General features: G+C 35.5%; 4 protein-coding genes and 1 long non-coding RNA gene across 8 annotated transcripts; 4 read left to right on the top strand and 1 right to left on the bottom strand.

Moving 5' to 3' along the window:
* The first annotated feature begins 15,921 nt into the window (after positions 1 to 15,921).
* On the top strand, positions 15,922 to 17,989 carry LOC130459989 (ATP-dependent DNA helicase Q-like SIM). 3 transcript variants are annotated; one of them, XM_056827633.1, is made up of 4 exons: positions 15,922 to 16,714; positions 17,255 to 17,433; positions 17,542 to 17,761; positions 17,853 to 17,989. In XM_056827633.1, exons 2-4 carry the CDS (start codon positions 17,370 to 17,372, stop codon positions 17,944 to 17,946), a joined length of 378 nt encoding a protein of 125 aa, XP_056683611.1. In that variant the 5' UTR covers positions 15,922 to 16,714; positions 17,255 to 17,369; the 3' UTR covers positions 17,947 to 17,989. The 3 variants fall into 3 exon arrangements, with proteins under 3 accessions (XP_056683611.1, XP_056683612.1, XP_056683610.1); XM_056827634.1 differs by having other exon boundaries at positions 15,923 to 16,714; positions 17,266 to 17,433; XM_056827632.1 differs by having other exon boundaries at positions 15,925 to 16,714; positions 17,138 to 17,433.
* Positions 17,990 to 24,175: 6,186 nt separating this feature from the next.
* On the top strand, positions 24,176 to 26,042 carry LOC130460131 (uncharacterized). The gene is made up of 4 exons (XR_008920075.1): positions 24,176 to 24,510; positions 24,636 to 24,710; positions 24,832 to 24,980; positions 25,955 to 26,042. It is a non-coding gene; the product is annotated as an uncharacterized lncRNA (long non-coding RNA).
* Positions 26,043 to 27,171: 1,129 nt separating this feature from the next.
* LOC130460130 (DEAD-box ATP-dependent RNA helicase 18-like) lies at positions 27,172 to 29,339 on the top strand. Of its 2 annotated transcripts, XR_008920074.1 has the most exons (6): positions 27,372 to 27,640; positions 28,277 to 28,344; positions 28,470 to 28,559; positions 28,752 to 28,857; positions 28,968 to 29,035; positions 29,117 to 29,339. XR_008920074.1 is itself a non-coding variant. In XM_056827813.1 (3 exons), the coding sequence occupies exons 1-3, from the start codon at positions 27,568 to 27,570 to the stop codon at positions 28,578 to 28,580; spliced, it is 252 nt and encodes an 83-aa protein (XP_056683791.1). In that variant the 5' UTR covers positions 27,172 to 27,567; the 3' UTR covers positions 28,581 to 28,588. The 2 variants fall into 2 exon arrangements, 1 of the variants encoding a protein (XP_056683791.1); XM_056827813.1 differs by lacking the exons at positions 28,752 to 28,857; positions 28,968 to 29,035; positions 29,117 to 29,339 and having other exon boundaries at positions 27,172 to 27,640; positions 28,470 to 28,588.
* Positions 29,340 to 31,655: 2,316 nt separating this feature from the next.
* LOC110792447 (autophagy-related protein 18h) lies at positions 31,656 to 43,195 on the bottom strand. The gene is made up of 9 exons (XM_021997250.2): positions 42,675 to 43,195; positions 40,212 to 40,679; positions 39,238 to 39,681; positions 38,898 to 39,143; positions 36,750 to 37,535; positions 36,490 to 36,668; positions 33,781 to 33,887; positions 33,179 to 33,703; positions 31,656 to 31,957 (listed from the first exon to the last, which is right to left on the bottom strand). Exons 1-9 carry the CDS (start codon positions 42,840 to 42,842, stop codon positions 31,953 to 31,955), a joined length of 2,928 nt encoding a protein of 975 aa, XP_021852942.2. The 5' UTR covers positions 42,843 to 43,195; the 3' UTR covers positions 31,656 to 31,952.
* Positions 43,196 to 43,675: 480 nt separating this feature from the next.
* Positions 43,676 to 45,648, top strand: LOC110804387 (uncharacterized). The gene is made up of 2 exons (XM_056841523.1): positions 43,676 to 43,679; positions 44,954 to 45,648. Exons 1-2 carry the CDS (start codon positions 43,676 to 43,678, stop codon positions 45,631 to 45,633), a joined length of 684 nt encoding a protein of 227 aa, XP_056697501.1. The 3' UTR covers positions 45,634 to 45,648.
* Positions 45,649 to 70,109: the final 24,461 nt, after the last annotated feature.

Raw genomic sequence — 70,109 nt, 5'->3', positions numbered from 1 at the left:
AATAATAAATAATAAATAATAAATAATAAATAATAAATAATAAATAATAATAATAAATAATAAATAATAAATAATAATAAAATAATAAATAATAAATAATAAATAATAAATAATAAATAATAAATAATAAATAATAAATAATAAATAATAAATAATAAATAATAAATAATAAATAAATAAATAATAAATAATAATAATAAATAATATATAATAAATAATAAATAATAAATAATAATACTAAATAATAAATAATAAATAATAAATAATAAATAATAAATAATAATACTAAATAATAAATAATAATAATAATAATAAATAATAAATAATAAATAATAAATAATAAATAATAAATAATAAATAATAAATAATAAATAATAAATAATAAATAATAAATATAATAATATAATAAATATAAACAATAAATAATAAATAATAAATAGTAAATAGTAAATAGTAAATAATAAATAATAAATAATAAATAATATATATATATATAAAGGAGGCATATTTGCTGAATTATTAGAGCGCCACATAAGATTACTAATGGTTTCGGCCAATGAAAAATAAGATTTCTAATTTTTTTTGAATTAAAAAAATCGATTGCCACGTAGATAATTAATTAGGTGCCACGTAGATATTTTAATTAATAATTACTAATATATACAACTCCATATAAAATCAAACACTATAATAATTTAAAAATAAATCTAAAATAAAATTAACCCAAAATCAAACACTAATATAAAATAAAATAAATAAAATTCAATTTAAAATCAAACATTAATACAATAGGCATATTTGCTGAATTATTAGAGTGCCACGTAGGCTTACTAATGGTTTCGGCCAATGAAAAATAACATTTCTACTTTATTTTTTGAATTAAAAAAATCAATCGCCACGTAGATAATTAGTTAGGTGCCACGTAGATTTTTTAATTAATTAATTACTAATATATACATCTCCATCTAAAATCAAACACTTTAATAATAAAAAAAAATCTAAAATAAAATTCATCAAATATCAAACACTAATCTTAAATAAATTAAATTAAATTAAATTTAAAATCAAACATTAATCCAATATTATAGCGCCACGTAGGAAATCTAATGGTTTCTGCCAATGAAAAATATGATTTTAAAATTAATTTTGAATTAAAAAAGTCGAGTGCCACGTAGATGAATAATTAAGTTCCACGTATTAATTAATTATTATTATTATTACGCATATACAATTTCATTTAAAAACAAACACTCTCATAATAAAAAAAAATCTAAAATGAAATTCAAAAACTATTCTAATCTAATACGAAGTATATAAAATTGGTATATACATACTCCCTCCGTTCTTAAATATTAGTCCCATTTTTTACTTTTTCATCTGTTTCAACTCAATATTTAAACATAAATATCTCCAAATGCGTATGTTAAAAAAATATAAATTTTTTGATATGATATTGTTAAACTACACACTGAGACGAACAAAACAAGATCACACACGAACATATTTTGAAATACGTATTGGAAGGAAATTAGTAGATTCTCTTTGATTGTGAATAGTGTCAAGATTCCAAAAGGGACTAATATTCGAGAACAGAGGGAGTAGGAGTTTTATTTAAATATAACGAATTTAATAGAATCCGTGCATCGCATGGGCTAAAATCTAGTAAATATATAAATGAGACATATTTGTTGAATTATTAGAGCGCCACGTAGGAAATCTAATGGTTTTGGCCAATGAAAAATAAGATTTATAATTAGTTTTGAATTAAAAAACGTGTGCCACATAGATAATTAATTAGGTGTCACATACTCCCTCTGTTCTCGAATATTAGTCCTATTTGGAATCTTGACACTATTCACAGTTGAAGAGAATCTTCTAATTTCTTTCCAATACGTACTTCAAAACATATTCATGTGAGATCTTATTTTGTTCGTCTTAATGTATAGTTTAAAAATATCAAATTTTTATATTATTTTAACATACATATTTGGAGATATTTACTTTTAAATATTGAGCTGAAACGAGCTGAAAAGTCAAAACATGACTAATATTTAAGAACGGAGGGAGTAGATATTTTAATGATTTAATTATTGATATTATCATCTCCATCCAAAATCAAACACTCTAATAATTAAAAAATAAATGTAAAATAAAATTCAATTCAAAGTCAAACACTAATCTAAAATAAAATTCAATCTTAAATCAAACACTAATGCAATATTAGAGTGCCACGTAGGAAATCTAATGATTTTTGGCCAATCAAAAATAAAATTTTGAAACTATTTATGAATTAAAAAAGTCGAGTGCCACGTAGGTAAATAATTAGGTGCCACATAAATATTTTTGTTAATTAATTATTAATACTACGTTTATACAATTCCATCCAAAATCAAACACTTTAATAATTAAAAAATAAATTTAAAATGAAATTCAATCCAAAATCAAACACTAATCTAATATATAAAGTATAGCTAGGGATAACAATGGGTAGGATCTGGACGAATCCAAATCCATATCCGTTTTCCATAGATGGATCCAGATCCGGATCCGTGGGTCCAAATTTTTTGGATTCATATCCAGATCCACTAGATCCAACAGATCCGCGAGTAGGATCTGGATCCACATGTATTTTTTTCTTTCCAAAATTTTATGCTACTTTTTACAAAATAAATAAACTAAAACTATGCATTCACCCTATGATGCAAAATATATTCTAATGGAATAAAGAAAATAAATATCAAAATTTTGAAAAAAAGTTTCAAATTCATACTCCCTTCTGTTAGGTTATGATTCATATGACAGTTCATAAATCATGCGGAAAAACCATAAAGCCAGGAAACATATTATTTACACATAATCATTTAGCATAGTTTAGATGCATACTCTTTGTTGCGTGCCTTCCCTAGCTGCGCCCGAACCGAACAAGAACAAGTCTTTAGGACTCCAAGTGTCGTCCCTCCGTAGATAGTCCACAGCACGTCCGGATCCGCCTTAAGATTGACCAACTAGAATCGCCCTTAAGGTTCTAATATTTTCGGTTGGGTAGGCAAGAATATTGGCTGATTTTTCTGCTTAAAAATCTTAGTTTTGAATACTTAAAAACTTGTATATAAATAATGACCCCTAGGCCTTTATTTATAGAGTTATGGAAAAGGAATCGCAATCCTAGTAGGATACAAATTAATTGAAATTAGAATCCCACATGAATTCTATTTAATTAATTTATCTAATTAGGAATAGGAATTTAATCACACACTAACTCTTGCAGTTTTAGGAATCTCGCATGAGCACAAACTCACACACACACACACGGCAGCCACAAGGGCTGCCCATGCGCATGCGAGCAGCAGCCCATGCAGCGCGGCCCACGCATCCGTGGCCTTGGTGCGCGCTGGGCTTGTGGCGTGCGTGCTTGCTGGGCGATGGCCCGGCTTCGTGCTGGGCCTTCGTCCGGCAGGCCTCGTCCGATGCTAATTCGTACGATACGCTTCCGATTAAATTTCCATTTCCGGAATCTATTTCCGATACGAACAATATTTAATATTTCCGATTCCGGAATTAATTTCCGTTTCGAACAAATATTTAATATTTCCGTTTCCGGAATTATTTTCCGATTCCGGTAATATTTCCGATTCTGACAATATTTCCGTTTCCGGCAATATTTCCGATTCTGGTAATATTTCCATTTCCAATAATATTTTCCGATACGTACCATGTTTCCGTTTCCGGCAACATCTACGACTTGGATAATATTCATATTTCCGATACGATCCATATTTCCGTTTCCGGCAATATCATCGTTTCCGGAGTATTCATTTCTTGCCTGTGACGATCTTAGCTCCCACTGAAACCAAGATCCGTCGGTTCCGAATATTCATAGATGGAGTATTTAATGCCATTAAATACTTGATCCGTTTACGTACTATTTGTGTGACCCTACGGGTTCAGTCAAGAGTAAGCTGTGGATTAATATCATTAATTCCACTTGAACTGAAGCGGCCTCTAGCTAGGCATTCAGCTCACTTGATCTCACTGAATTATTAACTTGTTTAATTAATACTGAACCGCATTTATTAGACTTAACATAGAATGCATACTTGGACCAAGGGCATTATTTCCTTCAGTCTCCCACTTGTCCTTAGGGACAAGTGTGCATTTCCTAATTCCTTTGTCGCTCGATGCTTGCTCTTGAACATAAGGTAAGAGTTGTCATCCTTATTATGTCCAGAGGTGTTCCTCGGTTTCAGAGTTCAACTGATCAAATAAACAGATAATCATAGCCTATGATTCATCCGAGCACGGCCATGCATTTCACAGTTTCTAGCTCTCCGAGTGGCCTTGTACAACTTTTAAGCATCTCTTCCCGATTTATGGGAGGACAATCCCAATCTTGCGATCTTGAGATTAGACTTCGTTTGATAGGTGATTACCTGAGCGTTGCCTTTATAGCCTCCTTTTACGGTGCGACGGTTGGTCAACGTCAAGGCAACCAGTTCTCAAACAAGTAATCTCAAATCACTCAGGTATTGAGGATTTAGTGTCTAATAATTTAATGAAATTTACTTATGACAGACTTTCATCTCTTACAGTAAAGTTTCATAGGTCTTGTCCGATACTAGTCTTCCCAAAGTAAGTATCTATGCAAATGATTATGACATTGCCATGTCCACATAGTTCAAGAAACAGAACTACTAGTCATCTTGCATTCTAATCGTCTAACGTTTTCTATGCGTCCAATTTTATAGAAAACTCCGATTAGGGACCATTTTCAACCTTTGACATTCAAGTTCACTTGATAGACATTTCTTAGTCACAGGACTGGTCCTGACAGTCTATCTTGAATATATCGTCAAATTGAAGGGACTCATCATTTAATACTAAACCAAGATTAAATGGAATATGAAAATACATTTCATATATGATAAATGTTCAACCCCAATGTTTTATAACCATGGGCCTCAAACCCATCTTCTAAAACAATTCATGGAATTCAAAGCTATGCTTGATTTCCAGTGCTACAACGTGAGTGTTGCTTCTCACTTGTTGCATAGGTTTAGTTATCATGCTTTGCCAATCTTAATATCCTTTTCATCGAATGTTCTTCGAGATATGATAATAAGATCTTTTCGAGTTTGTTTATTATGTGATCTAGTCTTTCTTACTTCGACGGTGGTTGTACTCATTTTGCAATGAAGAACCATCAAGTTAGCAGACGTTTTTCTTGCTTCAAGAGTGGTTCTACGCATTTTTCAATGAAGAACCATCAAGCCAGCAGATAGGTGATCTACCCAAGTTCAGTGAAGAACTTTAAACAACCCTGTTTTATTACTTCTTAGGCAATAATTACTTTTACTTCAACTGTATAGGTTGCTAGTGATGCTTTGTTTGGATTTACCTATCCAAGCAGTTCATAGATATGTGGAAGACTCTCCAACTATATCTTAGAACATAGAAATTATTATTTTAATTTCCCACGCAACAACTCATGGTCTCCAACCCATGTTGCCATTTCGAAATACGATGCTCTTTAGCTCGTCCTTGTCAATGGTTAACTCCAAAGGGTCTTGCTTGATCCTTTGCCAGTGTTTATGCGTGTAGCATCAATATTTAGCGTATCTTTATTTCCTTGAATCAAGAACTATTCCTATGTACCTTTTCAAGTACCATAAGTATTCTTGGTCTCAATCTAGTTGATCTTCACTTAGATCAATAGAGATTGGTATATGTTCGTCATGCCTAAAGTCATACGATACGTTTTTGGCGATCCTCATATTATATCATACATGATAAATTCTTTTGCAGAATAATTCCCAATTGAATTCTATTCATGTAACTTTAGCTTATTCAATTTCAGCAGATACTGAATCCAGCTAAATTCTTTGACATATAATATAGGTTAAGAATCTCATTTGGACTCTTTGATGTTTAACTTAGTAAATGCTTATACATAGTTCAAACATCCTTTACTTAGATTTATTCACATGGGTCGAATATCTCCAATGGAGACTTTCGTGTTTGATTTAGTAAATGCCATTACTTAATCCAAAACAATATCATAAGATTTTTGTAAATAGATCTTAATACCCAGTATGTACTAAGTTTCGCCATGGTCCATCATTGATGAATTATTTCAAATCTAAGTCATTAGCATTTGAATGTTATTTCACAATAGAGAGATATGTGTGTAATACACATAGGACCAATTAAGTTTTAAGTACTCCCACTAAACTTCTTATATATCTATAAGAATCATGTACATTTTATGAAACTAAAATACTTATTAGCTTCACTAAAATACATTTCTAATTCCCAATTGCTTGCTTAAATCTGTACTTTAGATTTCATAAGCTAGCTTTCTTTTTCAAGCATTTATTTGGATCCACAAATCCTATGACATACCATGTACATAGTTTATTCCAACATTTGATTGAGGAATACGTTTTGTCATCCAATTGCTATATGTACCAATATGCAATCATTGCTTGAATTATAGACTTGAGCATTACGATTATGCATGAGGTTTCAACACAATCCATGCCATGAATTTGCTTGTAACCTTTAGCAACTAATCTAGCTTTGTGTGTGAACACAATTCTTGTTTGATGGTTTTTATCCTTAAAACAAACTTGCAACCAATAGGTGTGAAACTATTCTTGCAAATCAACAAAATTTCAATTTTGTCATCAAAACATTGAGTATGGTTTATGGCCTCTAACCATTTAAAACATTTGAGTCTATATATGGCCTCTAACCATTTAAGGGAATCTAGGTTTCGTCATAGCTTTCTCACAAGTCACAAACTCATTAATCTACATGATAATAGTTTGACTGCAAGTTGTAGGTTTCTTCACTATTTAATAGAAGAATCTCATAGTTTCATTGACCTGATCTCTATGTTTCTTTACTATCTAATAGAAGAATCTCATAGTTTCAGTGACTTGAATTCTATGCCTACTTGGGTATAGAACATCAAACATTAGAATATCAATAGCCACTTAAAGTCCTTTGAATATTCTGTTCTCCTTGAAGCACTTGTAAAGTCTTCTAAGAGATGTCTATTCTTTAAAAGCTACTTCTAAAGTCCTTTCAGAATAAGTTCGGATTTTCTAAAGCACTTCGAAAAGCCTCCGGAATGTCCGTTTATGTTTGTTGTTCGCCTCGAAAACTTTCGAGGTCTATTTTCTCCCACTTGTCATTTTGGAAACGAATCTCCAAAAGGACATTATTTCGAGCAAACAAACATTATGTTCTCAAAAATTCGTGGTAGAAACAATACCCTTGTGTCTCATTTGAATAAATCACAATGAAACATATATCTAGACTTGGGCCTTAGTTTGTTGAATAATAAACACTAAGCTCCCACTGAGTTTAGCAACTCTTTAGATATATATTATCGAAAAGATATTCTGAAATTACTTTTCAATAGCTTTGACGAATTTGGTTTAGTTAGGTGGTAGTTGAGCATTTTGTTTTAGAAATTATAGGAAAATTCTTTATGATTCATCATTGATCGAATCAAGTACTAATTGACTTCGATTATTCCAACTAAGATATGCCATATCTTATGGACCTAGATTGTGAAATTACAACACACAATCATTGATGATCATATTTGGTCTCAAGTAATCATCAACATGATCTAACCTAGATCTTTATGATTTCTTGCCAAGTGGATTTTATACTTCTGAATCTTTGAACTAGCCAAACAGATTCAACTTATATCACATTTGAGTAAATAAACCTATATTCACTCAAATCCATGTGAAATAATAAAGTCATAAAATCTTTCTTTAGCTTTGAACTCTATCGTCTAGGCGTTCTAACAATAGTTCATATCTTTTGTTACTTTCAACAAGTAAGACTAGCTTGTCTTAAGTTGATCTAGAAATCAACCAACTTTCAAAAGTCCATTTAAAATAGAGCTTGTGAATGTTAACTTGTTGATGTGGTCTAAGTAACAATGCCAAAGATTAGTGGAACTCAAATCAAGGAGTTGATTTGAACCTAGTAAAGTTCTTTAAAGAGTTGTTTGTTTTAATCAAGCATATTGACTCAACCTGTAAATGACCATTTCATTCAAATAAACAAACAAACAAGCATTGTTTTTGTTCTTCTGAATGTGAGTCTTTCTGTGTTTGAAGCAGAAATTTAGGTATGCTGATTATGGAACAAAATAGCCATTAAGTTCCAGCCTTTGAAAGGACTTAAAACAAACTAGATGACCCTACAACTAATGTAGCATTGCCATGCTTCATTTCCCACTTGTAGGTCATTAGTGTATCCTAGCTTCCATTATTTGAGTTATTACCGAAGTAAGAACCTCAAGCGGTATATGATACCAAGGAAGTTTGATTGCTAGGTCACTTCTCTTTAAACATAAATTTATAGGTAGAAACGGAATCGTAAATTCCTTTCATTTGTTCCTCGTTTTCCTATTTCTTGTACCCTTTCTTATAGTCTTAAGAATTGAATTCTTTAGTGTTGACTTTTATACTTTGTTAGATATGTCCAATGTCACCAACAAGGTTCTTTACCATTTTAATTTATGTTGAATATTCTGTTTCAACTAGATGATCTTACCAGAAGCTTCTAAAGTTCTCTAAGCATCGATCTATTCGAATGTCTAGGAACTAGACTCATTCGAGAATTAAATGGAAAAAGGATTTTAGGTTGTTAACCATTGGTAAAGCTGAGCGTTTAAACTCAATGCTTTATGATCTCAAAACCACATTGTATTTTGAATTCACAAGCACCAATCGGTTTGCCATTCGACTTTGATACTCGAAAACAACCATAAAAGTCGATATAAGAAACGTACATTTTAAATTGCTCACTTTCTCTCATTTCCGTGAATCGTTCTTGGATTCACTACCAATCGAGGAAATTTACTGTTACCTTTCTAAAAGGATTTATTGCAGTGCAAGATATTTAATTATAAACAATAATTAAAACATACATTGAAGCATGCAAAGTCTAAACATTTATCATGAATAATAACTTGAAATTAAAGCAACCATGCAATTCAAACAAGTTATTAGCATTTTATTCGATTTTATTGTTCCGGCAGGTGGAATAAAATGATTCCAAGATCCTAAAATCATTGAAGAACTAAGCACAGTTTGTCGACTTAATCCTAAAACATCTTAGGTAAGCAAAAGCCTTTTGCTAATAGTCTAGAAACTATTCTTGGTTGATAGGTACGTCTAAGAACTTATTAGGTAAACCTATCGAATTTGCCACGACATAAAAGGACTCCTTACTTATATCGTTGAGTTTCACCAAAACTAACATGTACTCACAATTATTTGTGTACCTTGCCCCTTTAGGACCAATAAGTAACACCTCGCTGAGCGAAAACTATTACTAGATTGATGTAAAGGATATCCAAGCAAGTGTATATTTTGGCATGGCACCTTTTAACTCAATTTTTAAGTTTGGAACTTAAGGCTCTTACTATGTTGGTTAGATTTTAAGTGAACTAAAATCCTTAATCATGCAACATAATCAAGCTTTTGATCTCATGCATTTTAAGACATATTTAAAGCAATAAATAACTTAAAACATGCATAAGATATTTGTGATCTAGTATGGCCCGACTTCATCTTGAAGCTTTGACTTCAAAGTCCGTCTTGAAAATCTCCGTGGGAGGCACCATTTTCTTCAAATAGGATAAGCTATAACTAATTACAACTATTTGATGGTTCGCAGACCATATTTGAATTGAAAAATAACTTTGGTACTTTAGACCAATTACATTCAAATTAATGGTACGCAGACCATATTTTCTATCCTATTTGGGCCATACTAGTCACTTCATAACCTGCAAAACAGTACATATACAATATATACCATTCACCCATTCATTATCATGAATGGCCCACATAGCTGGTTAGTAAAACACATTATGCATCACGTAAACATTTGCAGCAATTAATCAAGGGCACCAATAATCTACCAATTATTCAGTCCTTATTAATTCTAATCAAGTTGTTTTAACCTTAAGGATTTGTAGACCTAATCAAGAGTTGATGACTAAAAAGCGCTCCCACTTAAACCAATAAATTCATATGCTTTACTAATTTTAAACATAAAATTGTATTTCTAGTCTAACCGGAAACATACAAATTTAATTAAAATTTAAAGCTCATATAAATTTATAATTGAATCCAAAAATTTAATTTAATTTCAGTCGCATTTAAATTAATTCATGATTTTAATTTTAGTAAAATAATTAGAATAAATTCCATTTATTATAATTATAATATTCAAAATTAAAATCCAAGAAATTAATTCAAATTATTAATTTTAAAATTAATTAAAATTACGTGAACTGAAATTTTCAAATTAAATATTCAAAACGATCTAATCGTAACGCAAACACCCTACGCGTTGCACGCCCATGGGCCGTACGCACACAGCCATTGCTGGCCATGTGCGCGCAGCCCATGCGCTCGTCGCATAGCTGCTGCTGTCCTATCGCAAGCCTCCGCACAGCGCCCCATCGCACGCGAGCTATCGCTCGCAGTGCGCGCGCGCGAGATCGCTCGCTGGGCGCGCGACATCGCTCGCTGGGCGCGCTGGCTCGCTCGCTGTGCGCGCGAGCCATCGCTCGCTGGGGCGCGACATCGCTCGCTGGGCGGGCGACATCGCGCGCTGTGCGCGCGAGCCATCGCTCGCTGGGGCGCGACATCGCTCGCTGGGCGAGCGACATCGCGCGTTGTGCGCGCGAGTAGTGCTGGGCGCAGCGCTCGTGGCACGCGAGCTTGCGCTCGCTGCGCGCGAGGCTGCGCGCACTTGTGCGAGGCAGCGCGCGTTGTGGCGCAGCTCGCTTGCTGCCCACACGCGACTGCCTTGGCTCGCCCCTCGCCCATGCCCATTCGTTCATTGCTCGTGGCACACGACACAAGGCAGGGCTGCTGCCTTGTGCTCGTGCACTACGCCCTTGCTCATTGCATTCGTGCCGCACGGGCGACGAGCTCCCTTGCTCGTCGTCGCATGCCCGCATTATACAACACCCCTTAAGGGTTACACGAAGCGTCCATTGCTTCGTGCGTGCAAGTTATTTGAACGAATCGCATAAAAATTTAAAATTTATATTTAAAATTAATGACAAATTAATAAATAATATTAATTTCATAATCTTAGGGCGAAAAATCGAAAATTTATTATCCAATTGATTTCCGATTGATATGGATTCAAGTCTAGGTCATAAAAATTTAAAATTTATCGTAAATTTACAATTTTTATGGTGGTTTTTAATCATAGGTTTCTAATTAAATTACAATTAATTATGAAAATCAAATTAATTCTAAATTATTCTAATTTTCAACAAATTAATCATAATTACAAATTAGATTGCATAATTAACAAGACTAGGCATTCAAACTTGTTAAACATATGCAGTAGGTCAATCAAAAATTCAAGATTTATCCACAAGAATCGCAAATATTTAATTTAACATCTTAAATTTACGAAATTTTGCATTCGAAAAACTAAAACCTTCGAAAAGTCATAGTTAGGCTTCGAATTTGAGAATTCTGGGTTCGGCAGAAAAATACTATTTTTGTCAAAATTTTAGAATGCCTTTTACATGCGGAATTGACACAAAAATCACTCAATTCGGATGAGTAATGAAGAAACTGCCGAAAAACTGCGTACGTATAATTAAATAAACGCAATTTGCAATTAATTAACAATTACGAAAATTAATCACCCCTTTTAATTCTTGCAAATTTGTAATATTTAACCATGTTCATGCAATTTAGATTATGAAAATAATAAGGGGCTCGTGATACCACTGTTAGGTTATGATTCATATGACAGTTCATAAATCATGCGGAAAAACCATAAAGCCAGGAAACATATTATTTACACATAATCATTTAGCATAGTTTAGATGCATACTCTTTGTTGCGTGCCTTCCCTAGCTGCGCCCGAACCGAACAAGAACAAGTCTTTAGGACTCCAAGTGTCGTCCCTCCGTAGATAGTCCACAGCACGTCCGGATCCGCCTTAAGATTGACCAACTAGAATCGCCCTTAAGGTTCTAATATTTTCGGTTGGGTAGGCAAGAATATTGGCTGATTTTTCTGCTTAAAAATCTTAGTTTTGAATACTTAAAAACTTGTATATAAATAATGACCCCTAGGCCTTTATTTATAGAGTTATGGAAAAGGAATCGCAATCCTAGTAGGATACAAATTAATTGAAATTAGAATCCCACATGAATTCTATTTAATTAATTTATCTAATTAGGAATAGGAATTTAATCACACACTAACTCTTGCAGTTTTAGGAATCTCGCATGAGCACAAACTCACACACACACACACGGCAGCCACAAGGGCTGCCCATGCGCATGCGAGCAGCAGCCCATGCAGCGCGGCCCACGCATCCGTGGCCTTGGTGCGCGCTGGGCTTGTGGCGTGCGTGCTTGCTGGGCGATGGCCCGGCTTCGTGCTGGGCCTTCGTCCGGCAGGCCTCGTCCGATGCTAATTCGTACGATACGCTTCCGATTAAATTTCCATTTCCGGAATCTATTTCCGATACGAACAATATTTAATATTTCCGATTCCGGAATTAATTTCCGTTTCGAACAAATATTTAATATTTCCGTTTCCGGAATTATTTTCCGATTCCGGTAATATTTCCGATTCTGACAATATTTCCGTTTCCGGCAATATTTCCGATTCTGGTAATATTTCCATTTCCAATAATATTTTCCGATACGTACCATGTTTCCGTTTCCGGCAACATCTACGACTTGGATAATATTCATATTTCCGATACGATCCATATTTTCGTTTCCGGCAATATCATCGTTTCCGGAGTATTCATTTCTTGCCTGTGACGATCTTAGCTCCCACTGAAACCAAGATCCGTCGGTTCCGAATATTCATAGATGGAGTATTTAATGCCATTAAATACTTGATCCGTTTACGTACTATTTGTGTGACCCTACGGGTTCAGTCAAGAGTAAGCTGTGGATTAATATCATTAATTCCACTTGAACTGAAGCGGCCTCTAGCTAGGCATTCAGCTCACTTGATCTCACTGAATTATTAACTTGTTTAATTAATACTGAACCGCATTTATTAGACTTAACATAGAATGCATACTTGGACCAAGGGCATTATTTCCTTCACCTTCGTCCCTTAATACTCGCACCGTTTTGACTGGACACGCTTGCCGATGCACAACTTTGACCACAAATATCTTTAACTACATATTATAAAAACTTATAAAAATATTAATATTTTGAAAATATATATTAAGATGAAGCCAACAATGTATCATATCTAACATTTGTTTTCATATACTAGAAATAAAATAGGGTCAAAGTGAAATTATGTGAATAGTGCAAAAAGTCAAAACGGTGCGAGTATTAAGGGACAGAGGGAGTATTATTTTATACATATTTTTTATTAAAAATAAAATTTTATTTTAAAATGGATCCATGGGTAGGATCTGGACCGGATTTGGATCTCAAAAACAAGATCCAGATCCATATCCTATCCGCTAGAAACAGATCCGGATCCAGATCCGCAGGGTCCAAATTTTGAAGATCCAGATCCAGTAAAACGGATCTGGATCCACCGGATCCGGATAGGGTCTAGATCCATTGTCATCTCTATAGCAGTTGGTATATACAAGAGTTTTATTTTAACTAAACAATTTAATAGAATCTGTGCATTTGTACGGGCTAAAATCTAGTAATAAATAATTACGGAATTATAAAATAATAAACAATAAATAGGGTGGTCAAGAAAAAGGAAATGGAAAATCCTTAGGAAGGTAGAGTATCAATAAAAGGGATTTCGGAGTAAGGCTCCGTTTGGTAAGGCGTGAAACGTTTTCATTGTAAAACGATTTTCCATGGAAAACATTTTTCAAGGGAAAACACAATTCCAAACTAGTTTTCGAGCGATTTCCTTCAATATTGCTTAAAGATCCAATAATACCCTAAATACGTTACTTTTTAAGTTATTTCCCACCATACCGTCCACGTAAGCAAGGGAGAAAGAGAAGTAATTTTTTTTTCCGGTTCAGCATTGAACCGCCATATGAGATAACGGTTTCGTTTTAAAGCAAACCTCCATCTCAGATGGCGGTTCAATGTTATAAACCGCTATCCCAGATAGCGGTTTGCATTAAAACAAAACCGCTATCTCAGATGGCGGTTTACTTAATTGTAAATTATTTTTAATATGAATTACAGTTTAAACAGAAATATAATTTAGAAGTAACCTCTTGTGACATCAATTGTGTCTGTAGCTCAGTGGATAGAGTGAGTTGTTTCTACGTAAGAGGTCATGGGTTCGAATCCTACCTAATGTGTTTATTTCTTTTTAACCATTTATTAATATTAATTATAAACATTTCCAAATTTAACTTATCAACATTAGTATTTGTAGCTCAGTGGATAGTGCGTTTGTTTCCTAAACAGAAGGTTGTGGGTTCGACCCTTAGCTGATGCGGTTTTTTTTTTTTTTTTTACCATTTATAAATAGTACGTGATTATAAACCGCTATCTCAGATAGCGGTTTACTTAAGTCAACCGCTACCTTAGATAGCGGTTTAGTGTCGCTTGGTTGAAAAAAAAAGAGACCGGTTTTAATGCTGACGTGGACGGTAAGGTGGGAATTAAGTTAAAAAGTGGCGCATTTTGGGAATTTGACGTTCTTTACACAATATTGAAGGAAATCGCTCCTAGTTTTCCTTTGTATGGTAACTTAAAGGAAAATGGGATAAGATGGTGAAGATTGAGGGGGGGAAAGGAGAGGAAAGAAGGAAAAGTGGTTTCCCTCCCTTTCAAATGGAAAAGGGTTTTCCACCTTTGAGAGAGTAATGAAAAATCATTTTTCATCCCTTAGCCAACCAAACAACGTAGAATAATTGAAAAGGGAAAAATCGTTTTTCATGAAAACATTTTACGCCCTACTAAACGGAGCCTAAGTGAAAAATAAAAGAGCGTAAAAAGAATGACAAAAAGTACCGGATAATCCAATAACTATTTGCATGTTTATGTTATCTACCAACCCGTGAAAAGGTAAACTCGTATGAGGTCTGATCGGATAGCAAAATCCAATAACTATTTGCATGTTTATGTGCAATCAGCCAATGAAGTAATGTTACGTTGTAATAGAAAGGAAAACGTAACGTTAGTTGATTGGGTGATTGCACAAAAACATGCAAGGAATAGTACTTTTTCTACTCCCCCACCCTCGAAGTCTTCATCATGATACTAAACAAGGGTACTGATTAGTTTCCTTTATGTGAGTAGTTAACATCTAAAATTGACTCTTTTGTACCTTATTTTGTTATCTACATAGTATGTCCTGTTTCACTTTAATTACTTTCCCTTTTCATGAATATTATTAACCTATATCACTTATATAGTTTCCCATAACTTTCTATAATAATCACGATGGGTTACTTTCAAGTACTCTAGTCCAAATAATTTCTTCAAAACATGGGGACATTGCCAACAAAACAATAATTGATTCTTGATTCTTGTGAGAGGAAAGTAAAAAACATGAAAAGGGTAAATTCTCTATGTGTAACTTAAACTTTCATCGACCATAATCGATCAGTTAATCACCTTTAATGTGTTGTTGGCCTGTTGTACTTCGTATATGGTGCAATCAAAATATTGGTACATATGACAATTGGATGACAAGACGTAAAAGAATAGTGTTGGTTGTGGGACTTATAATATCCTACAATATTCTACTGATTGTACATTTGTACAGTGAAATTTACGGCAATAGTATTATTAGCGTGGAGAATTGTTCAAATGTTTTCCCGATTGAAGTGTAGATCGATTGAGCTAAATGTTACAAGAAAATATATCTTGATCACTCAATAGCTGCCAATTACAGAGTACACTAGTGGAAAAACAATCATTTGCATCACCATATTTGCCTCGCACATTTAAACATGTGACGCAATTGACAGTTTTAAGCATTAAAATTAGTCATTTGCGTCGCAGAATTACTAATCTGCGACGCAGATGACTCTAAGATGTTCTTAAAGTCATTTGCGTCGCAGATTAATAATAATGCGACGCAAAATATTACCTCCTTTGCGTCGCAGAATTACTAATCTGCGACGCAGATGACTCTTAGAGTCATCTGCGTCGCAGATTTACTAATCGGCGACGCAAAGGAGGTAAAAAATTTTCGGTTTCTAATTAAAATTTAATTATTACCTTTTCCTTTTCTTTTTTAATTTGGTGCGACGCCCTGCTCCCATTCCCTTTCTCCCTCATACATTTCCTGCCTCCCCAAACTCTTTCTCTCTCATAATTTCCAGATCTCCATTGTTGAAATTCCAAAGCTTCTCTGTCTCTCCTTCAGAATCAGTATCGAGCTTTCCCTTCAAAGTCTCCTCTCACCAAATCATCCCAATATCTCAAATTTGTTTTAAAATTCAAGCTTAGCGAATACGAAGGAGGCAAACCCAGATCTGAAAGCGATGACGTCTTCAGCCGGATTTCAAGCCGCATTCTCTGCAAACTCCAGCTCTGAGGTGGATGACTCGGCGGCGACTCATCTGGGTGCGGTGGAAGTGGGGCTGAGTTTTTGGGGAATCTGTTGAGTCGACTCAGACCGAGTTGGTCCCGAGTTACACCGCCATAACAACGCCGAAGTGTTGGTGCTGGAGTTTCGGTTTTTATCGCCACCGACCTTGAATACCTTGTTTCGATCTAAAGGTATTTTCTCTCTCCCTACCGTGATTTCCATGTTTAATTAATTTTGCAACTTTTTCATATTGTTTTGATGAATCTAGGGCTTAATTATGTTAGTTAGTTGGTGATTTTGAGTATTTATTTTACGATTGTTTGAACTCTTCATTTTAGGATTTTGATTTCAGATGTTGTAGTTTGTTATTGATTATGTCGAATCTGTTTAGGATTTTGATTTTGATTTTAGGATTTTGATTTCAGATGAATCTAAATTTTGATTGTTTGAACCCTAGATTTTGATTTTGATTTTAGGATTTTGATTATGTCGAACTCTTAAAAGAGATTCATTAACTAGCTAAGACAATATCATGAAACATATAGTCCATCCAGTTGAAAAAATTCAGTAAGATTTACCTTTGGATTTTTTTCTTTGTCTACCATGATTGCTAGGCAACCCTGCAGTAGAAGCAAGAACTTAATAGACACACATATGCCACATATATGACAGAAAAAACAACTAATTTAGTCTTTTGGAACCTTGAAGAAATCTTCGCTGACATCTTACAGTCTGAACTCAGCCCATAGAACAGTAGAGGATGTAGAACTTGGACCAGACTGGGACCAGAAAGCCAACAGCCTGCTGCGTAAACATTTTGGGTACTCCGGGTTGAAAAGTTTTCAAATGGAAGCTCTTGGTGCTTGGTTTTCTCAGCAAGACTGTCTTGTTCTTGCAGCAACATGGTCTGGTATTTATTTTCTGATTCTTATTCTCCCTTTTCTGTGCATTTCTTCTTGAATCCTTTGTACAATGTATATACTGTGTCAATGTTTTTGAGGCTTTAATGTTTCTACAGGGAAATCTCTGTGCTTTCAGCTACCTGCGCTTTTGACAAGGAAGGTCGTGGTCGTGATTTCTCCATTGATAAGCTTGATGCATGACCAGTGCTTAAAGCTATCAAAACATGGCATCTCTGCATGTTTCCTTGGATCAGGACAACCAGATAACACCGTTGAGAAGAAAGCAATGAACGGCATGTATTCCGTTGTATACGTTTGCCTCGAAACACTGCTTAGGTGAACACATTTGTACATCATCTGGTATTGCTTGTAGTTTGAATTGTTTCTAAATGCCCTGATGTTGTCACTTGGGACTGTATGATGTCAGCTTTCACTGTCTGATGAGGTGTATAATGCATACTAATAAGTCCACTTCAGAGGCTTGCGGAGAACCGTGGAATAGCTTTATTTGCCATCGATGAAGTACATTGTGTTTCAAAATGGGGACATGACTTTAGACCTGATTACAGGTTTCACCCTTGCTCACCTTGGATGTCTTATGTTTGAAATGTTCAGTTGCTTATCCAATGATACATGTTTTTCACATTGCCATTTTGTGCATACAATAAATAACAGCTCGTGTGTTTGATTATTGTGAGGTCTAAGTTCAAATTTTAATGTTCTGTGGTTGATTCCCCAATTCTTGCTAGCGTTTATTACTTTTTCTGAAATGTTCCCATATAATTGAGGTTTAATTATTGTTTCCTTATATGAATATAATTGTTCTGAATGCAATTCAAACTGCAAATGGTAGCAAGACTAGCAGACTATTATACCTCCTGTTGAGAGTAGGTTTGGGGTTATGCAACTCTAATGTTTTTCTTTTCTTAATAAGGGTGAATATGTATTGCCTTTGTTGCTAAGAATGTGATTGTTCTGCTATTTTTGTTTGTTTTCTTTGGGCTGATTACATTATGAGCAATGTCGATATTTAGCTAGTTTATTGTAATATTTACTTAAACTTTTATGTTTAAAGTGTAGTTAGGTTATCAACATGTTGGTTGATCTATGGTGAATTTGCCTTTTATTGGGTTGTAAACTGTTTTGACAGGTATATATTAATGTATTATAACATTCCCGGTATTGGGGAGGGTCAAATTACAAAGGAAATATTGTCAAAATTTTCACCTAGTTTACTTTTATTTTTATGCTCTGAATATACTAGTACTGAAAGCTGCTTATTTTATTTAATCTATGGATTAAATAAAATCAGCAGCTCATTTTTTTTAGAATATCCAAAAGTCATTTGCGTCGCACTTTAGCTAATCTGCGACGCAAATGACATTTTTTTTAACATATTGAAAAGTCATTTGCGTCGCACATTTAGCTAATGTGCGTTGCAAATGACATTTTTTTTAACATATTGAAAAGTCATTTGCGTCGCACATTTAGCTAATGTGCGTTGCAAATGACATTTTTTTTAACATATTGAAAAGTCATTTGCGTCGCACATTTAGCTAATGTGCGTTGCAAATGACTTTTCAGCACCATGCCTGAAAAGTTATTTGCGTCGCACATTAGCTAATTGTGCGACGCAAATAAGGTTCATTTGCGTCGCATAAATGTGCGACGCAAATGACTTTTAGTCATTTGCGTCGAGAGCTTTTGCCACGCACGATGTGCGACGCAAATGTGCTTAAAAGTGCGATGCAAATGACCCTTTTTCCACTAGTGGTAGTTTGCCAATTACGGAGTAGCTTATTTCTCGTATGATCGAAGTAAAATGTTAAAGACATAAGTTTTCTGCTCATGTTTATATTGATTGGGTTGGTTCAGATTCAGGTCGGAAAATCAAGTTTTGCACTGCGTTAGAAAACATACTCCCTCCTTTCCTATTTAAGTGTCCACTTTTCAAAAATAGCGTTCCCTTATAAGTGTCAACTTTCCATTTTTGGACTACACTTTTCCCACTTTTCTATACACTTTTTCCACTTTTCCATACATTTTTCTCACTACGTACCTTTCCCTATTAGGGAAAGAATTTGGCTCCCAAAGTCTTTTAAGCGCTTTGAGACGACCTAAGAGAATGAGTGGTTTATGCCGGAAAGGTACGAAGTTGGACTAATTTGGAAACGGCCCAGCGGGCGAACATGCAGGGCTCCGGCTCCGCGCACCTGCTGACACTGGCTGTAAGCCACTAATTGAGAAAACTGTTAGTCCAAATTTTATCAAAATTTCAATAAATTCCCCGTTGCTATTGTTAGGATCGGACGACCACGTACCTGCAAGAATTCTTGTTTAGGCAATTCATACTGGATGCCGAGAAGAAGCTCTTTCTCTTTCGCGTTTTCTTTCTGCGCCAGAATATACATAGAATAGCTATCATAAGTATCATGATAATACTAAATGGTACACTTTTCTCACTTTTCCATAAATCATGATTGTTTTTTTCTTACACATTCTACACTTTCCCCACTTTTTCATCCCCACATCAACTTTTATTTGTACTTTAGCAATAAACAATTATCTACTTTATCCTTTTCCCAAAAAAACAATCTCAATCATTGTTTTTCTTACACACTTTTCTTTTTCCTTAATTACCGTAAATTCCTCCAAAGTGGACACTTAAAAAGGAACGGAGGGAGTACTATTCTACCCCGAGGGTATATGTAGCAACTTCCCTATTCTACTCCCTTATTCCACGCTTCCACCCCTAGCCTCGTCTTTTACTTTATGAAGACTAACTACTTATTGCCACTCGGGCGATGCCCCGGTGATTGTACGTAATTTGAGAATTGATCTTGATAAAATTCGAGTTAAATAAAAATAATTACAATAGTTTGATATTTAAATACTTACATGTAATATGAGTTAAGTATTTGTGCATAATTTATCTTTATATTTTATTTATGTAAGGGTGATTCAATATAAAATTTGTTTAAATATCTTAGTAAACTAAATTTAAATTAAACATAGAGTAATCTTTTCCTATGTGTAAATTGTAATTACTCTTTTTTATAGGTCTAAGTAAATGTAAATGAATTGGCATGCTAACAAAACGTAATTGTAAATGAACCTAAATGAAAAAAAAATTAAGTATAGTTAGTTTCATAAAAAAAATTAGAATGTATAATTATGGTAGTAATTAAAATTTTAATATAAGTTATTAATAAACATAATTTATATGTTTTGAATTGCTTAAATATCATAAGTTGTGTAATTGGATTAGTGGTTAAAGTTCTAGCTCATGAACACGAGGTCATGGTTTCAAGCATTGACATTTGCATTTCTTTATGTTTTTGTAAGAAAGTACTATATGTCAATGTGACTATGACTTGGTGTCATGTCACTTGTCATCTAATGATGGATATATGTGGCGGAATGACATGAAATGCCGTTGAATTTTAATAATAGTATAGATTCTAAATGAATTATACTCCCTCCGTTCCTAAATAAGTGTCCACTTTGGACATTTACGCGGGATTTAATAAAACTGAATTGTGTGTAAGAGGTAATGATTGAGAATGTTTTTTTTTTTGGGAAAGGAAAAAATAGATAATTGTTTATTGATAAAGTATAAATAAAAGTGGATGTGGTGATTGAAAAGTGGAAAAAGTGTAAAATGTGTAAGAAAAAAGTAATAATGATTTTTAGAAAAGTGGGAAAAGTGTGTGGAAAAGTGGGAAAAGTGTGTGAAAAAGTGGGAAAAGTGTATAGAAAACTGGGAAAAGTGTATGTCCAAAAATGAAAACTGGACACTTATAAGGAAACGCTATTTATAGGACTGGACACTTATTTAGGAACGGAGGGAGTAGCATCCTTTATTTTGTTTTATTTTTTGTTGTGTGTACAAATGGGATAAATGATAAAGACATATTACCATAACATGAATAAAGGAGTAATGTCTATTATACTTTGTATTAACTATAATAATAAATTGGGTAAGTTCAAAAGACGAAGGAAAAGAAAATTGAGTGATTTTGGTACATCAAATTAATTTTGGCATGCTCATTTTAAAAGCATGGTTCTCTATTCTCCATCCACATAAAAATGTGCCTAAATCAATGTAAAAATGTGCCAAAATCAGTTTATTTTTTACCCAACAAGGGCAACAACCCCTTATTTTTCTTAAACACTAGATTATTTTTCTTTAAACACTAGATTTTGTCACTTAAATTGCACGTCAACTTGCCTTTTTAGGATCTTGTACCAGTTGTACCCCACGAGCTTTTTCGTTTTGGCATTTTGGTTGGTGGAAATTAGCGAGTGATGGAAAAAGCTCAACAAAGATAATTTTTTGGGGCTTATTAAACCCGTCCCACTATTACTCATCCGCTCTATTAAATGTCCTAACTATCCCTCCCAATATTTATCAAAAGGTCTTGTGCGCACAAGGTGTACAATAAATTTATTGTACACTAAGATAACTTTAACCCGTTTTTTTGTAACTTTAACCTAGTTTTGATTAACTTTAATATTAGTAAAAAAAAATTGATAGATAAATATTTTAAAGGGTTAAATGATTAATTTTATACATTATTAGTTATTTTGAAGAAAAAAGTTTTACTAAAATGAAAAAATTTATCACTGAAAAATCGATAACTTTTACCTATATATGCTTAACTTTTAAGCATTTTGAGTTAACTTTTACTCCGGTGTACAATATTTATTGTACACCCATTGTAAATAAGAATTTGTGAATATTTATCCCTTCATAATTTTACCTTTCACCTTATTTTTACTCACTATTTTACCTCCAATCTTACAACTCACCTTCAACCTTACAACCCACCTTCAACCTTCCAACATTCCGGCAGCCACCACTCCGGCCAAAATTCAGGCGACCCGAAATCCGGCGGCTACCACCACTCCGGCGATGCAAATCTCCGGCAAAAAAAATGCGTCGAAATTCTTACATGTACGAGTCATCCGGGGAACATCCACTTCATCGCAAGAGATAATTTTTTTTTGTCCGGCAAAACTTACTGAAGCTTCTTCATTTTAAGCTTCCACCATGGTAGAGACTTCTGCAGCTTAAGCTCGTACTCCCTCCGTATTTATTTAAGAGATACACTTGGCCGGGCACGGGTATTAAGAAAAAGAATTAAATGAAATAAATTAATAAAACAAATGGGGGTGAGTAGATATTTTAATAAGAAAAACAAGTGGGGACCATGTCATTTTAGGGAGTGGGGGTGAAGATGGGGTGTAGATAGATTATTTAATGAGATGGTGGGGTTGATAAGTTACTAAAAATGACAAGTGTATCTCTTAAATAAATACGGCCGGAAAAAACAAGTGTATCTCTTAAATAAATAAAGAGGGAGTACCAGAATTCATAAAGGGGTAAATATAGAGAGGGGTAGTTGTGATATTTAATAGGGCGGATGAGTATTAATGGGGCGGGTTTAACGCTCTACTTTAATTTGATAGGACTACTGTAGTAGGGTGCGTACTCTTCTATTTGTCTACCCTTTTGGCTTCATTCTACCCTAACTACTTTCAACCTTGTATACTCGATTACTCATACTTGTATCACATTAATAAAACCCTAATTTGAAGGGTTATCTTATTTGTATTTTTTTTTGTACAAACATTAAAAACCCATATTTTGGTTATTGTCTATAAAGACTCGGGAAATCGACCGAGTTCTTAATTCAACTCTTTCGTTCTAAGCTTTAAAACACTAGTTTGGTAAGTGATTTTATGTTTGCTAAATATTTAAATTACCTTTAGTAGCTCACTCCGAAATTGAGTTACTTGTGATGAGCAAGAAAAAGAAGAAAAACCACTTATAACACTATTTCTTACGATATGTACAAAGCAAAACTAGTTTGATATTCCGAACCTCCATAAACCGCATTTCAATTAGAGTAATGATCTTTTTGTAAAAGAGGAGCAATTTTTTGAGAATCCCAATACAAATAATTCTCCAATAATTGCTATAGGCATGGCTAAAGATTACAAGTAGTATTCCGTACTACTAGTCTACTGCCGAGCTGCCTTAAAACATCTAATCTCCATAGCCATGAACTCATGAACTCATGAACTCGTAATTACAAGTAACATTGCCTTATTTGTTATCACGACATTTTGTATCGTGGTTAACTGACAATTCAATTAACGATATGTATTAATATGTTACGGAGTATTGTTTGCTATTCCCTTTGTCCTTGAATAATAGGACGTACACGATTTGAAATCCTTTATAACAACCCTTCACCCATCAAATATTTTATAATTCCATTGTATCAATACATTATATCGAATTCTTGGCTAAGGGTAAATCTATTAAAATCAATTTTAATCTCATCAAATTTAGAAAGCGGCCTATTAAAACAAACTAAAATAGAAACGTGGCCTATTAATTAGGCTATTACTAGGATATAGGCCCTGTTCTTTTGGATTTTGCAGTTCAGTTCAGTTCAGTTCAGCTTCATTCAGTTTAAAAGAACGGATTCATCTTTCTTTGTAATTATTTTTATTTTTGATATTGCAATTAAAATTGACATTTATTACTTATATATATAATAATTATTATTACTAGAATAGAAGCCCGTGCGATGCACGGATTAATATTATTAAACTATCAATAATTGTAAATCTTTTTAGAGGGAAAGATAGAGTAGGTTATCAATAATTTTACTTAACAAACATGCACCGCATAGGATATAAATGTATCATAGTTTTTATCCTAACACTTTAAAACATACAAACTTCAAGTTACTATTGCAGCAATAGTGTGCTGCCAAATTTACCCCCACCTATATCTCTTTATTACTCATTTGCCATTCTTGCTAGATTGTGCCACGTACACCCTTCTCTACGGATCATCCCACGCTCCCTCCTCCAGTCCTCCCTGCTTCCCTTCTTCAATTCTTCTTTCTTTCACCCCTGATTCTTGGATGATTTTTCGGCAAACCCTACCTTCTCACTCCAATCTCCACCGCCACCGTTTTCTCTCTCCTCTCCGTTCTTCTTCCTCTCTCCTTCATTGCTCTGCCCTACTCCTCTCTGATGCGCGCTCTCTCGTCGCGGCAAGAATGGTGAGATCTCTTAAATATTGTAATCTCCATCAACCATTTATGCCAAGTTTTCTTAGTTTCATTATTGAAAGAATAGGTTTAATGGTCGGATTTAGGATTTATGTAGAGTTTTTGAAATTTAATAGAAGTACGAAAGGAATGGAACCTGAGAAGTAATTCCATGGCGAGCTCTTCACCCCCGTGAAAGGTATCAAAGATAGGTATCTCTCTTATTCGACCTTTTCTATATGGTAGTTAATTTTTTCGATATTAATTTATTAGATTGATGTATTTGTTGATTTATTCTGCTTTTTGTTGCTGATTTGGGGAAAATATATCCAGAAAGATAAATGAGGCATCTGTTGTAGCATTAAATGCCGAGAATTTGCAGAAATACTCAATTTATTATCACAGCTTCCTTCTTGAATACAAGTTATGGAGATTTTGTGCGAATTGAAGACAGTAATGATTCAATGAATGGTGACATTAAGGTATGTTTTTATTCTCATCGAGGATTGCATATTTATACTTTCTAGGGATCTTTACTCAAAAATCAAGTTAGGAATTTCTAAACTTCCTTAAATTTGTCAAAAATCAGCCAAAGATGATGAATGTTCTTGCCTTTCCCTCTCTTAGACAAGCCTAGCATATGTAATCAATTGATATAGTTTGATATAGATGATTCAGTTCCAGTTTTGGTAATGTATTTTCATGGTCTTAGGATTGTTTCCGAATCTGATTGGATGCAGTTTGAAAGTTAGTGTTTGATTGCTCTTGGTATTGTTTTTGTACCTGATTTGATGCAGTTATTAATTTCGGCTCAATTTATTTTCTTTCTTATGCCTTGTGGTTTTTTTTTTCTGTTTTCTGGACTTGTTGATTTGATAAGCTCAATTATCATATAGATATTGCATCCCATATTGTTCATGTATGCTTTAACCTTATGTTTGTTTTCTTAAATTAGTAAACCCCCAATTGTTTAACTTTTTTGATTCAGTTCAGGTATGCTAGCTATAGAGTATAGATAATGGTTGTTCTGTCTGCTTTATATATTTTCTTGGAATTGCATCAACTTGACAACTTGATCTATACAACACGATGATGACTTATATGTGTATCAAGTTCTATTTTTAAGCTAGAACTTAATTTGCACCCAAGCTTAATTAAGCGTGTAGCCAAATTAGGCAGAGTCATATGTGTCACTAAGGAGTAATGAACTCCCATAGTATATCTGAGCTGATCCAAGCCTCTAATTTCTTTCGAATTCTTTGATTTCTGTCCCTATCACGCTGGTCACAGGTGTTGATCTTCTTTCAGCACCTTCTTATGGCGATATGCTGTTGAACTACGCCCACCAACTCACTCTACTCTGTGGTCTACGTATGAACATTTAGTTGCATATTTCCAATTAAGCATATACAATTTATTTGCTAATTATTATAATTATTATTTGTTTATTGTACAGTTAATTCAAAATATCATGACCGAATCATTCAACCGCTCCTCTAAAATTCTACGGAGTACTGCATAAGGCGAGAGACATAGAGATGAGGGGGATTACACTTTTCTTTTTTTTAGGTTCTAACTTATTAGAAGAATTGTAAGTTTTCTTCTTTTGTTTATAATCTCATTTCATTTTTAATGTTGTTGACGATTTACTGTTTTAGTAATGTAATTTGAGCTGGGTAATTCATTTGTGTTTCAATGTTTGTGAAATTTGGTCGTACACCAAGCTATTGAGAGAAATATAGGACTACAATTTGCATTTTACCGTACATTGTAATATGAATGAGGTTCTGAATTTTTAGATAAGGTGTCTGGGGTTTATGCAAGTAATGTCTTTCTGTTGAGGAATCAACTGAATTTGATTGCTGGTGTAAGTGAAGTTTCATAGGAGAAGCTACTATCATTAGTTGCCGAGAGATTCTTAGTTATTGTGATTTTACGTTGTCTTTCTATTAAAGATGGGTTATCATATCTTGATTTTAAATTAAATTGTATTTTTACATTATACAGCAACATTAACAATCAAAGTTGGAAGCTGCAATTCCTGGTGATGTTGATAACATTTGGACTGTAAGTATTTATTGCAAGAGTAATGTTCACAAATCTTTTTATGTGGCTATTTGTTATTCCTGATTGGGAGGATCTCATTTTCTGTTTAATCACAACAACATGGTGCCAAGGTCTTGTATCTTGGTGCTGCTTCAAGAACAACTAATATGTCGAATTAATAAAATCTTTTTCTGTTTATTTGGCTGATTCCAGTGATTTTGATTTAGGGTTATTATTTTTATACCTTTTCTAATTCAATTTCATTAATATTTTTTATGGTGCTGTAATTTTATGGCTCTGTGAGTTTAAACTTGTAACATTTGTTTCCTTTGTTATTTTTGTTTGGGGTGCAGGTATTGACGAATCTTATCGGCAATGTCAGGTTAAATTTTGTTACTTTTCTTTTGAGTTTTATGGTTGAAATTTTGCTTCAAATTTTAACAACTTCGGAGTTTATACTATAATGTGCACCTGGATTTTGTATAGTTGAATTATGTAAATGAATATTTATTATACACTATGCATGCAGATTTTCTCCTCTTCAATCTTTGAATTTTGGATATTTGAATTATCTTCTGACTTTTGTTAATTTTATGTGATTATCCGGTTGTTAAATTGTTTAATAGAACTGGTAGTATGCAGGAGTTGTCATATCTTTTGAGTGTTTAAGTAATTTGATCCATTACCTTACTAACTATTATTAGTTCGACTTTATGAACGAAAGACTAAGATTTGATTCACTGAGATAAATTTTTGCATGTTATATACGGTTGAGTTCAAATAGTTTTGGAAACTTGATGTAGGTGTTTTCTCCTGTACAAGATGATCTTAGAACCCTTCAAGATTGTTTAAAAATTGATATATTAGAAAGTGTCTTTGGGAAGTAAATTAGTGTAAATAAAGTTTCATCCTTGTATTTGGAGGGATTTAAGATGAATGACTGAAAAACGTATTGCCTTTGCAGCTATCTAATAGTTGCCATGGGTTTGCAAGTAGTCTGGAGCTTAAACTTCACTTTGATGGATGCCTATGCACTGGCGAAGAAAAGAGTGCTCCACAATTGAATCCTTGTTAGCCTTTTGTAATCGGAGATTGGGTAGGCTTCCTGTTACCACTTGATACCCTTCCTGAATTTAACAATTACTGTCCTTGTCTGTGTTAGAGTATTCATTTTAACTCAATTAAGAACCTGTGTCACATCAAGATATCCTCAAACTCTAATGTGCATAGACGATCTAATTAGAGGCTACAAGTATTTATATGGTCTGAGAAGTTCAGATTTACATTTATGAAAAATAGTGAGTTTAGAAATCAATCAAAACATTACAGCATTGACCATTGGTTATATTTAGATGCATATACTTGAATAATCACTTAAGCATCTTGTATTCACTCTCTGATAATACTATTATGTTCTGGACTTACTTTCACTGCGTCGAAATTTCGATAGATCGATTTTGTGCTGAATTTTCTTTCTCTGTTTTGAGTTTTGGATATTACAATTTGTGCTGAAATTCCTATAACTGCCAGTTGGGCATTGGATAAAAGTTTTATCTTGTAATGTCTGCTACAGTTCTACTGGAAGCAGTGAGGGGAAAGTAAGGCTAAAATTAGTTTCAGGCGCTAATACTTTCTACTCCGTATCATAGAATTAGATCATGTAAAATACCAATTCTTTTGTTCTGTTATTACAGTATGATCCTCCACAATATCCAAATTTATTTATTCACAGAGTTGGACGAACTGCTCGAGTGCTCGCAAGGGGAGTCAGGAACTGCAGTTGTCTTTCATTTATCCAAGGTAGTTTCTTGACTTGAGTTTTCACATAATGATTAAGACTTGAGACTTTGGAGTTAGAATTTTAGTGTTCAAATGTTGTTGATTCTTGTGATATACTTATTGTTATACCGTTGTAAAATGTACAGGAGGAAGCATATGTAAAATTTCTGCAGATTAGGAGGGTTCCTCTCCAGGAACGGGAGTGCTCAAATAATGCTCCTGATATTATTCCCCAGGTGGGTGATTCGGCAGTTTGAAGTATTGTTTTGATGAACTTTCATTTTTTTTGGGATGATTATTCAACATAAAATGCTCTGGAATTGAAGACATAGTTAGTTGCATACTTGTATGTGTGGTCTTGTTAAACAGAAAACTGTTGTTACTAAACTAATTTCTCCTCCGTTCTCTGTTGTCAAATCTTATTTCAGATAAGATCTATCGCAAAAAAGGACCGTGATGTTATGTAGAAAGGACAAAATCCTTTGTCTCTTTTGTCCGTGCATATAAGGAGCATAATTGCTCCTTCATTTTCAGGTAATATACTATATACTACAATTTGACGCTCTGTAATATGTATTTATACAACTTCATTTTTATTTCCATGAGCTGCTGACAAATGGAAAATTCGCGTCGATTATATGTAGGTGGAAAGTCAGGGATGGGATATGGTTTACTACAACATTGATTATAATATTATGGCCTTATATACCAGGTGATTGAGTACGACATTAGTCCTTACATGTTTCTTGCTTCGTCATTGATCAACTAAGTAATCATGGATCTTTTTTTGCAGAGTCGTATGTTGCCACAAAGTTGGGCGAGGAACTATCACGACTGCTCTTTCTCTTGTGGCTGTTAGTCCGGTCGTGTTTAATTTTCCTGAACTTAGCCATGTAAATTTTTATTTCTTAGCCATGAATTCTATATATGTAACCCACATCAAGTAATTAGTCGTGTTTCTTATTATGTATGGAGTACTATATTCATACTTTTAACTATTTCTATGGTAATTAGGCTTGTGATTTGTATAGTGTTCCGTGAGACAGTGTTTTATATCTTGGGGGAACGTGCGCGCTAGCGCACGTTCCAACAACTAGTTATTATAGAAGTCTATATTTTAAGTTAATTTATTAAGCAACTCCGTTATCTTAATGAAAAATGACGATGATAGTTTATCACCTTCAAAGTTAGGTCCTACGTACTGGGCTCCATTTAATCATTTTTGTTGATCTCCATTTAATCTTATTTTGTTGTAATTTGGTGTTTGCTTCCTATAACGTGTTTGGCTTTAGTTTGACAATAGTCCAATCAAGATTACCCCTTCCAATAAGGTAAAGTAATGCTAATAATTACAGAGTACTCCGTATTAATTAGATGTTTATGATTAGCTAGAGTTTTTTCTAAAAATATTTGTTAGAAAAATAGAATATGGTCATATGCTAAGATCTTCACCTGTATGGATGTATTAATATTGACGCCCTTAATTCATACGATGGTAGGTCACATATTCAAATTCCCCTAATTCATTCGAACCTTAAAAAAAGTACGCACCAAAAAAATAATCTACAGTCCTATGATAAAGAATATTACTACAAACCAACTAAGATAATTTCAAAAGTTCAAGAACAATAGTTAATAGCGTAGGGGAAATTCTTCTTAAAACTCTATTGCAATACATTTTCTACATCCCACAGTCACACACTAATATCAACATGATTTAACATAATTAGAAATTTATAATACACAATTAAATAGTATTAAAAAAATGTACATAATTATGAATAGAAATTAAATATAGGGATATTTTTATTATGACACAACATATTGTCATATACTCCGTATGAATTACGTGTTACAAGCAAAACAATTCGCTGCACAAGGCAGACAAATTCGTAGGAACTATTATACCCCTTGAAGCACCACGAACCATTGCATTTACACGCGCAACATAATCAAGCAAGAGTATACAATTGTCCACCTTCAAGTATATCTTTGATTTACATGCCATGACACCACACATGGATGCAAATCCACAAAAACCCACATCAAATTTGATGTTCAACCAAGTATTAAGGAAGGGGATTGTTTGTTGACTGCCATCTTTTAAGAAAGCATTACCTCGGAACCCACTTGTAACTGTGCAGCAAGCTAGCTCAGCCACGGCAATCTGACTGCATTCATGAAGTCTTTCATTGATTTCTTCAGCCATAGCATCCCAATAAGAATTTGATATAATTTCCCCTTGAATTAACATAAGGGCGGGATCATCGGAAACTCAAACTTGTGTTTGTCTCTCTACATACCCATAGTTGATTATAGCCTGATGAATTTATAAGAGAATTAGATACGTTTAATCACAATCCTTAACTTATCCGAGCATCGTTTGATAACATTTGAAATTCTATCTTATTTTTAAAACCGGATAATTAAATCTTTTTTCTCTTATTATCTTTTACTTAACACTAATTTATCTTTTTAATTACTTCTAACAAAATTTATCTCTTATTATTTATTTTATTTTATTTTAAAAATCTGAAATATATTATTCTTTGATGACGTGGAAATCCTACATGGCGCTCCAAATGCTCTCCAAAAAACTCCCCTTTATATATATATATATATATTAGATTATCATTATTATTACTTAAATATTACTATTATTATATTAATATTATACGGAGTATGTAACTATTGTTATTAATAAATAATTATGATTATTGTAGTTATTATTTATTATTATGAGTATTGTTATAATTATTAACATTATATTTATTATTTATTATTTATTATTTATTATTTATTATTTATTATTTATTATTTATTACTTATTATTTATTATTTATTATTTATTATTTATTATTCATTCAGTTCAGTTTAGCTCCATTAAGTTCAGTTCAGTTCAGTTGAATTTAGCTCCATTAAATTCAGTTCAATTCAGTTCAGAAAAACAGGGCCATAATAAAAAGAGTTAACACTCTTAAAAAAAAAAGTCTCCACCTCTTTAACTTATTCAGGACGTCTTGTGCGGAATTGGATTGCAACATTTGTACTGCTACTGGATTTTCTACCATAATTATCCTTTTTTTGGTAGATAAGATGAACTTCCCTACCATAATAAGAAAGCGAAAATCGTAGTAGTACATCAATACCATCTACATCAGTATACAACATCACCATTCTGTAGTGGCAACAATTTTCCTGCTAATAAGAGAGACAAAACGAAAACAAAAACTGTAGAGCACAACTAACAATCATTCAATTTTTTCTTTCCTTTTTCTTATTTCTATTTTTTCCTTTTTTTTTCCCTAAGAAGAATCAAGTGTTACAGATAATTAAAAGAACATATGATCACAGAAATCACTGGCACTATTTCAATCTACAACATGTACATGTAAAACTAGAAGAATGGAAAACCAGAAGCACTTGCTTCAGTAGCAATGACACAAAAGAGGTAAGAAGAAAAGGGAATAAAATAAAATAAATATACTATACATGGTACCCCCGAGAGAAACGAGTCTGTTCAACATATGCAAATTGAATAACGATGATGGCAAGAGAACCTTAAAATTACTCGAATCAACACCCTCCATTTGTCCAGCACAAAGAGATCCGACCTCCTCGGTTGTTTCTCACCCTACAAACAAGGCACAAACATGTCAGATTGAAACATTGTAATTCTGCAGTTTACATCTTAAACAACGAAAATCACTAAATTGAACAACATATGACATAAGGGATATATATTAATATAGAGTTCGATTTTAGGAATAAATGGCAATTTACATAGGTGTAAGTGTGTGACCGTGTGGTTATGAAGACAAAATGACGAATGTAAGTTGCAGACAATTGTTTCCACAACTTCAAAATTGAGTACCCGTACAACAGTAGCCATCTTGCCAATGTTCACATTGTAGCATTTTACATTTTCGGCTAATCACAGCTACCAATTGCATTCATTAGAACATCACAATGGTAATTGATCAAACTTATCGTATTAGAACATCACGGTGAGGATAACCAAATATTCCCCCTATCCCTTTTTGTTTGCCTCATATTTCTCTTTCGAGTGTCCCTTTGAGATTGCTCCATACTTTAAATAGAAAGTTTTCCACTTGCTTTCTCTTTATCTCTCTCTTCATGAGACCACTTTATCAACCCGTGTGCATATTATTTTACACCCAATTCATAATAAAGTGAATTTTGGCTATGGGGGAAACAAAATGGGACGGAGGGAGTAGAAAACTACATTACAAAAAAAGGTTCATAGTCATGTCAGCTTCTTGTTGAAGAGAAAAGTTTTCACTATGCTCCATAAAGTTCCTGAGTCCAATCATAAAATATTGGACTTCATAGATCAGGAAAGTTTAGCGATTCCGAGTTCCTGGTATAAAACAACAGCACTAACACCATACAGTTATGAAACTGGCTGTCAATGGGGCCTAAAGAGGTCAAATATAAACATTATCCTAATCAGATAAGACTACTACTACTAAGGGTCATCACTCAAAGGCCCCACATAAAGTTTCATTTTCTGTCAAAATGCTATGGTCTAGGAAGTATATACTATATACACTATTCACAACCACATTATACATGATCTTAACCGGCCCCGTGAAGTTTATACACTAAAAAGATACTGTTCAGTGCAAACAAGCTGTTGAGAACTAGTCTATCCTGTGTGTTGTTTTTGGATAATTATTCCTTAGCAGGATACAGCTAAACCATATAAAGGTCAAGAAGCATTAACAGTAGCATGAACCAAGACCTTCTCTAAGAAAAATGTATTATTAGAATGAACTATCTACTTACTAAGAATAAGTAAGGTGAATTTACAAAGCCAAAGCCATACACATACCTTCTTCAGAAAAGGCAAAAACTCCTCCAAGCAAATCATCATTCTCGCCATCTTCTTCAGACTTCTCTTTCTCGCGGGGGCTGCTGCTGCTATCTACATCAGTAACAACTTCTGACAGCTCATGGCTTTCATCAAGAGGCGCAGCTTTACAATATTCCTCTTCGAAATAACCCCCAAAATCTAACGGATCTTGGACTGAGCTCTCATCAGCAACGTTCATACTAAAATCAGAACGGTTAGAACTAACATTTGAAGCTTCACTGCCTCCCACACTACTGGACGATTGAGCTTCCTTTTTAGCTGAAAGTGAGGCATTTTTTACAGGGGATGGACTATTTACAAGACAACTGTTTTCAGGTGGTGAGATTTCCATGGTGGAAGTGTCAGTTTCTAATGAATTTTTTGTCAATAAAGGTGAAGAAGGAAAAGTAGAAGAAACTTTCATCCCATTCTTAACAATCTCATTTTGAGCAATTCCCAGATAAGACTTTACTACATCTATCTGTGCATCTGGTGAAAAGGATCCTGAAGACAATGCAGATGATAAGTTAGAACACAGAAACAGAAAAAGACAAGCAAAACTAGATCAACAATTTCCTTACCAAACTGGGAGTTCTGTACAGTTTGAGGATGGACAACAGCAGGAGATGGGTACTGAGTTTCAGCCAATCGAGCTTCAGATGTGGAAGTAGGATACCCAACTGTACCCCTGAAATAAAGAATAAAATTACACGGATGACAAAAAGAGAAAAACATGCATAGAATAAAGAATGATTCTGCATGACTGTAACTGTGTTCAGAGAAGATAATCCGGCGGAAGTTGTGGAACTCCTCTTACTTCAGACATGTGAGAGCGGTGAGACTGTCAAACAGATCTACACTATGGACACACCCACCGAGGTTCACAGGAAACCAAAATCAACTATAGTGATCTCTTTTTTCATTATCTTTTTGAAGTTGGAATAAGTTATCTAACATGGGCAACTTTCAAGCCACTTTTCGCTAAATGTTGCTAACCTTCATAAAAATTCCAAGTTTGTTGAAAGATACTAACGGCCTGTTTGGCAGACAGTAATAAAAGAAAATGATAACAAGTGTGTATGTAATTTGCAAGGAAAACCTCATGCCGAAAGTAATACAATGCCATCTCAAGTACTACCTCAATTCTTCGTTCTCATATGCCTTTTTGAAAGTCAAAGTCAGAAATCTTTGACAGCGTTAGGCACTTTTTATATATAAAGGAGAAAAGTCATAGTTCTTATCTACTAATATATAGCTAAAGAAATTAATGGTAAAATTCATGGTTAAACACTGCACATTCCAAAATGGGGGAGAACGGGGAAAGAAACAGAGCCAGTGTCATTCCTACATAAATTTCCATCAAAATTGTTACGATCACTCAATACTCAAGATATGAAATTGAGTGGGAATGGAAAAATAAGAAGAAAAACAAACGCTCCATATTTTAGTAGAGTTGCATTGACATGTAAACTTTCTTTACCAAATTATACATAAAACTAAGGGTTTTACTACATTGTTCCCCTGTATTTCTTTGATTTCTACGTTGTACCCATGTACCCATGTACTTATAAAATATAGTAACATTATTCTTGTTGTTAATCCAACGTTTAAAAATTTTGTTACTTATTAAACAAACTAAGATTTTTTTATGTTAAACAAACTAAAGGTTTTCTATAATAAAATCCCAACGCTAATGTAGAAATATCTTTTTTTTTTTAAAAGAATATACATCGGGTTGGCGGCAAGGATAAAAATGATCAACTTTTGCAACTACAAGGGAACAACAAGCAAAATTTAAAACGTTTGGGTACAACGTAGAAATCAATGAACTACAATGGTACAATGTAAAAAACCCTAAATTTAATTACGCAATAAAATCTTCTTACTGTACCATTACGTCCATCAGTAATTCAGCACTAAGAGTCTTCATGATGTAGCTCTCAGCACTCATCATATAGAGCTATTTCCTGTTTGTCCCTAAGTGGAAATGTTCCTATTTCGAGTCCAGTGTAAATACCCCCCTCCCCCCCGGGCGGATCTAGAAATTCTTAAATGGGGGTCTAAATGTTAATCAGACCATTATCATTATACGAATTATAAATTTTTTTGAAACTATCACAACTAATAAACTCAATATGTACATAATTAGAAAATTAGTCTAACTTGAAAATTTTCACAAAAGATAAGGACACTCTTGTTAAATTATGAATTTACTAACATTCAATTAAAACGATAATTCAAAGGTAGACAAAAATCACATGGTTACCAATCAGAGCACTGGAGCCAGAATTTTAAGTTGGGTGGTTGATTTTTTCGAGTCAGTTATAAACATAATCATAAGCTCAACCAGTTCAAGTATATTTCTGTAAGGAGTAAGTAAAAAAATACTACTGTACGTAGCAACTAAGCATGATTTATAATGATAAATCTAATTAATCAAAACTCCGATAATTGTTTAGAATCATACTATAGAAAACATCATAATGTATAATATACTTCATTCCATTTGATGGATGAATTTAGCAAATTGTGAAATTTGTGGGAGCAAAAACATAAAAAGGAAGCAGTGGGATGGCAGTTGCTTTTGGTGTGGTGATGTAGTCATCATCTTCTAGTAGGAGGATTATTTTACTCATATATTTGATGTGAACTGACAATTAGCGAAACTTTGCAAACAAACTCTTACATTTTCCTTTACTATTTACACTATTTCTTCATTGGGAGGATATATATATTATATCTTCTTTTTTTTTACTTAATACTACCAGCCCAAATAGTAACTTTTTTCCTAAAACAATGGGGTCCCTTTGGAACCCCTCCAAGTCACTATACATCCCCCCTGCCACCCTCCCCTCACCCTCCCAAAAAAGTGAAAACCACAAAAAAAAAAATTAAAAAGGAAGGAATGAGGTGTCAACGTTTTGTGAGGTACTGTTTCCGACCTATCAAATGCCCCAGGAAAGTAAGCTATCTTGGTGCTCAGCCACTGTGACACGGTGAATTCCCCCATGCCCAAAAGTAAAATTAACACGAAGTACAAAACAATAAACCCGCATGAAAAGGATTCTCACAACTCACAAAAATGCGAGCAAGCCAAATTAAAATAAGCAAAACAAATATAAAGCATAAACTATAGTTATGAACTTATGACCATTGCAAGCTGTTGATACCAACCGATATGGCAAGAGGTAAATTCCGTGTCAGCTACTGTTAAATAAGGGAAGATCAATGAAGTTGTTAAGATGGAGTAAGAATGGGTGGGGCAATCAATTGTCATGATGTATTTATACCTGTTGCTCCAATCAGGCTTCACTTTGTGGAAATGCTCAAAAACAGGCAACAAATCCTTCCGCTTTATTTCAATCTCCAGATGAGAGACCTTCTCAATTTCAATTTCTCCACCAAAATCATTATCAGCAGAAGATTTCTGGCCACCAGGCACCACAGAACTCATAGCGAAGAAGTGTATCTGCCAGTCAGATAATGAAGTCGTTAGGATACTCAAATATTAAACAGCAAAAAACAACTCATAAATAAAAAAAAGAGGAACCTTAGAATTTTGCCATGATGGTATTCTGCCGTAGTTCATTTGTACTTCTGCATTGGATAAATACAAGGTCGAATGTTCATGCACCTCTTCTCCTTTTCCACTATTGTAATTATCTTCACAGGAAGATGTCTCCAAGACCATTTCAGAGGAATCATTTCTTCCAAAAGCTATCCCTTTTATGTGTTCCTCTCTTTCTGGCCAATCTGCTCTTCGACAAACATCCCACCAATGAACAACTTCAGATTTCACCCTTAAATCATCATCTTGTATCTGCACAAGTGAACCTGACCCAGTTCTTGGAGCTGCATCAGTGGTCTCCACCCCCATAGATGGAATAAGTCCATACTGAATAAGATGACCGCAGGGAGAGTAAACCAAAAGGTGCTCCAAGGAGCGTCCAGGCAGCGAGCCACTAGGCATCGAACAGTGGAAAACAGCAGAAACAGCAGAAGGTTGCGCCGATCCCATACCGGCTGCAGATGATGCAGCGCTGCTTACTGTATTCAGCCAGCCAGAGTTGCCAGTTCTTATTCTACTAACCACAGAGAGAGTGACTGGAGGTGGCGGAGGGGCAGAAAAAGACTGCTGATTTACAGTATAAGAAGAAGAAGCCCACCACGGCAAAGATAGAACAGGAACGAGGGTTGGCCTATCAACATGAGAATTTTGAACTTGAAGGCCGCACTCCCCGCCAAAAGGAGACAGAACATATATGTGGCAAGTCCCTTTTGATGAAATGATAGCTACCCATTGGCTATATGGGCTGAAACAAATATCTTGGATAACCTGATAAAGAAAGACCATAACTTAACATACGGAAGATGCCTTTAGATGGTGCAATCACTGAAATATTGACACTCCCTCATCTTCAAACACGTATCGCTTAACGGTATAAATAAGGAGGTGAATGAAGTAGTGTTTGGCTAAGCTTCTAGGAGAGTTCCTAGGACCCAAAATCTAAAACTAGGCCAAACGCTACAAAAGTGAAAAAAAATACCCTCATGTAACCCATAAATTCCATCCATATTCACATAAAACAAAAAAAAAAATTACTTCATTCTCCTCTTCATCGCTATAGTAAGACCCCCCCCCCCCCCCTCTCTCTCTCTTCCAATGGCCACAATGCTCACCAACCCCTCAATTAGCAAATAATAAGAGAAATTCAATCTTGGTTAGAGGCAAGTTATACAAGAAATTGCAGATCCGCCATTCAACCCCCTATATTGCTTTTCTTGATTAATCTTTGAAGTACTAGGCAAACTGGATGCTATTTAAGTATCTTCCTCTATTCTTCTGCTTATTTAATTAATCCAAAGTTCTTGCTATTACCATCGTGAAATATGACATTTGAATTACTGATCTAGATTTGCCTTTTCTGTTATTTTTTTTTTCGTTTCCTCCTCTGTGAAGTGTTTTCGCCCCCCATCAAGATTTTTGCAAACTCTACTCATATTGGGCTGATCTGCAACTACGACCTTTCATGCTGATATTATGGATACTCTGTAAAAAAAGATAAAAATCTCTGTGCATGATAATGAAGGAAGTTCAGTTGGCTGGTGGATACCCCAAGTTGGGAGAAGAGAAAAGAATGATGGGTGGTGGTGGCAATGGTGGTTGGCTTCAAGCGGTGATGGTGGTCAATCAATCAATCTTGAGTTAAAAAGAAAATATTTGAAGTCTCTGTCAGGAAAAAAAACAAAATTGAAGTAAACAATGGGACAAACAGTACTAAAGTATTTCTATTTTTCACAAACGCTTCTATTTTTCACAAACGCTTATATTACAGCATGGCCAAAGTGCCAAACACTTTAATATTTCCACGTAAAGAGTTTATACAAAAGTATTTTTCAGAAGTAGAAAACGTTTTCTAGAAGACCCTAAGTACTCCGTATTATGTGAAAAGTTTCTTCAATATTTCTATGGAAACAGTTTCTACAAACAGACCCTAAGTATTATGTGAAAAGTACATGCAAATAGAAAAGATAAGCATAGCAAAATTAATAAATAACTAATGCATATAAAATAATGTAAGGCCAGATAGCAAACTTTTCTAAGATTCATACGGATATTGTAAAACACCACTCATTTTGATCAAATGAAAGTAGGGATTAATAATAACTCAGTGAAGGAAGGCAAAATTGAACATACTGCAGATGTGATGCCGCGGTGAAGCTTATATAGATGCACATGAGATGTAGTCCAATTGTAGTTCTGACTACCTGCTCCATTCTTTGAGCATGATGGCATTATCCGGAAGATGTTTATATTATTACCATGGATTGATGCAGTCACCAGAAGAGTTCCACTAGGATCAAAACAAAGAGCAGAAATTGGACTTGTATGAGCCCTAAACTGTGATATAACAGCTCTTGATACAAAATCTTTAACAATAACCTGCAACAATCAAGGGTCAAGAGTCAAGACAAACAAATAAATAAAAAATGATCCAAAGCATGGGAATTGCAAGGTCTTGCATTCTAAAACTCACCATCCCAGCAATATCTGTCTCAGGTGAATTAACTGAAGTTTTATTAACTCTCCAGCCAGAGCTGGAAGTTACAGGAGAACTTGACCCATCAGGAAGAAGTTCATTACAGTACTTAGAGAACGTTTTGTAGCTCATGTCACCAAGATTAATCAACCCTGCTGCCAACTGCTTGCTCGATTCCATAGCATATCTAGCCACCATATTCCCGCCGCTAGGTGAAGTAGAAGGGCTTACACCAGGAGAAGGGGTAAGACTTTGGGGACTTAACCGCCCTGTGTTAGTCAGCAAGGGATTATTAGAAGCATAAGCTAACCACCTGGGACCAACATCCATAGGGCCATAACCGACATTTATACCAACCATTCCCATGCCAGCCATTTGCGGGACAGGATAAGTCAAAACACTGAATTTGTTCTCCAGAGTTATAGCGTCGAAGCAATATATCTGCATGTACATATGAAAACTGTTATTCGAAGTAAACTTCTGCACTGAATTTGTTCTCCAGAGTTCCTTTGTTATCTCTTTTTTTCGTTCTTTTCTTGAGCATTGCCGATCAAAACTAAAAAAAGCTTGTGTAATAAATTGACAGCAAACAGCATATTATCAACAAGCCATGGTCTATAACAGCTTGAGAATAATGTACCAAATTTTGCAACTTCTAGGTCATCTGCACATTGAATGCTTGGAATAGATAAACAAACATTGAAAATTCACAATTCTTTCAATGATAACACGTAGTGCTCATCCAAGCTAGTGCCTAACAATTGAACTAACTTTTTTACCATTTTCGATCTTAAGCAGTAGTAAAACAGACTAAATGTCTAGAATGCAAATGCAGATAAACATTAACATGGGTTAAAACACACATCAAAAAGTTATTGGGAAAGTGTAATAAGCTGTTACCAAACTAGCAGCAGAATTTGAAAGTAAATCATTACGGTTCGAAAACAGATCTATTATCAGCTAATACTCACTTGTGAAGCAAGCCCCACAGCGACAATGCGAGGACTGCACCTAACAGTAAGGACGGCCGAACGAAATCTCAGAACGTGAACATAGCTGTGAGACCTCAACGAATAAAAACGAACAGCAGTTGGAGAATTGACCATGTTCCCTGTCTGTGATTCGATATAGCCATCTCTAACCAGCCCATCCCTCCTCCTCTGAGTGGAATCTGGACCCATTATCTGATTTGTTTCATCTCCTGCAGCAACCAAAAGTAAAGGATGTGATGCCCCAAATCCTTCACAACCTTCCGACTCTGCAGGAAAAGGCTGTATTTGCAAAAATGTACATGGGCCATCACGCCTTGAAACCAGCTCAGTGACTATGGAGGCATCATCGACATCCAGGACTTGGAAACCATTGGTATAACCAAGCAACAGAACACGCTTAAAGATAGATGGACTGAGTTCTATCTTGTCAAAGCAAGCCCATAGCACCTGTTTCACCAGGATGAGTTGAAATCCTTATTAATCACCAGTCATGCCACAAGAAAAATCCATCAAACAAAAAGAAGTACAAAATATTTAGTCCGGTTAAAGAAAAGGAAAATAAGTATGTTTCCTGCTTTCCTCTCCCATACTTGCTTGCCTTAGTACATATCTTCACCAATCATCAATAAGTATCTTAAAGAGCTAAAGGTGCTCAATTGTTCAAATGTCAAGTCCCTGACATACATTGGTGGTCTCGTATAACTCCAGAACTTACATTTGTGCAACAAGAATTCTTCATGTCATATCAAACTATCAAAGTTGTATTTGGATTATTTAGGTTCTAGCTGTGTAAAACTCTTGATGAAAAATATGCATTATACTTGCAGTTTATTTAATCTAATATAGCTCTAAATATACTCGTATATGACAGCATCCACTCAACAACTATGAACTATCGATCCTATTCTAACGAGACATAGAAATCCACTAGGTAAAAACAAAAGCGCAAGATATGAAAACAGAGTCCCGTATTTATTCACCACGTTTTGTACAAGACTAGCCCAACGACCTTCAATCTGATGAACTGACGAAACTCTTAAGCAAGTTCATCATCAATTTAATTATTAACACACTAGTTCTTATCACGTCATTTTAGAGACAGTAGTAGCCAATAAAACACGAGCAGGAAAGAGTCATATCCAGAAAATTAGGGAACTGATGGACTGTTGCAGCAAATATCAACCACCACTACAATGCTATTCCACCCATTTCTCATCCATGTTTCAAACTAGATGTCTATTCGTGGTACTACCAATTGCCAGCCTGAAAATTTTCACTGATGCAGGCTGAATAGCGAGAAAGAAAGCACGGACCACTGACTACAGAAATGTGTTTGAGATCAGTGCTGTCTAGGAAATAGAATGAGCCATTTTGACAATTAAAATAAGACAACAAATGATCAACAAAAACACAAGTTCTGACCAATCTAAACTCATATGAAGAAAATATGAGTCAGCTAATTATAAGAAATTTCCTTTTTGGGCCATCTGATTATATCCACTAAACAGAAGTCAATTTGAAGTCTGAAAAACAAAAAAATTGCATATCCTGACTTCTGGGAAAAGAAATTGCAGGTAGCACAAATCCCCCACTTTCCTAAACTTCAAAAGAAGGCATCTATATAATAATTGTTCAGGATAACACCTATTACCATATACAAATCTTGACTTTCAACGCATATACAGAAGAACAATTTCAACCCATGCCACTAAAATTTGGATTGCGATTAGAAGCCAACATATAAAGGAAAGATAGAACCAATGAAGTGGAGAAATCCAGCCTAAGAACATATAAAAACAGCTAATCCTAAAAAACACCTCAAATGCAACACTCCAGAGCAATGTGTTGATCCTATCACTACACCATTCTTCAAACAGACGTAAACTTCATCGAACAACATAACTCAAACCCGAAAGTGAACGTCAAAACATGAAAGCCAACATCAGTAACCAACCAGCATAATCCATCAAACTCCACACCTAACAACACAATACACCAAACCCCCCTAAAACTTCCTAATTTGTGACCAATGTCCTTGATCAATCATCAAATTATTCTCCAAAAACAAATTCATTGATTGCTTCCAAAACTTCAAATCACAAACCAATTTCCTAAATGGCCCATCATATAACATCCAAAAACACGTCTTCATCAGAAACCCATTTCATTGATTGCTTCAAAAACTTTAAATCACAACGCAATTCCTCATTTAATGGGTCATCATCAAAAAACCAAAAATCCAACTTGATCATCCCCAAAAAAAACCATAAAATTAAACAATCCCTAGCATAAATATACGGAGTACTACTAAATTAACATCACATTTTTCTTGGAACTACAAATTAACTACTAACCCAATCAACAACAAGTAAATCGCAGCAATTAAACTTAAAAATAATCCCAAAATCCAAAATCAATCAGAGTAAAAAACAAAGAAATTACCTGGTCTTTGATGTCATTAGAATCAGAAGCAATGGAAGCGGCAACGGAGGCACTAGCTGACCGGACACCGGACGAGACGGTCTTGATACAAGATGAGATAAACTTGAAAGAATTACGGCTAAATCCATTTGTTTTATTGTTAATACCCTTTGTTTGCTGATGTTTCATTTATTAAAAATTTCCTTAAAAAAGAAAAAAAACTAACTAATTTTTTGGGTAGTTTCTACTGGAAGATATAACGGATACCCTTTTACCGGTAGTTACCGGAAAGTCATATGATAAGTCACCGGAAAAGTTACCGGCGGTGGAGTTGATGATGATTTAGAAAGATGGTGGGTGAAAGAGGAGAGAGAAAATGATGGGGTTGTGTGTTTTTGTTGGTTTTTGTTGGGTTTGACCTCTTTTGTTTAAATGGGAAGAGGGTTCATCTCCAATTCATAATCTCCTTTGTTTTTCTCTATCTAACTTTCTCTCTCTAGAAAAACAATTAAAAATTATTTTTGTTTCATTTCTTGAACTCGAAGGACTCATTCTTGCTCCTCATTCTTTGGTTTCTTTTCTTAAATCTTGTGAATTTTATAAATAAATAAAATATCAAAAAAAAAAGAGTTCTTCTTCTTGTTGTTGCTTCTAAAACGACTAATTATTAATCTCTAGTGCAAGTTTTGTTAATTGTGTTTATTAGCAAGTTTTGGAAATGTGGCCAAATTTTGTTTTGGGTCCTAAATGTGACCATTCTAGGAAATTATGATGTCACTTTTGCTCATGTGAAATTAACATAATTTGTTCTATTTTTGGTTTGATTTTCATAAGTCCTTACTACGGAGTAGTTGGTATGTATTAATAATGGATCTAATTTAGTTTTTTACACTAAAACTAGTATTCATAGTATATCTTATCTTTTCGAGAGTTGAGATTTTGTGGATAAATCACTTGTCACCTAAACTTCTTTAATAGAAATAAGATTTTTCTTTTTAAAAGGTTTTATTATTAGGAATCCTATGGGTATTAGAATTCCATGAGTCTTTTATTAGCACTCTATGAATAAACACTTTCTATTTGAATTGGTAATTTCAAAAGGTATGGGAAGTTTTCGTACTATGGATCTTTTTTGCATATATAGGCTTATCTACAATAAGAAGTGTGATCATGCTCATTTTAACAAACATTATATTACTTTGTTGCCATTGTTGGTATTATAATAGTCTACATTATCTATTTTAAAAGTGGTCAATTAAATATGTAAAAAGACAACTTCAGCGTGATTATTTTAAATGATCACTTATAATATACTCTGTAATTACCAATTGTCTGTTGGTTCAGTGGTGGTTGGGGCTGAACTTGGTAGGGAGGACATGTGTTCGATCCCCCGCAACAATAATTGGGAGGGACTGGAACCTATCCACCCAGAACTCGCCCCGAATCCGGATTAGCCCTAAGGATGAACCGGATGCTAACACCAAAAAAAATAAAAAAAATATACTCTGTAATTTATTTTTTATCAACCGATTTTCATCAATAATTATTGTGCTTTCCAAAATCATAATTATAGGCTCTAATGCTACCATTGAGGTTGAGGGTGGTACAATCAATAAGTACACAATATATCTTCTTTCATATGGCATTAGTTATGACCTAATGAGATCAAACCTCGTCGATCAAGAAGGGTTAGGTTAGGTTGTACTCAGGGCAAATCTATCAGGTACAATCAATTGTGTGGTAATACGACTTGTATCACATAGGTTGTACCTTGTACTCCTTTCGTATTTAATTAAACGGTTTTTTCATGAAATGCCCCTGAGGTTTGCAATAATGCACCAAATACCCCTGCGCGTTTCAAAATTCATAGAATACCCCTATTTAAACTTAAAGTGCACCAAATGCCCTTGGATTTAACGGCCGTTAGTACTCCGTTAACGTTAATTTACGTTTATGCCCTTATTCACCCAATATTCTACATTTTAACTTTAAAAAAAAAAAAAAAAATCTTATTTCTTCTCTCTCCTCTCATCTCCTCTGTTGTTTCTGGCCCTTCTTAAATACTCGTCCCTCTTCTTCTTCTTCATCGTTTTTCTTCTCCCCTCACCCTCCTCTCTCCTCTCAATCTCACATCTCTTTTTCCTGGGTATCAAAATGGTGAACCCAACCACAATTTTTCCTTCTTTAAACCATCTTCATCAAACATCAATTGCTAACTCAAATCCCCAAATAATCGAACCCAAATTTTCTAGTGAATTGAAATCGTGAATTGAAGTTTGATGAAGAAGGGGAGGTTTAAGCCGATGACGAAGGACGGAGAACAAAAATAGATAGAGTAGAGAACATAGAGGGTAGCGCAACAATTAAGAGAGAATACATAACTAAATCGAGGGTGCTCCTCCTCCGCCGCCGTGCCGCCGCCCTTGCCGCTTTAGATGCCGGCCTCTTCACGGAGGCGATTAGACACTTTTCCAAGATATTAGAGGGTCGCCGCCCGGCCCCACAGGCGTTTCTTGCGGAGTCTTACCTTCACCGGGCCTCTGCTTATAAATCAGCGGGCCGGACTGCTGAGAGTATTGCTGACTTAAACCGGGCCCTTGCATTGGAACCGACCTCAACCGTGGCCCTACAATCACGGGCCGGGTTGTTTGAGTTCATTGGGTGTATTACTGATTCTGTTCATGATCTTGAACATGTGAAGTTGATTTATAATTCTATTTTAAGAGACCGTAAACCACCGGGCCCAGTGTGGAAACCGAGGGCGGTTCCGTATAGAGAAATTCCGGGCCGGCTTTGTTCTCTGGGTTCGAAAATTCAGCAATTGAAGCAGAGGATTGCAATGGGGGAGACAGGCAATGTGGATTATTTTAAGTTGATTGGGTTAAGGAGGGGTTGTTCGAGGTCCGAATTGGACCTGGCTCATTTGTTGTTAGTTTTGAGGCATAAACCCGAGAAGTCAATGAGTTTTTTTGTGTTTTAGTTAGGGATGCGGTTGTGCTCCCCTTGCTGTTTGTTTCCTTGTTATTTGGGTTTGTTCTTAACTGGTTTCTACCATTTTGGTAATAAAATTTGCCTTATTTACCAAAAAAAATATTATGGGTTTTGTTCTTCAATTTCCAGATGTATTGATCTTCAATTTTGGGCTTCAAATTCATTTATTAATGGTATAAGCTGTTTGGGTATTTGGTGCAAAAAACTTTATAAATAGATGTATATTATGCAAAAAGTTTATAAATAGGTGTATTTGGTGAATTATAAACATGACTTAACGGAGGACTAACGGAAAGTCATAATAGGGGTATTTGATGAACAGTTTAGAAAAAATAGGGGTATTCTATGAATTTTGAAACGCGCAGGGGTATTTGGTGCATTATTGCAAACCTCAGGGGCATTTCATGAAAAAACCGTTAATTAAAAGATACACTTCCCATAATAAGTCATATTTAATTAAAAGATACATGTTCTATTTTTGGAATGTCATGATCCTCACTTACAATTATATTAATCATTTTCTCCCTCTTGTACGTGGTCCTTGCATCTTCTTTTTACTATAATAAATATTTCATCCACTATTAATTTTTTACAATAAATAATAACTCAATACTCTACTTTCGTCTTATTTTAATACATTCGACTCACCCTCCTAAAACTATGTGTTGGTCAAACTATAACATTTAATTAAATACGGAGTGAGTACAAGGTACAGCCATAGTTATTTCTTTATCCAGATACTTGTATCTTATAAACATATTGACAAAAAAAAAAAACACAAATTCTTATTTACAATGGATGTACAATAAATATTGTACACCGGAGTAAAAGTTAACTCAAAATGCTTAAAAGTTAAGCATATATATGTAAAAGTTATCTATTTTTCAGTGATAAAATTTTTCATTTTAGTAAAACTTATTTCTTCAAAATAACTAATAATGTATAAAATTAATCATTTAACCCTTTAAAATATTTACCTATCAAATTTTTTTTACTAATATAAAAGTTAATCAAAACTAGGTTAAAGTTACAAAAAAAAGGGTTAAAGTTATCTTGGTGTACAATAAATTTATTGTACACCTTGTGCGCGCAAGACCCTTTGAAAAAAAAAAGCATCGATTGTACAGTAGAAATGGTATATTATGTTTGTGAGATGATATTAATGAAATTTACCATACAAATTTTTTACGGGGTACTGTAGTAAAATTATATTATACTTGTAATTTTTATTTTATTACAGAATGATTCACAAACTGGAACGACATAGTGTGATAATTTTGTTTTATTAAATCCCCCTTCTAAATAATAATAATAAATTCCCTTTTAAAAATATTTAAATTGAAATATGAATCTTAATATTTGTTAACTAGATTAGAACCCGTGCACGCACGAATTTTCATTATCTTTTTCACAAAATATTTAACTCAAAATCTGCCAAACTACTGCATAGTTATAACATTTTTAACATACTCATTTAAATTTATTCATCTAAATGCATATTTAAAATGCTAATATGGTAATTTGACCATATTGAGTGATATATTTCCATTACTAATATAGCGATTTGACTAAAATATTACCAATTTAGAAAATAATAGCATGAAAGGTAAATAGTGTGTAAAAAAAGATGAGAGAGAAACATGAGAGGCCCAAGTTTTCTAGAGAGAGTGGAAAACCCTAGTTTGGTCCAGCCCCCTTCTCAAGCTCAAATTGATTTCTGATGTTGGGTTTGCCTTGCAAATCCTTTCGTCTTCCTCCTTGTCCTCTATTCTGAATGAGATTCCCCAAAAAATCTCTAGACCAAGCCTTAATAGGGGTAATTATGGCTTCTATGGTTGTGGGTTGGTGCCTCGTTTGTATCGAGGCAAGCTTTCACTTTTTCGATTTGCATCTTGGCTTCTTCAGCAAGGCATCGATGATCCAAGGGTGGTGAGAGCTGCTGAGTCACTGGATCTTGGGTTTTGCAACAGTAATGATGATTTTGGTGAGTTAATTAAAGGATTTTCTCCACTAATGCATACCCACCGTCCTATTTGGCCCAATAAGGGCGTTTCTTCTAAACCGAAAGTTGTAAGATCTCCCTTTTCCTCAAGTATCACCTCAAGGAAGTTTTTCTCTAAGCTTTTCTTTGCCTTTTCATTTTCGTTCTGTCATTTATTGCTCTTTCTCCTTGTTGCTTCTATTTTAAGTGGTCTAAGTGTTCTCTGTTAGTCTTTTTTCTTACTAATCACTTTGGTAAATTGCTTTTAATGTCAAACAATCATGTTGAGTCTAGTTATGCCTCACTTCTTAAGAAAAACCCTTCTTCACTTTCCAATGAACCTAAGCTTACCAGCCTACCTAATAATTTAGGTTCTACCAGCTTCTTCAGTCACTCCACCCATAGCTCCTTTATCTTGGGAGGTAGCAGTACTGATAATGATTTCAATCCCACACCTAAGGACAGTTCACACAATCCTGCACCACAGATTCCTATTTCGAATAATGCCACCATCACTTTAGATGCCCCTAAGCTTGATCATGACCAAATTCAGCTCATGGAAGTCACCTGTCTGTTTGGGAAAGTTTGGGGTGAGTTTGTGCCTCAAGCTGCTGTCATTGCTAGGATGAAGAGAGACTGGAATTTCATGAGAGGAGAGGTCTCTTTCAGGTTCATAGGTAATGGGTGGTTTCTTATCAAATTCTCAAACTCCTTGGATAAGGATGAGGTGCGGGAGAATAGACCCTGGTTTGTTCAAGGGCTGAACTTTGTTCTTTTGCCTTAGAGAGCATCCTTCAAAGCCCAATTTAACTCCATCACTCATGTTGATCAATGGGTGAAAATTCCCTTCCTCCCTACTGAATATTGGACTTGGCACTACCTTAACCAAATTGCTAGTTGTGTTGGTCAACCCATTAAATTTGATAAATTCACCTCTGAAAATGCTGAGAAGGGTCAGTTTTCTAGGGTGTGCCTTAACCTTAACATCACCAAGTCTGTTCCTAGGTCAATTACTCTAAATTTTGGGTATGATATTCAGGAGTTTTTTCTCTCTTATGAAGGAGTCTGGGAAGTGTGCCCTCTTTGTGGTGACCCTAAACACTTTCTAAATGCCTGTTCCAAAAGGCCTCCACTTTGCCTTGAGCTGGTTGTTGCTCAATTTGATGAGGCAAAGCTTTCCGTGGGTGTGTCTAGTGAAAGTGAGGGTCAAGCTGCTCCTTCTGATTGGATGGCAGTGGTTCCAAGGAGGAGAGCTAAACCCAGAACTGTTCTGAGAAAAAACCAAGCTAAACCTTACCATCAACCTAACCATGCTCATGCTAGACCAGTGCCTTCTCTCAACCAAGGTTCTGGTGCTTGTTTACCTGTTATTCCTCTGGCTAATAGCTTCCAGGGCCTTCAGGACTTTCAGGTGTCTACTGGTGACACCATTACCTTGAATCCACCTGCTGTTCAACCTTTTGAGGATATCCTGCCTAATTTTGACCCTCTTGAGCTAGCTCCTCAAGGTGTTAATGATGTCCAGGGTGATCATGAGCTAGATATGGACCTTGAAATCTATGATGGTGATGGTTTTGATGAGAATGATCCTGTGTTCTCGGACTGCACTCCCCCCATGGAAGCTGAAATTAGTAAGAGGAGGAAGAGAAATGATGGTGATCTCTCTCCTTCACCTTCAGCTGGATGATCTTGACTTTTAAGTTACACTTGTTTTTTTGGATGGTGGTCTTATTTGGGATTCTTTTTGGCCAGTTGTTACTGGGTGTTATGCCTTTAGGGCTTAGTAGTTATGTGCTTTACTATATTTTATGTTTAATGTATGACTGCAGGTTTTTTACTTTCCTCTTTTGTAAACATGTAGCTAGCAGTATAGTAAGGCATGTATCTACTGTAGTTTTTATGTTTCTGAAGAAGCTTTCAAGTGTAACTATCTGCTATATTAATGATAATTGGGTTATTTTAACTGACGATGCCCCTGATTGGTGTTGTTTATGTTGTTGTGTGCTTTGGTCCCATAGTATCTTTTATTATAAACTGTTGAACAGACTTTGTGCTTTGGTCCGAGTTATGCTGGTCCTTTGGTCCACTTCCTGGTTCCCTTTCAAATGGAGGAACCTAATTGCTAGGAAGCTCATTGATTGGTGCCTTCTAGTTGTGTTCAAAGGGGACCTGTGGTCCGTATCCTATGATGTTGTAAGAAACAACCTATGTTTCCTACCTGAGGATTTCTTAAATATGCGTATCACTTACTGTATTGTGTTTAAATTTTTGCTTTGGACCCTATCTCCTCTCCTTGCTCCAAGTAATGTGTTTCTACATTTGTTCTGCTGGCTTCTCAGTTACATGGACACTAATAATACCAACAAGCCGGTCTTGCACTCGGATTTATGGTTTCTTGGCACCTCAAAGGCCATTACCTGGGGTACCCCCAACGTAACTTTAGTTGCACTCTCCTGGGAAGCCAACTTTTTAAGGCTGGATTGGTCTCATGTATCTCTTTCTTTTAACTTAGTTTTTTTGGACTGTGTGTTTGTTATTTGGAATCGGACTTTGATCCGCATGGAACTCTATGGGCTAAAGCAACGGCGAATGCAGGAATATATTATAGGGTGGGCCGTAATATATTACTAATTATACAAGAAATTTAAATTTAAACATTTATTTTTGGTGAGATCGAATAAATTACATTAGGATTTCAGGAGTCACTCAACTCGAGGGTTACTCCTAAGTAAGTTTATTTCCTTGTTGCATCTAAAATTTTCAATTAAACATAGCCACATAAAAAATACAAGTGACTACTGCTTTATAAACATTCACACAAACAAAAATCTGGAATACATAGAAATTAGAACATAGAGATCGAAAAGTGTTTCTTATATTATGTTTAATACAGATTACTTCTTAACAAGCTACTTTGTATATAAAAACTAGTCAAAATTTAGCTATAACACTTGTGAACATACAAGTGTTAAAGTACAATTAAGAAAAAAAATCCAAAATTTTACAATGTCATATATCATTATATGAGTTATAAATTGCATAACAATTTTACTGGTGTGTTGCATGTATAAGGAGAAGAAAAGATGAGTCAACAGTACGCAAAACCGCAAAGGCAAATAAAAATTTAAACAAAAAACTAGTTGGCAATTTGAAGAATCGAACCTTCCACCATCTCGACAACTATGCTATGTTCTAACTAAATACACTACCAAGTACCAACTCTGCTAGAATGATTAGGTACCACCAATTGCCACAGAAATTATATGTAGCGTTTTGGATCCATGGGGTGGGCCAAGGCCCAGGTAGGCCCCCCCTTGGATCCGCCGGTGGGCTAAAGGCCTTTTCTCTTTTTATCCCTTGTTTATGAAAATTCTTACATGGAACATCCAAGGAGGTAAAAAAGTTCAAGCAATAGGTGACATTAAACACTATGTTACTATCTTCAAACCTGATATCTTATTTGTCCTGGAGACAATGACTTCTAATGCTACAAGCAAAAATGTAATTAAAGGCTTTCGTTTTCAAAAAAACTTAATTATTGACCATATTAATCATAGTGGTGGTATATGGGTCTGCTGGAACAATGATTCTATATTAGTGCAAAACTATACTCTAGTTGATAGATGTGCTCACCTTAACGTTTTGTATAAGCCAACCAATGAGCAATTTTTAGTCTCAGGTGCTTATTATCCAGCGCAAAACATAGATAAAGATCCCTTTTGGGAAACAATGTCCACCTTTTATGAGAACATTCATCTACCTTGGATCTTAGTAGGTGATTTTAATGAACTTTTGCAATCTACGGATAAAATTGGGGGTAACCCAGTTGCTCCCAACCAATGTCAACGATTCCCACGTTTTATCACGCGTACAGACTCATCAGATGTAACTTGTCTTCAACAAGATTTTTCCTGGAAATCGCAATCCCACCCCTGGTTATATCAACGCCTAGATAGAGCCATTGTGAGTAATAGCTTCTCTGAAAAATTTCCCAATGCAACAGTTAAATACGGAACCTTCACTAGTTCAGATCATGCCCCAATGTTTTTTGACACAAATTCAGAAACAATGCCGATAAATAGAATGTTTAGATTTCAAAACTCTTGGACCTTAGAAGAAGAACCAATCATAATCATCAAAGCAAAATGGAATTCTAATATGCAAGGATCAAGGTTTTTTAGAATCAGAACAAAGCTAATAAGCATCAAAGATAATTTAAAATTATGGGCTAAGCACAAGAACACCTTTAAAACTATGCAACTTAAAACTAACGCGGATAAAATACAAGAACTTGAAGATAAATTGATAACCCAACCTTTCAACCCTATTTGTCAAAGTCACCTCCGTAGAATGCTTAAACAGAGGGAGAAAATCCTGATGCATAGGTAGCACGTTTGGAAGAATTCAACAAAGAAAACCTAGCTAAACCAGGGTGATAGAAATACTAAATTCTTTCACCAAATTATGAAGTAGAGAGCTGCAAGGAACTACATATACAGACTAAAGAATTCGGTTAATCAATGGGAGGAGGGCCAAAATAACGTCCAAAAAATTCTTCATGACTCATTCAAGGACAGGTTCAAATCTGTTGTACATTCTGGTCGCACAATCAAACTAGATTTTTTTTACCACAATTAGTGACCGACTCGGAAGTAGAAAGTCTCATTGCCCCTTTTCCAGATGAAGAAATAAAAGACAGTTTTTTTTAGTATGAACCCACTAAAAGCGCCAGGTTCGATCCTAAATTCTATCAAGCGTATTGGAAAATAATTGGGCCTGAAGTAACAACAGCGGTTAAGAGTTTTTTCTCCCACAGGAAACTTCCGCCCTTTCTTAACCATACACTTATCGCCCTAATTTGAAGAATGACAACCCGGAAAACCCTAATCACTTTAGACCTATTAGTCTGTGTAGTACAATTTACAAGGCCATTTCCAAACTTTTGGTTTCACGTCTAAGTCCTATTCTTCAGCAGCACATCAGCCTTTCCAAAATGCCTTCACCCCAGGGAGATCAATTCATGATAACCTCCTATTAGTTCAAAAAATTCTGAATGTTTTTAAAAAATCTAAATCTAAAATAGGATGGTGCGCGCTCAAACTAGACATGGAAAAGGCTTATGACAGGATAGAATGGGATTTTCTCTGGGCAGCTCTAGACAAAATGGGATTTCCGGTAAAATGGATCAACTGGGTTAAAGCTTGTGTAACTTCTGTTTCTTACTCCATTAAAGTGAATAATTCTACGACTGATGTTTTTACCTCGTCCAGGGGATTAAGGCAAGGAGACCCTCTATCACCGTATCTCTTTATTATATGTATGGAAGTCTTTATCATCATGTTAACAAATGTTAGAGCTAATCCCAGTAGGGGTTTGGGCTTCAAAGTGGCACCTCAGACTACTAGAATTCCCTGCCTAATGTTTGCAGATGACAGCTTACTTCTCTGTAAAGCTACTAACTCCGCGTGTCAAAACCTTTTAAAAGTAATTACGGACTTCTGCAAGCTGTCGGGCCAACTTGTAAATTTCCACAAGTCTGCTATTATTTACTCGAAGAACATCACCCACACTAAGAGAGACTCTCTAGCTAGTATTTTCAACATGACTAAGTCTGAGGCACTTGGTAGATACGTAGGTGCCCACTTCTCAAGTTTCACCCCTACTAGAGCAGATTTTTTACGAATAATGCAGAAAAATTAAAGTCGCATCAATTCGTGGCAAGCCAATTTCCTCTCCAAAGCAGGAAGAACGACTCTTATTCAAAGTAATCTTGAAGCCCTTCCCTCCTATATCTGTTCCTCCTTCCTTCTGCCTCGGAATACTTACCTTCAGCTAGATGGCATACACATACAATTTTTTCGGAATCATTCCAAACTGGGCAAAGCTCTTCCCCTTATCGTCTGGAAAAAGGTTTGTCAACCCAAGGACCAGGGTGGTTTAGGTCTGAGAAGAACCTACCCTGTAAACAGAGCCTTCATTGCTAAATTAGGCTGGAAAATTCTTACGGAAGAAAACAATCTCTGGGCAAAAATAATGAGGAAAAAATATCTTCAGAATAACAACTCCTTTTTTTACTGTTAAAAAGAAAAGAAGGGACTCTCTTATTTGGAACCATATTCTAAGCCAACGCGAAATCTTACGCAAAGGAATAAGATGGAAATTAGGTAATGGCAAAACCATCAATTTTTGGAGAGATAACTGGATTGGGCAATACGCTTTAATTGACCTTCCTGATATCACTCCAAATTCTTGCACAGAGGACTCTACAGTCGCTCATTTCATAGATGATAGGAAAAATTGGAATATAGGGAAACTATCTTCTGTTCTCCCACCTGCGATCGTCCAAAAAATAAAAGGTATTCCCATTCCAGTTAACGAGTTATCGGATAACCCTATTTGGGGATGCACCAACTCGGGGGAGTTCTCTGTAAAATCAGCAACTTGGCTTGCTCATGATCTCCCCGAGACTAGCGAAAAGTGGAAATTCAAATGGATCTGGAAGCTTAACATAGCCCCGAAACTGAAAATTTTTCTATGGCAAATATGTCACAAAAGTATCCCAGTAAAAGAAGTCCTATTCAATAGGAAAGTGATTCCATCTAGCTGCTGTCCAAGAAGTAATCTTGCTAGTGAATCGATTGACCACATTTTTCTCACTTGTGAGCATTCAAGAAATGTTTGGTCACATAGATTAACTAAAAACTGGTTAGACTGTACTTTTCCTATGACCGACTTTTTCAAAACTTTAGACTACCTTAGATGTTATCAGGTCGTACTGCATAAATTCATTTACTTATGTTGGACAATTTGGAAAGAACGGAATGCCTTGGTCTTTTCCAATACTAATGTCTCGCCTTGTCGCTGCTACTTTAAAGCCTACAACGCTTTCAAAGAATGGGAATTCAGGCTTCTTATTGATTCTCATCAACTTAAAGGTACCCCTTTCACCAACCATCTTTCCCCAAACAATCAGCCAACCACCTCCCCACCCATCTTGGTTAGGTGGTTTCCGCCCCCTACGGGCGCCTTTAAACTCAACTTCGACGGATCATGCAAGTCCTCATCAGCGGCAGCAGGCATCATTATCAGAGACAGTAATGGAAAAACAATCTCAGCAAAGTCTTTCAATCTTGGCAAAACGCAAGTCTACATGGCAGAAGCGATAGCTCTTCACAAAGGCATCCAAGAGGCTATCGGTCTAGGTACCAAGGACATCTACATTGAAGGTGACAATCTACTTGTCATTAACTCCCTAAAAGGTATTTGGAATCCGCCTTGGAAGCTTCAGAATATCATTCAAGATAGCAAGACTCTCCTTCAGCTATTTAATACAGTTCACACCAAACATATTTTTCGGGAAGCAAATAGAGTGGCAGACTGGATAGCGAATGTAGGCCACCTCATTATTGACCCTGTGTGTATTACTCCTAGTTCCAGCCCCAAATTAGAAAATATTGTAAACAGTGATTACTTAGGTTTTACCCTTGTGCGGAGGGGCTCCTAAGTTTCTTTTCCAAAAAAAAAACCAATTTAGAATAATTATTATTACGTCGTATCTATTATTGCCATAATTTATAAACTAAATTTTATTTTCATACATAAATAATTTATAAAAAAAAGTAGAGAATAAAAATAAAATCAAACAGATACACTTATTTTGGGAAAGTGGTTTTTGGCGGGAAAAGTTGCACCAGGAATTGACATGTGTCATTCCTGGTGTCTCTTTTAGTATATAGTAAAGTAATAGATTTAAATTGAAATATGAATCTTAATATTTGTTAATGAGGTAGAACTCATAACGACATACACATAAGACCGTCGATGTCAGCAATAAAAAATACTTCTATCTGACGATAAAGTGTAACTATTTGATTAGAAAAATATATACTCCTTATAATTAATTGTTTGATTATAATAATTGAACATGAGTATTTGAGCATAACAGATATCTATTTGATAATAAAGTTGGTCTTATATAAGACCGTCATGTATAATATTTTTTTTAAAAAAAAATACAAGGAAAAAAAATCTACTTTGCAATATGTATAATATTTTTTGAAAAAAAAATACAAGGAAAAAAAATCTACTTCACATTGCAAAGTCCCGATTACATACGAATCTTGATTGGTACGCAGAGAAAATTGGTGTTGAGACTTGAGAGTGCTGTAAATATTTTCTTGGTGCAAATTAATTGGACTTGATTAAAGTCCAGCCGCAAGGGTGACTAATTCAAAGCACACAAATAGAAAACTACAAGATTTACATTTTACAAGTACGTACTCCGTATTTGATTAGCTAGGGGACTCCCCTCTTTTATCTCAAAAAAAATAAGTATTTATACTTTTATAAAGTTATCTTATTTAAGTCGATATAAACTTATCTAAAATTATACTCTTTTCGTTTTAAATCATGAAAGTAAAACGGTATAGACTAAAAGCACCAAGACAATACCCGAAAGGGTGTTTCAAGTTGTCCGCCTTATTTTCTTACCTAATAAAAAAAATTAGGTCATTTTAGTAAGAACATTTGATCAAACCGTCGGATCAGAGTGTAGACTAGTTTCCATATATAAGTTGGGCAAAGTAGACTCGTAGGAGGCAAGAAAATGGATGGAATAATAAAAATAAAAAATGGTTACGTCAAAGTAGGGAATGAGAATATCTTAAACAAAGATGCTGAAGCAACAAGTTAATGTACTTAACTCGTACTCGTATTATGTACTGCAATTCCGTAGTACTTCCTCCGTCCCGGAATACTTGATCTGTTTTTCTTATCGGGTCGTCCCTTAATACTTGACCTGTTTCTAAAAATGGAAATATTCTAACAATATTATATTATTTCTCACTCCACCCCTATTAACCCACCTACCCCCTACTCTATACAAAAAATAATTAAAAATTCAACCCCTATTCTCCCCCAACCCCACCTCTTAACCCACATCCCACTAACTATATTAAAATAATACCCTACTATCAACTACTACCTATTAAATTAAATAAGTCAATTCAAGTCTCTTAAACTCTGTGCCGGTCAAACCGGGTCGAGTATTCCGAGACGGAGGGAGTAATTATCTTCTCTCCTATTCATTGACGTGTACCAACTTCCAACTAATATGTGATCTATACACCACTTCATTGGCATATGCCATTTGCCTGGTTGGACTCTTGGAGTATAACTCAAATCATCTTGCAAGATTATCCATTTCAATTTTCAATTTATTTATTGCAATTATAATTCGCAATTTAAAATATAAAATTAGGCTAATGATATAGCATTTTTTTAGAGTTATAAATAAGAACTAGTTAGTGGCTCGGGCGATAACCCCGAAGTATTGTATATAATTCGAGTTTTTTTTAATCATTTCAAATTCACTTATAAATTTTTTTATATACGCAGTTTGGCCATAATATGAATTTCATTATATATCCAGTTTAGAATAAAATTGGTTAACCAACTACCGTTAAACTAATTTTTTGAGTAATTTTGCATGATTTGTGTAATTTTTTATTTTTTGTACCCACTTTGCTTATGACTTGTAAGAAAATTTTAAGTTACAATAGTTTATTGTGGTACAAAGCCGAAATACATGTTGGAGGAAAAAAACACATTTGATTAGTTAAGAGAAAGCGCAACATTATTTTTTTCCTATTATTTTCTGTGTAAATTTCATGGTTTTATGTTTGATCTAAATACATTTCTAGAAAAGATGAATGATTTGAGTAGTAAATGAATAAAAACTAAGAGCTTGTTACCATAAATTTTTATTCAAATACATAAATTTTGGGTAATAAAGGTTTATGCATTCATAAGTATGATTTTTCTCCTTTTTAATTGTTTGAGTCATAAGTTGTGTGATTGGAGTGATGATTAAAACTTTGCATTAACATATAAGAGGTCATGAGTTCAAGGATGGATAATATCATTTTTATAGTGTGGACACAATAAACGATGTGTGTGTATGACATGACACTGCTATTCCATGTCATTTACCAACCTATCGTGACACGTGGAGAGATGTCATGGAATACCTTGGAGTTTATAGAAGATGTAAATTTAATTTAATGTATTTTTCAAAAATTGAGATTCGTTTAGTAATGAAAGACAAAATCACGCGTCTCAACCAACACAACTTGGTGGAGTTGGTGGGCTCACCTTGTGACTTGGAGGTCATAGGGGCAAGCCCCATCAACTGTCAAATACTTGAGTGGCTCAAGCGTAGACCTATGTAACTGGGTTGGTTAACTTGTGATAGATGGCGTTGATTCAATAGGGGACCTTCAATATGATATTTTCTTCTTACCTTAAAAAAATGACAAAATTATGTGTTGATCGATATTATATAATACGAAGTATAAGTTTACTACATATTTCTACTTTTACCTTATTCGACTGCATATATATTTTCCATAAAATCTTATATATATATATTTATATATATATATATATATATATATATATATATATATATATATATATATATATATATATATATATATATATATATATATATATATATATATATATATATATAAAATTCTAGGTGGCGCTCTAATATTTCAGCAAATATGCCTCCTTATATATATAAAATGAAAAATAAGATTTCTAATTTATTTTTGAATTAAAAAAATCGATTGTCACATAGATAATTAATTAGGTGCCACGTAGATATTCTAATTAATTAATTAGTAATATACAACTCCATCCAAAATCAAACACTCTAAAAATTAAAAAATAAATATAAAATAAAATTCATCCAAAATCAAACACTAATCTAAAATAAAATAAATATAATTCAATTTAAAATCAAACATTAATCCAATACTAGAGCGCCACGTAGGAAATCTAATGGTTTCGGCGGAAGAAAAATAAGATTTCAAAATTAATTTTGAATTAAAAAAGTCGAGTGCCACATAGATAAATAATTAAGTGTCACGTAGATATTTTTATTAATTAATTATTAATATTACACATGTACAATTTCATCCAAAAACAAACACTCTCATAATTAGAAAATAAATCTAAATAAAATTCAATGCAAAATAAAAAACTAATCTAATCTAATCTAATATGTAAAATTGCTATATACATAGGAGTTCTATTTAAACATAACAATTTAATAGAATCCGTGCATCGCACGGGCTAAAATCTAGTTATCATATATGGTCAAACGGAGTTGTAAATTGTACTATAACCCTCTCCACCTACTCATCTAGAGTTGTCAAATGAGTCGAGTTTTGTAAATACGAGCTCGTTTTGAAATTTTGAATACCATCGGGATTTTTAGATATCATAATGTCAACATGGTTGTAAGGAGTGTGAATTGTACTCTAATCGGGCTCATTAGATTTTGGGTCGAGAAATCTTGTTCAAAATCCAAAAATATTGGGTTAGGTCGGGTTGGATTCTTAGTTGAAGTTGGGTTAATATGCTTTGTCAGATTTTGACAAGTTTACCTTTGTCCATTAAATGATACTGCCTACAAACCACTTCCGTCGTTCCATAAATTTTTCGTATTTGCATTTTGCGCAATCTCTATTGTACTCCTTTGACCATTAGCATCTTCAGTTACGTGTTTGTAAGAATTACAAAATTTTGATGTACATTGAAACGAATTTAGGCTCCGTTTGGTAGGGCGTAAAACGTTTTCATGGAAAACGATTTTCCCCTTTTCAATCATTTTACGTTGTTTGGTTGGGTAAGGGATGAAAAACAATTTTCCATTACTCCCTCAAATGTGGAAAACCCTTTTCTATTTGAAATGGAGGGAAACCACTTTTCCTTCTTTCTTCCTTACCTCCCTCTCCTTTTTTCCCCTCAATCTTCACCATCTTCTCCCATTCTCCTTTTAAGGTACCAAACAAATGAAAATTAGTTTGGAGTTGTGTTTTCCCTTGAAAAATGTTTTCCATGGAAAATCATTCTACATTGAAAACGTTTTACGCTCTACCAAACAGAGCCTTAATGAAATCACTCATGATAATATCTAAACCAACAATTATGGTCAAAATGTGGCAGACAAGTTCATGTTATACTACAGGTGTGTTTTATTCGCCTGATTTTCACTTTATTTTCCCTAAACTTATTTTATCTGAATTTATTTTAGTTGTAAATTAGTATAGTACCCGTGCGATGCACGATTTATGATCTAAATATAAATTTATATGAAAATTTGGTAGACAATTATCATTAAAATAGTGCTTATAGATATTCTCCTAATTAAAACAATGACGGATAAATTGTTTTTTTTTCCTGAGGGGAACGGTCGCATCCGTTAGTTTTCATTATTAATCAAGCAAAAGTCCGAGGCGATTACATCATCCAAAAGACTAGGACAACCACTCACCCACACTCTCGTAGTAAACTCAAGTGGACTAAGGTGTGCCATTGTATGGGCCGCTAGATTAGCCTCTCTAAATACATGTGCAAAGCTAATAAACTCAAACCAACCAGCTATCAATCTGATCTCTTTTGCTATCATTCCCAAGTAACTGCCTTCCATGCTCTTGCTATTTATCATTTCAATTACTTGCAGATTATCACACTCCACTTCCAGCCTTCTTATGTTACCTTGGATTGCTAACTTCAGCCCTAGCACAATCGCTTTGGCCTCCGTTATAACCACCTCCATGGCTGTCTTACTTGCTGACAAGCCGACCGCAAGACTCTTCTACCCACATCTCTGATCACAACCCCCATCCCAACCCCCACTCCCTTAAAAGTTGCCCCATCAACTAGGTTGCACGGAAACGGGTACGGAGACGGATACCGGGACGGGTACGGGGACGAAAAACGGAAAAATTAAAATTGCAAAAAACGGGTACGGCGTGGATTCGGGGAAAAAAAAAAGAATTTAACTAAATTTTATAATAAGTAAATATGAAAACAAAAAAATAAAATAATAAAGAAAAATGAATAGAGATAAAAAAAAATCTACTGTACCTTTTTTATACCCTAGTCAAATGGCGTATTACAAGTTACAAGTCTTACAACCCCTTAAAAACAGCTATAATGAATTTTAAAAAATAAATATGTAAAGAGATGGGCCCACTGAATATTGAATGTTTCTGGTTTCCTCACATGTAAAACACATCAACAGGGACAACTGTAAGTCATAGAAGTATAAAGGGATAAAACAGCTATAAAGAAAATAAATAAATAAAAGCATCTTCTACACTTCTTCGTCCGCTTTCTTCGCCTTCCTATGTTCTTAACTTCTTCAAGTCTCTGTTCCTCAGTTCTTAACTTCTTCAAATCTAAGTTCGCCCCTTTCATTTTTTTCTGGTTCTCTAGCACTTCCCGACCACCAAGGACGAGAAGACTTCCATGGAAGTCGTCTCACATGTTCGACCAAAATCTCAGATCTTTACTCCTGCTTCTCGTTAATAGGTTGTCCAATTTCGAAAAGTAAAACCCTAAAATGTGAATCTGGGTTGTTTGGGTACGTGCCCTTCTCCTGAAAAACGTACCCAGCCCGTCCCCGACTTCACCTTAGCCGTCCCCAAAAGTTACCCGCGTACCCGACCCTTTGGAATCGTTCTGGGTACGAATCCCAGGCGAATCCGTCCCGTACCCGTACCCGGTACGGGAAACGGCGCCTGAGAGGCGTACCCGTGCTTCATAGCCCATCAACGTTGAGTTTTGCATTTTCCTCCACAGAAGCTCTCCACTACCTCATTTTGTTGCTGCCTACCTCCCCTACTGCTCATTCCACCTACTGCCTTCTCCTTACTGTCAGCCCCATGTACTACCCTAGCATCTAGATACGCTGCTAGTAGCGACTAAGGATGGAAATATCCAGTGGATGATCTAATAACCCGGTCACCCGCTCTAATTAAACGGATGAAAACCTGAATTAAATGGATGAAAACCGGGTGATGGGTGAAGCGGGTGATGGATGCGGGTCGGATGCGGGTGATGTTTTTTCATCCATCACCCGACCCACCACCCGTTTATCACCCGATCCATCACCCATTTGTTTTATATATATTATTTTTATTTTTGTTTTAAATATATAAAGGTGTTATTAAATCCATTATTTATTAAAGTTAGTGTTTGTTTAATTTTTTTGGGTTACAAGTTATGCATGATGAGAAACATTTATACGTTTCGGTAGTAAATATAGGTATATAAGATTTTTTTTTAGTTAATTATTATGCATATTCTTAGGTAGTGAATTTGTAGTGGTTAATAGTTTTCACTCGAATATAACCCGATCCACCGGGTTCACCCGCGGGTGATGGATGAACGGAATACGGGTGATGAGTAAAGCGGGTGAAGGATGGACCGGGTCGAGCGGATGAAAGCGGGTGATGGATGCGGATGATGCTCCACCCGACCCAAATCCCACCCATTTCCATCCCTAGTAGCGACGTAGCAACTGCAACAACCTCCTCCGGTAGCCTCACTTACCCTTCGTGCACAACAACATTTCTCTCATTCCAATTCATCCAAGCCACCATAGCCACCTTGTTAACCTCTTCCTCCCCTTTTACATTAGTTATCCACCAGTTCACCCAATCCTTCGTTGTGCTCACTGCTGGACATCCCACCATACATGACAACTCCCCTACCTCCCATACACACGCTACTTTCCTACAGCTCCAAACAGCATGGAGGTTGCTCTCCTCCTCCTATTCACACCGTTGGCAAACTGGAGAGATGCTATTTATCCTCCTATGTAGTCCTACAGCTGTGGGTAAAGCTCCACTACAAAGTCTCCATATGAAGACTTTAACCTTAGGGGGAACCGCAAGGTTCCAAATTCTAGTTATTGCCTCTTTCAGTGTCTTATTTATTAAAAAAAAAAATTAAAACAAATAATGATACATGGACAAAATTATTTTCATCCCCATTCACCACCCCTTGTAAAGTATTAAATTATCTCATTCATCCTTCTTTTCGGTAGTCATACTCACTTAATACTCGCCTCATTTACCTCATCATTTCGATCACTTATTCACGCATACCACCCCTCCAATCCTCGTCTCGGAAGGCCAGTACGAAATAAAATTCATCCACGCTCCATCATCCACCCTTAGATTCTTTTTTTTTTTTTGGTAAAAGATTTTTGAACTGTAAAACTATGTTCTGGCGTTTTTGATAATTCAATTGACTAATTCAATTAATTGAGTAAATAAATAAACATTATGATATTTACATTAGTAGTAAAAAAATGTTGATATGTTCATAATAAATTAGATGAAAGATAAGTTAGGCACGCGAGTCCAGTCTAAAATCCATTCTCGCATCGTTACCCGCGGAGGATACATTTTTAACCCCATCACCTACCAAACTTTCCTTCATTCCCGCCTACTTGGAGAGATACGCGGGGGATCTCACAAAAAATCAGCCCCGGCCCACTGACAACCTAACATCCCTACATTCGGTAAATAAGACACTTTGTCTTTACCTTTTTTTTTTTTTGAAATACACTTTGTCTTTACCTAACTTTTGAATATGATGACATAACTTTATTATTTAAACTAATTGTATAAACTATAATAATATTAATAAAATATTTAAAAGTGACAATGCATAATTAAGATTGAGTGAGTGTTGTAGACACCTACTTTTGTCCCCATTCCCGAAAGGGAAGGTTCGATGATGAAAATGTAAATCTCCACTTGACAACGCATCTCCTATAAAATAACGAATCTCAATTCCCCTTTTCATTTCACCCGAAAACCTGCTATTTATGGAAACCTGCTAAAAATAGTAACGGCCGTAATGGGTAGTTGTTAAAAGTGGCAAGTCATAAAAGATAGAAACCTGTCAGAATTAGGTGTTGCACTCCAACATAAATCCTAAATGGGATAGAAATTGCGAGAGAATCCTATTCCTAATATGATTCGAAAGTAAGAGTCACGTATTAATTAAAATCCTAACGAGCCTAGAGTTCGTAACGGGCCCAGACGCATCCCGTCACAAGGTTAATACGCACCAAATAACTCAGATTAAGTCTCTTAATGAACTCCGTACTCTAGAGTCCAATCTGACAAAGAATTCTGCCAGACCCTATTTTCAACGCCCAGCCCTGGGCGCCGAAATCTTTGACGCCCAGAGCTGGGCGCCGAAAATACCTGGGACGGATTCTTTTCCTAATCCGTTTCGTATTCAAATTCCTGAAAATCCATCTTTCTACACCACTCTTTCCTATAAATAGACCCCTAAGGTAGACGTGAAAAAGAACACAACACACAATTATATTCTGAGTATTGACTCTAAACCCCTAAGCCTAAGCCTCACGCTGCAAAACTGATCACGCGGTCTGTCGCAATCGATCCATAAATTGAAAAGAACGTATCCCGTCCCATAATTTGAGATTCGTTAAATAAAAGGAGAAATAGCAAAGTCAAAGTGGTTAGTTTTCTGAGAACCGTGACGCACCTCTCAAGAGTGCGTCGTAATGTGTCCCTTTTCCATGGTTTAATTGCTTTCCTCGCCCTTTTATGAACTGTTAAACTAACTAAAATCTGATTGTTCGATCACGCTTAATAAATATGATATTTTTGGGAAATTGGATTATCATGCTAGGTCCCTTAAAACAATCTAAATCAGATAATCGCGTTCGATCTAGTACTATATGTTGCATATTGATAAAATCAACTCAGATTAGTTTAATAGTTCACGCATGTCCCTTCAATTATTTATGTTGAGCTAGTAAGGATATCCTGCCTCTGGAGTTATCGAAGAGCGAGTACTCCTCTCGGTAATTACAGTCCCCCGAACCCTCAATCTCTACCCTGCGGGTGTACGTTGAGCGATCCCCACCACCAGGGATCACAAGGGAATCTACGGCCGTCGTGGTCAAACATAATTGCACTCCCTTTATGTCACGATAACCGGGTTTTGTCAGTTTTTCTCATTGTCGTTAAAAACTGAATGACGACTCCTATATTACTGTTAGGTTATGATACATATGACATTTACATAAATCATGCGGAAACAACCATTAACCCAGAAAACATATTATTTACACATAATCATTTAGCATAGTTTAGATGCATACTCTTTGTTGCGTGCCTTCCCTAGCTGCGCCCGAACCGAACAAGAACAAGTCTTTTAGGACTCCAAGTGTCGTCCCTCCGTAGAAAGTCCACAGCACGTCCGGATCCGCCTTAAGATTGACCAACTAGAATCGCCCTTAAGGTACTCAGAAAATTCGGCACTTTTGGGGCAAGATGGGTTTTAATTTTCTCTCAAAAAACTCACTTTTGAATACTTTGAAACTTGTATATAAATTATGACCCCTAGGCCTTTATTTATAGAGTTATGGAAAAGGAATCGTAATCCTAGTAGGATGCGAATTAATTGGAATTAGAATTCTACATGAATTCTACTTAATCAATTTATCCAATAGGAATAGACATTTAATCATACACTGACTCTTGCAGATTCAGGAATCTCGCATGAGCTCAAACTCACACACACACGGCAGCCACAAGGGCTGCCCACGCATGCGAGCAGCAGCCCACGCAGCGCGGCCCACGCATGCGCGGCCTTGTGCGCGCTGGGCTGTGGCGTGCGTGCTTGCTGGGCGATGGCCTGGCTTCGTGCTGGGCCTTCGTCCGGCAGGCCTCGTCCGATGCTAATTCGTACGATACGCTTCCGATTAAATTTCCATTTCCGGAATCTATTTCCGATACGAACAATATTTAATATTTCCGATTCCGGAATTAATTTCCGTTTCGAACAAATATTTAATATCTCCGTTTCCGGAATTATTTTCCGATTCCGGTAATATTTCCGATTCTGACAATATTTCCGTTTCCGGCAATATTTCCGATTCTGGTAATATTTCCATTTCCAACAATATTTTCCGATACGTACCATGTTTCCGTTTCCGGCAACATCTACGACTTGGATAATATTCATATTTCCGATACGATCCATATTTCCGTTTCCGGCAATATCATCGTTTCCGGAGTATTCATTTCTTGCCTGTGACGATCTTAGCTCCCACTGAAACCAAGATCCGTCGGTTCCGAATATTCATAGATGGAGTATTTAATGCCATTAAATACTTGATCCGTTTACGTACTATTTGTGTGACCCTACGGGTTCAGTCAAGAGTAAGCTGTGGATTAATATCATTAATTCCACTTGAACTGAAGCGGCCTCTAGCTAGGCATTCAGCTCACTTGATCTCACTGAATTATTAACTTGTTAATTAATACTGAACCGCATTTATTAGACTTAACATAGAATGCATACTTGGACCAAGGGCATTATTTCCTTCAGTCTCCCACTTGTCCTTAGGGACAAGTGTGCATTTCCTAATTCCTTTGTCGCTCGATGCTTGCTCTTGAACATAAGGTAAGAGTTGTCATCCTTATTATGTCCAGAGGTGTTCCTCGGTTTCAGAGTTCAACTGATCAAATAAACAGATAATCATAGCCTATGATTCATCCGAGCACGGCCATGCATTTCACAGTTTCTAGCTCTCCGAGTGGCCTTGTACAACTTTTAAGCATCTCATCCCGATTTATGGGAGGACAATCCCAATCTTGCGATCTTGAGATTAGACTTCGTTTGATAGGTGATTACCTGAGCGTTGCCTTTATAGCCTCCTTTTACGGTGCGACGGTTGGTCAACGTCAAAGCAACCAGTTCTCAAACAAGTAATCTCAAATCACTCAGGTATTGAGGATTTAGTGTCTAATAATTTAATGAAATTTACTTATGACAGACTTTCATCTCTTACAGTAAAGTTTCATAGGTCTTGTCCGATACTAGTCTTCCCAAAGTAAGTATCTATGCAAATGATTATGACATTGCCATGTCCACATAGTTCAAGAAACAGAACTACTAGTCATCTTGCATTCTAATCGTCTAACGTTTTCTATGCGTCCAATTTTATAGAAAACTCCGACTAGGGACCATTTTCAACCTTTGACATTCAAGTTCACTTGATAGACATTTCTTAGTCACAGGACTGGTCCTGACAGTCTATCTTGAATATATCGTCAAGTTGAAGGGACTCATCATTTAATAAACCACAAATTAAATGGAAAAATGAATTCCTTTCATTTATTGTGAATGATTAACCAATAATGTTTTACAAAGATTTAAACTCTAAAACTTTAAAACATTAAACAGAGACATCAAAGCCATTCTCCAATATGCTTGATTCCCATAGCTGCAGTGTGCGAGTTGTGCTTCGCTTGCGGCAGAGGTTTAGTTAATGGATCTGATATGTTGTCATCAGTTCCAATTTTGCTTATCTCGACTTCTTTTCTTTCAACGAACTCTCGTAGAAGGTGAAATCTACGAAGTACATGCTTGACTCTCTGGTGGTGTCTAGGCTCTTTTGCCTGTGCAATAGCTCCGTTATTATCACAATACAGGGCTATTGGTCCTTTAATGGAGGGGACTACACCAAGTTCTCCTATGAACTTCCTTAGCCATATAGCTTCCTTTGCTGCTTCATGTGCAGCAATGTACTCCGCTTCAGTTGTAGAATCCGCAATGGTGCTTTGCTTAGCACTTTTCCAGCTTACTGCTCCTCCGTTGAGGCAGAAGACAAACCCAGACTGTGATCTGAAATCATCTTTGTCGGTTTGGAAACTTGCGTCCGTATAGCCTTTAACAATTAATTCATCATCTCCACCATAGACCAGGAAGTCATCTTTGTGCCTTTTCAGGTACTTCAGAATATTCTTGGCAGCAGTCCAATGCGCCTCTCCTGGGTCTGACTGGTATCTGCTCGTAGCACTGAGTGCGTACGCAACATCCGGGCGTGTACATATCATAGCATACATTATTGAACCAATCAATGATGCATATGGAATCCCATTCATTCGTCTACGCTCATCAAGTGTTTTTGGGCACTGAGTCTTGCTTAGAGTCATTCCATGAGACATGGGTAGGTAGCCTCGCTTGGAGTCCGCCATCTTGAACCTATCAAGCACCTTATTGATATAAGTGCTTTGACTAAGTCCAATCATCTTTTTAGATCTATCTCTGTAAATCTTGATGCCCAATATGTACTGTGCTTCTCCTAGATCCTTCATCGAAAAACATTTCCCAAGCCAAATCTTGACAGAGTTCAACATAGGAATGTCATTTCCGATAAGCAATATGTCGTCGACATATAATACTAGGAAAGCAATTTTGCTCCCACTGACCTTCTTGTATACACAAGATTCGTCCGCGTTCTTGATGAAACCAAAGTCACTGACTGCTTCATCAAAACGTATATTCCAGCTCCTGGATGCCTGCTTCAATCCGTAGATTGACTTCTTTAGCTTGCATACCTTTTTAGCATTCTTTGGATCCTCAAAAACCTTCAGGCTGTGTCATAAACACAGTTTCTGTTAAAACGCCGTTTAAGAAAGCAGTTTTGACATCCATCTGCCATATTTCGTAATCGTAATATGCAGCGATTGCTAATATTATTCGAATAGACTTTAGCATTGCAACTGGTGAAAAGGTTTCATCGTAATCCACACCGTGGACTTGCCTGTAACCTTTCGCAACCAATCTAGCTTTGAAAACTTCAAGTTTCCCATCCTTGTCCTTTTTCAGTTTGAAAACCCATTTGCTTCCAATGGCTTGGTAGCCATCTGGCAAATCGACCAAATCCCATACTTGGTTTTCAGACATGGAGTCTAATTCAGATTGCATGGCTTCTTGCCACTGCTTGGAGCTAGGGCTCGTCATAGCTTGCTTGTAAGTCGCAGGTTCATCACTTTCAAGTAATAGAACGTCATAGCTCTCGTTCGTCAAAATACCTAAGTACCTTTCCGGTTGAGATCTATATCTTTGCGATCTACGCGGGGTAACATTTCTAGATTGACCATGATTCTCACCAGATTCTTCTAAAGATCTCTGAGTTTCATCCTGAATGTCATCTTGAGCATTCTCTAGAGTTTGTTGTTCGACTCGAATTTCTTCGAGGTCTACTTTTCTCCCACTTGTCATTTTGGAAATGTGATCTTTCTCCAAAAAGACACCATCTCGAGCAACAAACACTTTGTTCTCAGATGTATTGTAGAAGTAATACCCCTTTGTTTCCTTTGGATAGCCCACAAGGATACATTTGTCAGATTTTGGATGAAGTTTGTCTGAAATTAATCGTTTGACGTATACTTCACATCCCCAAATCTTAAGAAAAGACACATTTGGAGGCTTTCCAAACCATAATTCGTATGGAGTCTTTTCGACAGCTTTAGACGGAGCTCTATTTATAGTGAGTGCAGCTGTATTTAGTGCATGTCCCCAAAATTCTAATGGAAGTTCGGCCTGACCCATCATTGACCTGACCATGTCTAGCAAGGTTCTGTTCCTCCGTTCTGACACACCGTTCCATTGTGGTGTTCCAGGAGGAGTCAATTCTGATAGAATTTCACATTCTTTCAGATGGTCATCAAATTCATAGCTCAGATATTCACCGCCTCTATCAGACCGCAGTGCCTTGATCTTCTTGCCTAATTGATTCTCTACTTCACTCTGAAATTCCTTGAATTTGTCAAAGGATTCAGACTTATGCTTCATTAGGTAGACATAACCATACCTACTGAAGTCATCAGTGAAAGTGATAAAGTAGCTGAAACCACCTCTAGCATTTGTACTCATTGGTCCACATACATCTGTATGGATTAAACCCAATAGTTCATTTGCTCTTTCTCCAACTTTAGAGAAAGGTTGCTTTGTCATTTTGCCAAGTAAACATGATTCGCATTTACCATAATCCTCTAAGTCAAATGGTTCTAGAATTCCTTCCCTTTGAAGTCTTTCTAAGCGTTTCAAGTTTATATGGCCTAATCGACAATGCCACAGATAGGTGAGATCTGAATCATCCTTTTTGGCCTTTTTGGTATTTATGTTATATACTTGTTTGTCGTGATCTAATAAATAAAGTCCATTGACTAATCTAGCAGATCCATAAAACATCTCTTTAAAATAAAACGAACAACTATTGTCTTTTATTATAAAGGAAAATCCCTTAGCATCTAAGCAAGAAACTGAAATGATGTTTTTAGTAAGACTTGGAACATGGAAACATTCTTCCAGTTCCAAAACTAGCCCGGAGGGCAACGACAAATAGTAAGTTCCTACGGCTAATGCAGCAATCCGTGCTCCATTTCCCACTCGTAGGTCGACTTCTCCCTTGCTTAACTTTCTACTTCTTCTTAGTCCCTGTGGATTGGAACATAAGTGTGAGCCACAACCTGTATCTAATACCCAAGAAGTTGAATTAGCAAGTATACAGTCTATAACGAAAATACCTGAAGATGGAACGACTGTTCCGTTCTTCTGATCTTCCTTTAGCTTCAAGCAATCTCTCTTCCAATGCCCCTTCTTCTTGCAGTAGAAGCATTTGGATTCAGAAGTGGGTTGACTGACCTTCCTCTTTGCAGATTTGGCGCCAGTATGCTTAGTTGGGCTGGCCTTGTTGCCACCTTTCTTAGCATTCCTCTTCTTTCCAGATTTCTTGAACTTGCCCCCACGCACCATAAGCACATCCTGCTTATCACTTTTGA

The sequence above is a fragment of the Spinacia oleracea genome, chromosome 4 (assembly GCF_020520425.1).
Source record: "Spinacia oleracea cultivar Varoflay chromosome 4, BTI_SOV_V1, whole genome shotgun sequence".
Taxonomy (NCBI): domain Eukaryota; kingdom Viridiplantae; phylum Streptophyta; class Magnoliopsida; order Caryophyllales; family Amaranthaceae; genus Spinacia; species Spinacia oleracea.
The sequence above is the reverse complement of the archived record's forward strand: the minus strand, read 5'-3'. Positions and strand labels throughout refer to the sequence as shown.

Bases quoted from the DNA above. Each gene is read 5' to 3' on its own strand.
- LOC130459989 (XM_056827633.1), top strand. From the start codon at position 17,370: ATGGAAGCTCTTGGTGCTTGGTTTTCTCAGCAAGACTGTCTTGTTCTT. The intron at 17,434-17,541 runs GTATTTATTTTC...ATGTTTCTACAG, and splicing joins TCTTGCAGCAACATGGTCTG to GGAAATCTCTGTGCTTTCAG. The intron at 17,762-17,852 runs GTGAACACATTT...GTATGATGTCAG, and splicing joins TGCCTCGAAACACTGCTTAG to CTTTCACTGTCTGATGAGGT.
- LOC130460130 (XM_056827813.1), top strand. From the start codon at position 27,568: ATGCCTATGCACTGGCGAAGAAAAGAGTGCTCCACAATTGAATCCTTG. The intron at 27,641-28,276 runs GTAGGCTTCCTG...ATTTATTCACAG, and splicing joins CTTTTGTAATCGGAGATTGG to AGTTGGACGAACTGCTCGAG. The intron at 28,345-28,469 runs GTAGTTTCTTGA...TAAAATGTACAG, and splicing joins TTGTCTTTCATTTATCCAAG to GAGGAAGCATATGTAAAATT.
- LOC110792447 (XM_021997250.2), bottom strand. From the start codon at position 42,842: ATGAAACATCAGCAAACAAAGGGTATTAACAATAAAACAAATGGATTT. The intron at 39,682-40,211 runs GTGAGTATTAGC...ATGTACATGCAG, and splicing joins CTGTGGGGCTTGCTTCACAA to ATATATTGCTTCGACGCTAT. The intron at 37,536-38,897 runs GTATGTTCAATT...TTTCTTTATCAG, and splicing joins ACCGCGGCATCACATCTGCA to GTTATCCAAGATATTTGTTT.